At 45.7% G+C, this 72,089-nt stretch overlaps 1 protein-coding gene across 1 annotated transcript; it reads right to left on the bottom strand.

Moving 5' to 3' along the window:
• Nucleotides 1–27,418: 27,418 nt before the first annotated feature.
• Nucleotides 27,419–70,076, bottom strand: gpr174 (G protein-coupled receptor 174). Its single transcript, XM_029646512.2, has 3 exons — nucleotides 69,621–70,076; nucleotides 50,879–51,391; nucleotides 27,419–31,691 (listed from the first exon to the last, which is right to left on the bottom strand). The coding sequence occupies exons 2-3, from the start codon at nucleotides 51,083–51,085 to the stop codon at nucleotides 30,759–30,761; spliced, it is 1,140 nt and encodes a 379-aa protein (XP_029502372.1). The 5' UTR covers nucleotides 51,086–51,391; nucleotides 69,621–70,076; the 3' UTR covers nucleotides 27,419–30,758.
• Between the last annotated feature and the right edge of the window lie 2,013 nt (nucleotides 70,077–72,089).

The following is a 72,089-nucleotide window of genomic DNA, read 5'->3' as shown; positions in this document are numbered from 1 at the left end:
AGATACAGCCCTTGGTTTACACCATACTTGTCTGCCCTTGACCAGCATAAAAACATACTGTGGTGTTCTGCACTAGCATTGAATACAGTAGCCCACGTGTGCAAATTTTCAGGGAAGTCAAACCAATATACTCAGTCACTTAGGAAAGCATTTTCAACTAGAAATTTGCTTCCTGTAGCACTAATTCCAAAATGTTTTGGGACACTGTAAATTCCATGGAGAATAAGACCACCTCCTCCCAGCTGCCCACTGCACTGAGGATAGGAAACACTGTCACCACCGATAAATCTACAATAATTGATCATTTCAATATGCATTTTTCCATGGCTGGCCATGCTTTCCACCTGGCTACCCCTAACCTGGCCAACATCTCATCACCCCCTGCACCAACTTTGGACACTGTGCTAAAAACCTCCAAACGAGCTTCAATTTCATACAACACTCCTTCCGTAGCCTCCAACTGCTTTTAAATGCTAGTAAACTAAGTGCATGCTCTTCAACCGATTACTGCCTGCACCCTCCCGCCCGACTAGTATCACTACTCTGAACGGTTCTGACCTAGAATATGTGAACAACTACAAATACCTAGGTGTCTGGTTAGACTGGAAACTCTCCTTCCAGACTGACATTAAGCATCTCCAATCCAAATCCAAAGTTAAATCTAGAATCGGCTCCCTTTTTCGCACAAAGCCTCCTTCACTCATGCCGCCAAACATACCCTCGTAAAACTGACTATCCTACTGGCAATGTCATTTATAAAATAGCCCCCAACACTCTACTCAGCAAACTGGATGTAGTCTATCACAGTGCCATCTGTTTTATCACCAAAGCCCCATATACAGGTACTACCCACCACTGCAGCTTGTATGCTCTCGGTGGCTGGCCCTCACTACATATCTGTTGCCAAACCCACTGACTCCAGGTCATCTAAAAGTTTTTGCTTGGTAAAGTCCCACCTTATCTCAGCTCACTGGTCACCATAGCAACACCCACCCATAGCACACGCTCCAGCAGGTATATTGCACTGGTCACTTCCAAAGCCAACACTTCCTTTGGCTGCCTTTCCTTCCAGTTCTCTGCTGCCAATGACTGGAAGGAATTGCAAACATCTCTGAAGCTTGAGTCTTATATCTCCCTCTCTAACTTTAAATATCAGCTGTCACAGTAGCTTGCCGATCACCGTACCTGCACACAGCCAATCTGTAAATAGCACACCCAACTACCTCATCCCCATATTATTTCTTACCCTCTTGCTCTTTTGCACCCCAGTATATCTACTTGCACATCATCATCTGCACATCTATCACTCCAGTATTAATGCTAAATTGTAATTATTTTCACCACTGGGGCCTATTTATTGCCTACCTCTCTACTCTTCTACATTTGAACACACTGTACATAGATTCTTCTATTTTTTATTTCCTATTGTGTTATTGACTGTACGTTTGTTTATGTGTAACTCTGTGTTGTTGTTTTTGTCGCAGTGCTTTGCTTTATCTTGGCCAGGTCACAGTTGTAAATGAGAACTTCCTTCCTGGTTAAATAAAGGTGAAATAAAAAATAAAAACCCATAACACATACGTTTTGTCAACACCAGGTTATGGTCAATATCAAATATCAAAGGCTGCACTGAAATCTAACATTACAGCTCCCACAATCTTCTAATTATCCATTTCTTTCAATCAGTCATCACCCAAACAAGGGCACTGCGTTCATCCACCTCTGGCCTCACTGAGGAAGTACAGTTCCCGCTCAGCCCAGTCAAAACTGTTCGCTGCTCTGGCCCCCAATGGTGGAACAAACTCCTCACGAGCCAGGACAGCGGAGTCAATCACCACCTTCCGGAGACACCTGAAACCCCACCTCTTTAAGGAATACCTAGGATAATAAAGTAATCCTTCTCATTCCTAGATGCACTATTGTCTGTTCCACTGGATGTCATAAGGTGAAAGCACCAATTTGTAAGTCGCTCTGGATAAGAGCGTCTGCTAAATGACTTAAATGTAAATGTTTCAATCAGTCATCAGTCACTTGTGTCAGTGCAGTACATGTTGAGTGCCCTTCTCTATAATCATTCTGAAAGTCTGTTGTTCATTTGTTTACAGAGAAGTAGCATTGTATTTGGCCGAACATATATTTTTCCAACAGTTTGAGCTGGCAGCAAGCTGATAGGTCTGCTGTTAGAACCTGTAAAGGCCGCTTTACCGCTCTTAGGTAGCGGAATTACTTTGGCTTCCCTCCAGGCCTGAGGACAAAAACTTTTCTCTAGGCTCAGATTAAAGATATGACAGATAGGAGTGGCTATAGAGTCAGCTACCATCTTCAGCAGTTATCAATGCCAGGAGGTTTGTCATTATTGATAGATAACAATAATTTTTCCACCTCTCCACACTAACTTTGCGAAATTCAAACTTGCAATTATTTTCTTTCATTTTTTTAATTTTTTTTTTTTTTTTTACTTTAGTACAATGGCTCACTGTTCGTTGTTGGCAATTCCTGCCTAAGTTTTCCCACTTTGCCAATGAAGTAATCATTAAAATAACATCAAATGGTTTTGTGATGAATAAGCCATCTGATTGGATGGAAGATGGAGTTGAATTTGTCTTTACGCCCATCATTTCATTTAAAGTACTCCAAAGTTTTTCCATCGTCTTTATATAATTCATCTTGGCTTCATAATACAGTTATTTTTTAATGTGTTTTTGTTGAGTTTAGACACATAATTTCTCCATTTGCATTAAGTCCAGTCAGATGTGCAGTCAGACTTATTAGGCACTCCTTTTGCCCCATCTCGTTCAGCCATACAGTTCCTCATAACACTTCTAATAGTGAGTTTCTTAACAGGTGTATGTTTATCAATAATTGATAGAAGCAATTTCATAAATGAGTCAAGTGCAGCGTTTCCTTATTAATCACATCAGACCAACAAATATTTTTAACATCCTCCATATAAGAGTCACAGGAAAATGTTATGTATGATGTCTTATGCATTATTTTAGGCCCAGCTTTTGGAACTTTGGCTTTCCTGGATATAGGGTTAGGGTTAGGGTTAACCCTAACCCTAACCCTAACAGACGGACGGACGCCACTGTGTCGAAACCTCCAGCCAATGCAAAAGTTAAAATGTGCAAACAGTCACAATAATATTGAATAAACACAATAACATACCTCGTGAAATAAAACACGGAATAAACGCATACCAGTAAAGCGCGTCAACATAAATCACGTCACACAAAACAATCTCACACAAAGACATGAGGGGGAACAGAGGAATAAATACATGTAGTGTGATTGAGGAATGAAAACCAGGTGTGCAGGGAACAAGACAAAACAAATGGATGAATGAGAAATGGAGCGGCGATGGCTAGAAAGCTGGTGACGTCAACCGCTGAACTCCGCCCGAACAAGGAAAGGGGCCGACTTCGGTAGAAGTCATGACATTATCATAAGATACTCTATCTCAGGCGAGCAAAACCTTGAGACTTCCTTAGATAGTGTACACCTGCTGTTATTTACAAAAATACATAGTCCGCTGTCCCTTGTCTTACAAGATGCCACTGTTCTATCATGCCAATACATTGATCATTGATTTTATTTTCCAAATATTGCACCTTTACTAGCAGAATGGAAGGAAGTGTGGGTTTATTCGATTGCCTACGAATTCTCCGAATTCTCTGAAGCCTGCCCTCCGGACCATTTTTCTCCACCTTCTCTTTACGGAAATGACGGGGATCTAGGCCTGTTCCTGGGAAAGCAGTATGTCATTCACGTCGGGCTCGTTAAAGGAAAAAAAAGGATTCTGCCGGTCTGTGGTGAGTAGTTTGCAGTTCTGATGTCCAGAAGTTATTTTCGGTCATAAGAGAAGGTAGCAGCAACATTATGTACACAATAAGGTACAAACAATGCAAAGAAACAAACAAAATAACACAATAGTATAGGAACACGTAAAACGTCAACCTTGTTCTCTGGCGCCATCTTTGAACCACCACCCAGGACAATGGATTGGATCCCAGTAGGCGACCCAAAACAATGGTGCCGCAGAAGGTGCAGACAGACGGTGTTGTGTCTTTGGTTATGCCGGATTAAGTGATATGACATGCTATTCTATAAAATAATTTCTCCGGAATTAATATTACCCGATTGAGCTCATCATGTAAATGTAATTAACTAGAGAGTCGGGGCACCACAAAATAAAATTTATAGAGCTGTTATCTTCCGAATAAACTCTTAAAGACCTAGTAATATTTTACATCAATAGCAGTCAATATTAATCCTCACCTTAATTCATTCTCATCTGAAAGTTGTACATTCTTGGTTATCTGCACGAACCCTGGCTAACAAGTTGAATAAGCAATACAAAATTGGGTTTAATTATTTATTTGCTAAATACCTAACTAATTACACAGAATTACACATACACATAATTAATCATACCTTGATTACAAATTACGTCATTAAGGAAAACGTCCCTAGCGGGCGGAACAGATATGACAGCTGGTTCCACAAAAGAAAAGGGGCTGGGTTTGAGTGAAAGAGCGGGAAGACTGAGGGACACAGGGAGAAGCTGTGCTATCGTAAATACAGTATCTTATGCATTCTAAATTACCGCCCATTTGGAAATGGAAAATGCAATAAATATTTACTCTGAGCTACGCTACGGTAGGTTGGTGGTAGATGGAAGGCCGTGTTGCCCAACCGAGTCCTTTGTCCTTTGAAGAATGTCTCTGCTGGTAAATTGGATACGTTGTAGTAACGTTGTTGTGTGGTAGACGGTATACTCGGTCTGTTCCTTCCTAACCTGCATTTGCAGCTGCTGTTGCTAACTCAACGGCTAGGAGGTATCACTTCTGTAATGAATAAGAGTTCAAAGTTCATACCATTCGCAACCAAAGCTCATGCTGATGTTGGCTTCGTTCTGTAGTTATTATCTGAACCATTCTGATATCGGACCGTCATCCTCACAACCTCGGAACAGATGGTTATATTGTAGTCAAGGCTTTATATAGGAAGGGAGAGGAGGACGTGTTTGAAACGTTTTATAGCCCATGTCCCTTCACAGGGGCGGGCCACTGATTGAGCAGAGCCCTAACCTTATGAAAACCCAAATCTCACATTTTAGAAGCTAAAATCACATTTCATCCCATCACAAATAATTTCATATTTAAACATTTAAGTTGAACAACAATTCCATGTGAATCCGATAACTCTGATGTGTAGACTTTCCACTGTAGAGTTTATGTCATCTTATCATTGATGAGAATGTCTCAGATGACAACCGAACTGACATCATATTCATTAAGTACCACCGCATATGTTCAACTGGTCGGATTACCAGAATATAGTTCATTTCCCCCCACCTTCTGATGTTCCCAGAATCTCTATGTTAACCAAGGGGTTTTCAAATGTAACATCAATAGGGTAGAGAGAGGAAATAGGATGGAAGAGGTATTTATGACTGTCATGACTTTGGCCTGGTGGGTAGGTTTATGACAGTCATAAATATCTCTTCACACCTTTTCCCTCTCAGTCATTACAGTGGCAGTCTCTGTGTGTCTCTGTGTGTCTCTGTGTATCTCTGTGTGTCTCTGTGTGTCTCTGTGTGTCTCTGTGTGTCTCTGTGTGTCTCTGTGTGTGTCTGTGTGTCTCTGTGTGTCTCTGTGTGTGTCTGTGTGTCTCTGTGTGTCTGTGTGTGTGTCTGTGTGTCTCTGTGTGTCTCTGTGTGTGTGTCTGTGTCTCTGTGTGTCTCTGTGTGTCTCTGTGTGTCTCTGTGTGTCTCTGTGTGTGTCTGTGTGTCTCTGTGTGTCTCTGTGTGTGTCTGTGTGTCTGTGTGTGTCTCTGTGTGTGTCTCTGTGTGTCTGTGTGTGTCTCTGTGTGTCTCTGTGTGTCTCTGTGTGTCTCTGTGTGTCTGTGTGTGTCTGTGTGTCTCTGTGTGTCTCTGTGTGTCTGTGTGTGTCTCTGTGTGTGTCTGTGTGTCTCTGTGTGTGTCTCTGTGTGTCTGTGTGTGTCTCTGTGTGTCTCTGTGTGTCTCTGTGTGTCTCTGTGTGTCTCTGTGTGTCTGTCTCTGTGTGTCTCTGTGTGTCTCTGTGTGTCTGTGTGTCTCTGTGTGTCTCTGTGTGTCTCTGTGTGTCTGTGTGTGTCTCTGTGTGTCTCTGTGTGTCTCTGTGTGTCTCTGTGTGTGTGTCTAGGATCCAGCTATGGGTGACCTTAGCAGCAGTAATCAAGGCACTACAGGAAAATGTGTCCTCACGCTACTGGGATTGTCATTCATCCAGACTGGGGCTATAGTATATATATATATACTATATACTGAATCCTTTGGATGGACTCTTGTGTATGTTTATTATGTTACCCCCTCTCTGGGGACCTTACATTTTGATTGACTGAGTTTCCCCCCTGCTGTTCTCCCTCTGTAGAGGCTGTACCACGGGGCCATGCAGTTCAGTGAGGTGTCCAGCCGGGTGGCGGTAGAGAGACAGCCCTACTATCTGCCCCGTGTGGAGGAGGAAGTAGAGATCTCTGACAACATGGCCACCATTAAGGTTCCACCCCCTCGCTTTGCCCAAGGAGACCCCGCATATATCCTGCACGACTTCCAAAAGGTACACACACACCTAGACACACACGGATTCCTGATTAATTTTGGATTTGACAAATCTGACGGAGTTTACAAAATCTCCAGATGCATATTTTAGGAATAACATTATAAATATTATTTAATGGCACGGAGGGCTACATAACATCATGTTTCAGTTAATATCCATTATTAACAGTAAAGTCACAGAGGGCTACATAACATCATGTTTCAGTTAATACCCATTATTAACAGTAAAGTCACAGAGGGCTACATAACATCATGTTTCAGTTAATATCCATTATTAACAGTAAGGGAACACCTCCCTGAAATGGACATAAATGAATGGGAAGTCATTGGCACTGGACAAACCATATACACGGTATCCAATACCACTCAATTCGGCGTCATTTCGTTCAAAGTTGATTGCAAATGCCATATGGCAAATGCCTGGTGTAACACTTTAAAAATCCAACAAATCCCACGTTCCACCGTGGTTTTTCATATTGCAAATGTAACACAAGTCAACATCCAAAAGTAAAACTTATCACCCCCTTAAAACCTCTTGGTGCTAGGGGGCAGTATTTTCATTTTTGGAAAAAAAACTTTCCCGTTTTAAACGGGATATTTTGTCAGGAAAAGATGCTAGAATATGCATATAATTGACAGCTTTCGATAGAAAACACTCTAACGTTTCCAAAACTGTAAAGATATTGTCTGTGAGTATAACAGAACTGATGTTGCAGGCGAAAGCCTGAGAAAAATCCAATCCGGAAGTGCCCCAGGTTTTGAAAAGCGCTGCGTTCCAATGACTCCCTATTTGGCTGTGAATGTACCATCAACGAGCTTACGCTTTCTACGTATTCCCCAAGGTGTCTACAGCATTGTGACGTAGTTTTACGCATTTCTGTTGAAGAATAGCCGTAGGCGGCCACATTGCGTAAGTGGTCACATGGTGGCTCCGAGAGAGATTCTCGCGTAAAATACAGAGGTAGCCATTACTCCAACCGGTCCTACTGAAAAACAAATTGTCCCGACGGATATATTATCGAATAGATATTAGAAAAACACCTTGAGGATTCTAAACAACGTTTGCCATGTTTCTGTCGATATTATGGAGCTAATTTGGAATATTTTTCGGCGATGTGGTGACCGCAATTTCCGGCCGATTTCTCAGCCAAACGTGAAGAACAAACGGAGCTCTTTCGCCTACAAAAATAATCTCTTAGGAAAAAAATGAACTTTGGCTATCTACCTGGGAGACTCGTGAGTGAACACATCCGAAGTTCATCAAAGGTAAACAATTTAATTTGATTGCTTTTCTGATTTCCATGACAAGCTTGCCTGCTGTTAGCAAGGCATAAGGCTATGCTAGGCTATCGATAAACTTACATAAATGCTTGTCTAGCGTTGGCTGTAAAGCATATTTTGAAAATCTGAGATGACAGGGTTTGGGAGTCACTAGAGGTTAAAAAAGTGCTTTCTGGACTGTTTTTCGAAATTCTTTTGATTTTTTTTTCAATTAATCATGTGTAAGAACTGTATGAATACACTTTTGTAAAAATGTATTATCACGAATTTGACATGCTCAAAAATACTGCAGAAATGCAAAATTGACTGGCCTGATGAACACAGGATGGCTGGGCAATGATTCTGGTTCCTCTCCATCGCAGTGATAGTTGTTCCTTTCCATCGCTCGTTGTATTGATTTCATCATGTCCATTTGGTGATGTTTTTTCACTGTTGAATCATATTGCAAGTGCACGTGCATTTGCAATATGTTTCAATGGGCATTTACCTTCACGAATTTGGCATGCTCAAAATTCCTGCAGAAATGCAAAATTGACTGATTTGATGAACACAGGATGGCCGGGCAGTGATAGTTATTCCTTTCCATCGCTCGTTGTATTGATTTCATCATGTCCATTTGGTTATGTTTTTTTCACTGTTGAATTATATTGCAAGTGCCCGTGCATTTGCAATATGTTTCAATGGGCATATACCATAACGAATTTGTCATGCTCAAAAATCCTGCAGGAATGCGAAATTGACTGGCCCGATGAACTCAGGATGGCTGGGCAATGATTCTGGTTCCTCTCCATCGCTCGTTAGGGTTGATTTCAGAATGTCACTTTGGTGATGGTACCTCACTGTTTAAACATATTGCAAATGGACAAGAGTCACCGTCCATCAGTCAATTAGATATCATTCTGACACCAAACTGATACCAAACCCACTTTTTCCAACTCGTTTTAGTAGCCAACTATCACATGCTACAGAGCTGGCCCAAAATTCACAACGCCTTCTGTTCAAACCATAATAAAAACGTAAAACACGTAGTTACGTTCTAGCTGCGGGTCCAGTTCTGATGTTATGTGTAGGTCTAGCTGAGGCGAACCCGAATCCCAAGTTTCGGCTCGATAGGTCATTTGGTGCCCGAGCAAGACCCTAATTGGTGCTGAAAATCCATTTTTTTCCACGCCTTGCTACGGGGTCCTTGAATGAGCTATCGGACAGAAACATTGGGGTCCGTCTATATGGTCCGAGGCGGTCGCAATGCACATAGTCTTGCGACTCTGGGACATTTCTAAATGTCGGCATTTTCGTGATGCAAAAATGAATTGAAGTTATTGCAAATGTACGAGGCTGTTTCTCAGTCCGAGAACCTTCTAGAGCCACGTAACTCACCACGCACTATCGACCTGAGATCTAGAACAGGTTTCTAAAGTTTCAGAACTCTAGGTCTGGCGGTTCTTTAATAGTTTGAACAAGGTTAAATAATGCAGGCAGTGTATGTCTCTACGAACCCCCATGTGTCCCTCCTTCCAAGCTGTGTGTGTGATTTAGTTTTTCTTTGAAATTTTATGGGAGAAATGACTGATTTACAGTTCATGGGGGTTGCCTAATCACACATATGAAGTTTTGGAAAGTTCTGACTTTTTTAACCCTTCGAAACAGCCCCTGTGACACCAATTATGGCACTTACGGTTGGCACAGGAAGCTATAAGTAAACACATATCCTCATTGGGGTATGCTTTTACAGAATCCTGAGTTTTAAGTCTTTACGTTAAGAACTGACTGATTTACACAGGGTTGAATGCACTGTTTCTATCAGACTGCAGGCAGGGTATGGATATACGTTGGGTATGGATATACGCTTTTAGGGTGATTTTAACCACTTCCGGTTGGTCCAGGAAGCTTAGAATCGACACAGGTAGACCTCATAGTGGCCTGATGGACTGTCATCGAAGACAGGTTCATAAGGCATTCATAACCCACATAGGCTTCAGGTTGACTTTAGAGGAGCAGGCAATGTATTCCTATGGGGAGAGAAGTCATTGTAATCTGTGAGATCAAAAAACCCTGATTTACTGTTAAGGGTTAATGCCACACGGTCAAGGTTAGGCTTGCACGGATCGTGAGGACCTCAGGAACGTACCTGAGGTCGAATTGTGCGTCTCACCCTAACGGTTCTATCACTGTCACCCTAAAGCAAATGACATTTAGGGCCAGGCTTAATTTTGGGCCTACTTTTCTCATGGTCGCTGCGCTCAGACCGAGCGAGCTACGGTCAAGCGGGATATCTCGTTGAACTCGGCACGGCCTAGAGAATATGGAAATGCCGTTGCAGGCTCTGTGTGTCTTTAAGCACCGCCCTTTGTCACTCCATCCTTGCTGTGTGTGTGTGTGTGTGTGTGTGTGTGTGTGTGTGTGTGTGTGTGTGTGTGTGTGTGTGTGTGTGTGTGTGTGTGTGTGTGTGTGTGTGTGTGTGTGTGTGTGTGTGTGTGTGTGTGTGTGTGAGAGCGAGCTTTTCTTTGACATCTGTTGGGAGAAATGACTGACTTACAGTTCATGGGGGTTGCCTAATCACACATATGACGTTTTGAAAAGGTCTGACCTTTTTAACCCTGCGAAACAGCACCTATGACACCATTTTAAGGCACTTCCGGTTTACACAGGAAGCTGAAAGTGAACACATCGTATACAGATCGTATGAACACGCTGCAACTGGATCTGTAACTGTTTTTTTTTTAAACTATTTTTGAACATCACCAATTTGACATTGTATGATTTCTCTTAAATTATGATAAATGGCTGGTTCTTTTTTTATTGACACCGGAGGTTCCTTGACTTTGACGTGAAGTGGAAAAATTATTGCTCTATTTTCATTTTGGACCTTTAATCACAGAAAAATGGCCATAACTCAAAAACCGTTGACGCCATCTTGTTCGGGGCCAACTGCCCATTATGTTCACCAAGTTTCACCTTCGAAATATTTTCTGTTTTGTAGATAAGGCCACGTCGTGATTCGTGATGTTTTGTACATTTGCAATATGATTGCATTCGCCCTCTTGTGGGATTTACCGGGACAGCGGAAAAATGTCCAAAATGTTATTATTTTTTTAAACGGAAACCGAATGTCCGAGAGAGTTCGTTTGATGACTTCCCGGAAGATCCAGCCCTGCCGCACGGCCCGACGCCGTCAGCAGATTTTACAAACGTTTTCGGAGGTCTAGTAAGGGACCGTACATTTGCAATGTGGTCAGTCTCACTAACCATATGGCGAATGTCAAAATGTTCCCTTTAGGTATGTAAAGTCACACATGACATCATGACTGTAAGGTCTACTACACCTGTTGTATTCAGCATTTCACTGTGAGGTCTACTACACTTGTTGTATTCAGCATTTCACTGTAAGGTCTACTACACCTGTTGTATTCAGCATTTCACTGTAAGGTCTACTACACCTGTTGTATTCAGCATTTCACTGTGAGGTCTACTATACCTGTTATATTCAGCATTTCACTGTGAGGTCTACGACACCTGTTGTATTCAGCATTTCACTCTAAGGTCTACTATCTGTTGTATTCATCATTTCACTGTGAGGTCTACTACACCTGTTGTATTCAGCATTTCACTGTGAGGTCTACTACACCTGTTGTATTCGGCGCATGTGACTAATAACATTTGATTTGAGATACCCCCCAAAAACGAGTAATACTTCAAAGTATTTCTACTACTAGTTACTTTACACCACTGTGCACATGCTTGTGTGTGTGTTTTACAGAACACAAGCACTTAAAGATGCTGGGTCGATGTTTTTTCAGAAAGAGTAGAATGTTAGAATAAAATGCACTTTTTCGTTGTCCAATGAAGATCCATGTCTTTACCTAATGGTTACCTTAATGGTGTTATTTAGTGGTGTCTGGTTTGAGGAAGGGATGAAAACACATGACACAGTGTTGTCTGTCTGATGCTGTTGTTGACTGGTGTGATCAAATGTATTTATATAGCCCTTCGTACTTCAGCTGATATCTCAAAGTGCTGTACAGAAACCCAGCCTAAAACCCCAAAGAGCAAGCAATGCAGGTGTTGAAGCACGGTGGCTAGGAAAAACTCCCTAGAAAGGCCAAAACCTAGGAATAAACCAAGAGAGGAACAAGGCTATTTTTTATTAATTTTTTATTTCACCTTTATTTAACCAGGTAGGCAAGTTGAGAACAAGTTCTCATTTACAATTGCGACCTGGCCAAGATAAAGCAAAGCAGTTCGACACATACACCGACACAGAGTTACACATGGAGTAAAACAAACATACAGTCAATAATACAGTATAAACAAGTCTATATACGATGTGAGCAAATGAGGTGAGATAAGGGAGGTAAAGGCAAAAAAAAGGCCATGGTGGCAAAGTAAATACAATATAGCAAGTAAAACACTGGAATGGTAGATTTGCAGTGAAGAATGTGCAAAGTAGAACTAAAAATAATGGGGTGCAAAGGAGCAAAATAAATAAAATAAATACAGTAGGGAAAGAGGTAGTTGTTTGGGCTAAATTATAGGTGGGCTATGTACAGGTGCAGTAATATGTGAGCTGCTCTGACAGTTGGTGCTTAAAGCTAGTGAGGGAGATAAGTGTTTCCAGTTTCAGAGATTTTTGTAGTTCGTTCCAGTCATTGGCAGCAGAGAACTGGAAGGAGAGGCGGCCAAAGAAAGAATTGGTTTTGGAGATGACCAGAGAGATATACCTGCTGGAGCGCGTGCTACAGGTGGGTGATGCTATGGTAACCAGCGAGCTGAGATAAGGGGGGACTTTACCTAGCAGGGTCTTGTAGATGACATGGAGCCAGTGGGTTTGGCGACGAGTATGAAGCGAGGGCTAGCCAACGAGAGCGTACCGGTCGCAATGGTGGTTAGTATATGGGGCTTTGGTGACAAAACAGATTGCACTGTGATAGACTGCATCCAATTGGTTGAGTAGGGTATTGGAGGCTATTTTGTAAATGACATCGCCGAAGTCGAGGATGTCTGGATGGTCAGTTTTACAAGGGTATGTTTGGCAGCATGAGTGAAGGATGCTTTGTTGCGAAATAGGAAGCCAATTCTAGATTTAACTTTGGATTGGAGATGTTTGATGTGGGTCTGGAAGGAGAGTTTACAGTCTAACCAGACACCTAGGTATTTGTAGTTGTCCACGTATTCTAAGTCAGAGCCGTCCAGAGTAGTGATGTTGGACAGGCGGGCAGGTGCAGGTAGCGATCGGTTGAAGAGCATGCATTTAGTTTTACTTGTATTTAAGAGCAATTGGAGGCCACGGAAGGAGAGTTGTATGGCATTGAAGCTTGCCTGGAGGGTTGTTAACTTCTTGCGTCGAGCCATCCCGGATCCGGGATCGTGAATACAGCCTCAAGCTCATTACCATAACGCAACGTTAACTATTCATGAAAATCGCAAATGAAATGAAATAAATATGCTAGCTCTCAAGCTTAGCCTTTTGTTAACAACACTGTCATCTCAGATTTTCAAAAATATGCTTCTCAACCATAGCAAAACAAGCATTTGTGTAACAGCATTTAGCGTTAGCATAGCATTTAGCGTTAGCATTCAGCAGGCAACATTTTCACAAAAACCAGAAAACCATTCAAATAAAATCCTTTACCTTTGAAGAACTTCTGATGTTTTCAATGAGGAGACTCAGTTAGATAGCAAATGTTCAGTTTTTCCTGAAAGATTATTTGTGCAGGAGAAATCGCTCCATTTTGTGCGTCACGTTTAGCTAAGAAAAAAACGAAAATACATTCGTCAATACGCCAAACTTTTTTCCAAATTAACTCCATAATATCGACTGAAACATGGTAAACGTTGTTTAGAATCAATCCTCAACGTGTTTTTCCACATATCTCTTCGATGATAACATCGATGATAACGGTGGCCCGTTCCTGTAGGTTCATGCTCTACAACATCCGCAGAGTACGACCCTGCCTCACACAGGAAGCGGCACAGGTCCTAATCCAGGCACTTGTCAGCTCCCGTTTGGATTACTGCAACTCGCTGTTGGCTGGGCTCCCTGCCTGTGCCATTAAACCCCTACAACTCATCCAGAACGCCGCAGCCCGTCTGGTGTTCAACCTTCCCAAGTTCTCTCACGTCACCCCGCTCCTCCGCTCTCTCCACTGGCTTCCAGTTGAAGCTCGCATCCGCTACAAGACCATGGTGCTTGCCTACGGAGCTGTGAGGGGAACGGCACCTCAGTACCTCCAGGCTCTGATCAGGCCCTACACCCAAACAAGGGCACTGCGTTCATCCACCTCTGGCCTGCTCGCCTCCCTACCACTGAGGAAGTACAGTTCCCGCTCAGCCCAGTCAAAACTGTTCGCTGCTCTGGCCCCCCAATGGTGGAACAAACTCCCTCACGACGCCAGGACAGCGGAGTCAATCACCACCTTCCGGAGACACCTGAAACCCCACCTCTTTAAGGAATACCTAGGATAGGATAAAGTAATCCCTCTCACCCCCCCCCTTAAAAGATTTAGATGCACTACTGTTCCACTGGATGTCATAAGGTGAATGCACCAATTTGTAAGTCGCTCTGGATAAGAGCGTCTGCTAAATGACTTAAATGTAAATGTTAAATGATGATATATCGTTCGTGGAAGTGTGAGTTCTCCTCTGAATCTCAATGGAAAATGCCTCCTGTCCAAAGAAGGGCCAGAAGTATACAGAATGGTGTCGTCTGCGTAGAGGTGGATCAGAGACTCACCAGCTGCAAGATCGACATCATTGATGTATACAGAGAAGCTAGTCGGTCCAAGAATTGAACCCTGTGGCACCCCCATAGAGACTGCCAGAGGTCCGGACAACAGGCCCTCCGATTTGACACCCTGAACTCTATCAGAAAAGTAGTTGGTGAACCAGGCGAGGCAATCATTTGAGAAACCAAGGCTGTCGAGTCTGCCGATGAGGATGTGGTGATTGACAGAGTCGAAAGCCTTGGTCAGATCAATGAATACGGCTGCACAGTAATGTTTCTTATCGATGGCGGTTAAGATATCGTTTAGGACCTTGAGCGTGGCTGAGGTGCACCCATGACCCGCTCTGAAACCAGATTGCATAGCAGAGAAGATATGGTGAGATTCGAAATGTTCGGTAATCTGTTTGTTGACTTGGCTTTTGAAGACCTTAGAAAGGCAGGGTAGTATAGATATAGGTCTGTAGCAGTTTGGGTCAAGAGTGTTCCCCCTTTGAAGAGGGGGATGACCGCAGCTGCTTTCCAATCTTTGGGAATCTCAGACGACACGAAAGAGAGGTTGAACAGGCTAGTAATAGGGGTGGCAACAATTTCGGCAGATCATTTTAGAAAGAAAGGGTCCAGATTGTCTAGCCCGGCTGATTTGTAGGGTTTTCAGATTTTGCAGCTCTTTCAGAACATCAGCTGACTGGATTTGGGAGAAGGAGAATTGGGGAAGGCTTGGGCGAGTTGCTCTGGGGGATGCAGTGCTGTTGACCGGGGTAGGAGTAGCCAGGAGGAAAGCATGGCCAGCCGTAGAAAAATGCTTATTGAAATTCTCAATTATAGTGGATTTATCAGTGGTGACAGTGTTTCCTATCTTCAGTGCAGTGGGCAGCTGGGAGGAGGTGTTCTTATTCTCCATGGACTTTACAGTGTCCCAGAAGTTTTTTGAGTTAGTGTTGCAGGAAGCAAATTTCTGCTTGAAAAAGTTAGCTTTGGCTTTTCTAGCTTCCCTGAACAGCTGCATATCACGGGGGCTGTTCGATGCTAATGCAGAACGCCATAGGATGTTTTTGTGTTGGTTAAGGGCAGTCAGGTCTGGGGAGAACCAAGGGCTATATCTGTTCCTGGTTCTAAATATCTTGAATGGGGCATGCTTATTTAAGATGGTTAGGAAGGCATTTAAAAAAAATAACCAGGCATCCTCTACTGACAGGATGAGATCAATATCCTTCCCGGATACCCTGGCCAGGTCGATTAGAAAGGCCTGCTCGCTGAAGTGTTGCAGGGAGCGTTTGACAGTGATGAGTGGAGGTCGTTTGACCGCTGACCCATTACGGATGCAGGCAATGAGGCAGTGATTGCTGAGATCTTGGTTGAAGACAGCAGAGGTGTATTTAGAGGGCAAGTTGGTTAGGATGATATCTATGAGGGTGCCCGTGTTTTTTATTTTATTTTATTTGACCTTTATTTAACCAGGTAGGCTAGTTGAGAACAAGTTCTCATTTGTAACTGCGACCTGGCCAAGATAAAGCATAGCAGTGTGAACAGACAACACAGAGTTACACAAGGAGTAAACAATTCACAAGTCAATAACACAGTAGAAAAAAGGGGGAGTCTATATACAATGTGTGCAAAAGGCATGAGGTAGGTCGAATAATTACAATTTTGCAGATTAACACTGGAGTGATAAATGATCAGATGGTCATGTACAGGTAGAGATATTGGTGTGCAAAAGAGCAGAAAAGTAAATAAATAAAAACAGTAGGTGTAGGTAGGTTACGGTAGAGAGTCAATGTGGAGACTATATACAGGGTGTTACGGTACATCTGCATTACAATTGACCACCATGGCTATGAATGCTAAAAAGACCACCTTACTGAAGCACATATTCTTCCCATGTCTCTTGCTTGGTCTCTGCCTACTCACAGGAATCCTCTAAGTATCTCTCACCCTGTACCCATCTTCCTCTACCACTCTCTTCACTGCTTCAGTGAGAGACTATATACAGGGTGTTATGGTACAGAGTCAATGTGGAGACTATATACAGGGGGTACCGGTACAGAGTCAATGTGGAGGATATATACAGGGGGTACCAGTACAGAGTCAATGTGGAGGATATATACAGGGGGTACCAGTACAGAGTCAATGTGGAGGATATATACAGGGGGTACCGGTACAGAGTCAATGTGTGGGGGCACCGGTTAGCAATGAGACTATATACAAGGGGTATCGGTTAGTAATGAGACTATATACAGGGGGTACCGGTACAGAGTTAATGTGCGGGGCACCGGTTAGTAATGAGACTATGTACAGGGGGTACCGGTACAGAGTCAATGTGCGGGGGCACCGGTTAGTAATGAGACTATATACAGGGGGTACCGGTACAGAGTTAATGTGCGGGGCACCGGTTAGTAATGAGACTATATGTGGGGGCACCGGTTAGAGTCAATGAGACTATATACTATATACAGGGGGTACAGAGTCAATGTGCGGGGGCACCGGTTAGTAATGAAGCTATATACATAGGGGTACAGAGTCAATGTGCGGGGACACCGGTTAGTAATGAGACTATATACAGGGGGTACCGGTACAGAGTCAATGTGCGGGGCACCGGTTAGTAATGAAGCTATATACAGGGGGTACAGAGTCAATGTGCGGGGGCACCGGTTAGTAATGAAGCTATATACAGGGGGTACAGAGTCAATGTGCGGGGCACGGTTAGTAATGAAGCTATATACAGGGGTACAGAGTCAATGTGCGGGGGCACCGGTTAGTAATGAAGCTATATACAGGGGGTACAGAGTCAATGTGCGGGGCACCGGTTAGTAATGAAGCTATATACAGGGGGTACAGAGTCAATGTGCGGGGCACCGGTTAGTAATGAAGCTATATACAGGGGGTACAGAGTCAATGTGCGGGGCACCGGTTAGTAATGAGACTATATACAGGGGGTACCGGTACAGAGTCAATGTGCGGGACACCGGTTAGTAATGAGACTATATACAGGGGGTACAGTGTCAATGTGCGGGGGCACCGGTTAGTAATGAAGCTATATACAGGGGGTACAGAGTCAATGTGCGGGGGCACCGGTTAGTAATGAAGCTATATACAGGGGGTACAGAGTCAATGTGCGGGGCACCGGTTAGTTGTGTTAATATGTACACTACCGTTAAAACTTTTTGGGTCACTTAGAAATGTTCTTGTTTTTTAAAGAAAAGCACATTTTTTGTCCATTAAAATACCATAAAATTAATCAGAAATACAGTGTAGACATTGTTAATGTTGTAAATTACTTTTGTAGCTGGAAACGGCAATGGCACATTGTTAGCTAATCCAAGTTCATCATTTTAATTAGAAAACCCTTTTGCAATTATGTTAAAACATCTTGAAACTGTTATACTGATTAATGAAGCAATAAACTGGCCTTCTTTAGACTAGTTGAGTACAGGCTCAAAATGGCCAGAAACAAAGAACTTTCTTCTGTTCTTCTGAAACTCGTCAGTCTATTCTTGTTCTGAGAAATAAATTAAATGGCTCTTTGGGTGTTCCAGGCATACGTCAGGGAGACCAAGAGAGGAGTGGTGTTCATGATGAACCTGGCTGTAGCTGATCTCATGCAGGTAACTTTAGGATATACACACCATCATATACACACTACCACTGAAAAATTTGGGTCACTTAGAAATGTCCTTGTTTTTGAAAGAAAAGCTTTTTTTTTTGTCTATTAAAATAACATTACATTGATCAGACATACAGTGTAGACATTTTTAATGTTGTAAATGACTATTGTAGCTGGAAACGGCTGATTTTTTTATGGAAAAGCTACATAGGCGTACAGAGGCCCATTATCAGCAACCATCACTCCTGTGCTCCAATGGCATGTTGTGGTAGATTATTCAAGTTTATCATTTTAAAAGGCTAATTGATCATTAGAAAACCCAATTATGTTTGCAATTATGTTAGCACAGCTGAAAACTGTTGTTCTAATTAAAGAAGCAATCAAACTGGCCTTCTCTAAACTTGTTGAGTATCTGGAGAGTCAGCATTTGTGGGTTTGATTACAGGCTCAAAATGGCCAGAAACAAAGAACTCTGAACTCTGAAACTCGTCAGTCTATTCTTGTTCTGAGAAATGAAGGCTATTCCATGTGAGAAATTGACAAGAAACTGAAGATCCCATACAACGCTGTGTAAAACTCCTTTCACAGAACAGCGCAAACTGGCTCTAACCAGAATAGAAAGAGGAGTGGTTAGCACGGTTAGTCGAGGTAATATGTACATCTAGGTAGAGTTATTAAATTGACTTTGCATTGATAATAAACAGAGAGTAGCAACAGTGTAAAAGAGGGGGGCAATAATGCAAATAGTCTGGGTAGCCATTTGATTAGATGTTCAAGAGTCTTGGGGTTTGAAGTTGTTTAGAAGCCTCTTGGACCTAGACTTGGTGCTCCGGTACCACTGCCCGTGCGGTAGCAGAGAGAACAGTCTATGACTAGGGTGGCTGGAGTATTTTACCATTTTTAGAGTCGTCCAATTTTTAGGGTTGTGTTGTGGACACCAAGGAACTTGAAACTCTCATTCCTCTCCACTACAGCCCCGTTTAGGAGAATGGGAGTGTGCTCGGTCCTCCTTTTCCTGTAGTCCACCATCATCTCCTTTGTCTTATGTGAGCGTACCAAGTAATTAGGCGTCACTCTAAAGCGGGAAGGTGGAATAAACGAGTCAGGAAAAAGGTTTTTCTGATTGAACACGGTTCTCTATTGAGAGTATTTTGTCAACAAAAACATTCAAACATAATCAATGAAAAATCTTCCAAGGAAAAACACACATCTTCTTCTCCAGATGAAACAAGAACACAATAGGATAATCTTTAAACTACAACAAACATAAATCACGGTTTTGTCACCGTCTTAGTGGTTCTTTCAGCACAGCTTCTCTCTCTCGGTGGCCATCTTCCAGAGATAGTTTCCCCCCTCTCTTCTGGTTCCATTCTCTCTTTTATAGGGGAAGGAGAGTATCTCATTAGTACCGTCAGCTGTGCTTAATTGACTCTGGTTACCTTGTCTCCCAGGCTCTGTTGGGCAACTATCCTTGAGCCCAGCCTGCCCTCTAGTGGTCCGTGCACACTTATCATGTTGAAGGATATGTTTTTGTCCTAGCACCACCAGGCCAGGTCTCTGACCTCCTCCTTATCATCGTTGTCGGTGATCAGGCCTACCACTGTTGTGTCATTGGCAAACTTAATGGTCAAATCAAATCAGTTTATTTGTCACGTGCTCCGAATACAGCAGGTGTAGAGCTTACAGTGAAATGCTTACTTACAGGCTCTAACCAGCAGTGCAAAAAAGGAATTAGGTGAACAATAGGTATGTAAAGAAATAAAAACAACAGTAAAAAGACAGTGAAAAATAACAGTAGCGAGGCTATATACATTAGAGAGGCTATATACAGTAGTGAAGCTAAATACAGGCACCGGTTAGTCGGGCTGATTGAGGTAATATATACACGTCCTTGCAGAAGTATGTACATGTAGATATAGTTAAAGTGACTCTGCATATATGATGAACAGAGAGTAGCAGTAGCGTAAAAGAGCGTTTGGCAGGTGGTGGGTGGGACACAATGCAGATAGCCCAGTTAGCCGACTGCAGGAGCACTGGTTGGTCGGCCAATTGAGGTAGTATGTACATGAATGTATAGTTAAAGTGACTATGCATATATGATAAACAGAGAGTAGCAGCGGTGTAAAAGAGGGGTTGGGGGGCACACAATGAAAATAGTAGTAGAGCGGTAGTAGAGAGAACAGTCTATGACTGGGGTGGCTGGGGTCTTTGACAATTTTTAGGGCCTTCCTCTGACACCGCCAGGTATAGAGATCCTGGATGGCAGGAAACTTGGCCCCAGTGATGTACTGGGCCGTACGCACTACCCTCTGTAGTGCCTTGCGGTCAGAAGCCGAGCAATTGCCGTACCAGGCAGTGATGCAACCAGTCAGGATGCTCTTGATGTTGCACCTGTAGAACTTTTTGAGGATCTGAGGACCCATGCCAAATCTTTTTAGTTTCCTGAAGGGGAATAGGCTTTGTCGTGCCCTCTTCACAACTGTCTTGGTGGGTTTGGACCATTCTAGTTTGTTGGTGATGTGGACACCGAGGAACTTGAAGCTCTCAACCTGCTCCACAAGAGCCCCGTCGATGAGAATGGGGCCGTGCTCGGTCCTACTTTTCCTGTAGTCCACAATCATCTCCTTAGTCTAAGTTACGTTGAGGGAGAGGTTGTTATTCTAGCACCACCAGGCCAGGTCTCTGACCTCCTCCTTGTAGGCTGTCTCATCGTTGCTGGTGATCAGGCCTACCACTGTTGTGTCGTCTGCAAACTTGATGATCGTGTTGGAGTCATGTTTGGCCATGCAGTTGTGGGTCAACAGGGAGTACAGGAGGGCACTGAGCACACACCGCCGGGGGCCCCCGTGTTGAGGATCAGCGTGGCGGATGTGTTGTTACCTACCCTTACCACTTGGGGGCGGCCCATCAGGAAGTTCAGGATCCAGTTGCAGAGGGAGGTGTTTAGTCCCAGGGACCTTAGCTTAGTGATGAGCTTTGAGGGCACTATGATGTTCAACACTGAACTGTAGTCAATGAATAACATTCTCACATAGGTGTTCCTTTTGTCCAGGTGTGAAAGGGCAGTGTGGAGTGCAATAGAGAACGCATCATCTGTGGATCTGTTGGGGCGGTATGCAAATTGGAGTGGGTCTAGTGTTTCTGGGATAATGGTGTTGATGTGAGCCATGTCAGCCTTTCAAAGCACTTCATGGCTACAGACCTGAGTGCATCGGGTCGGTATTCATTTTGGCAGGTTACCTTAGTGTTCTTGGGCACAGGAACTATGTTGGTCTGCTTGAAACATGTTGGTATCACAGACTCAGACAGGTTGAAAATGTCAGTGAAGACACTTGCCAGTTGGTCAGTGCATGCCCAGAGTACACGTCCTGGTAATCCGTCTGGCCCCACAACCTTGTGTGAATGTTAACCTTTTTAAAGGTCAACATTCACAAAGTGGTAGGTATACATTCAGAAAAGTAGGCCAGTTGCCGTAACAATTCATGTAATATCCTCACCATTATGCATTTTCTACATCTGCCTTTCAGTAAGCAGGAATTATGAGGTTGGGAATTATAGCCACATCAATAAAAAGTATGATTAACTTACTCTATTGGCTATATAGATCTATATGTATATATATATATATATATATATCTATATGTACCTGTGGGATCTTCATTGTGATCTGTTCCATGTTCCATTCTGAACCCCCACACACACAATATCAGAATTGAGTGTAACCGGATATTGTTGTATTGAATGTGTAAGAAATAGCTATGCAAAGAATCAAATACTAATTACAGTAATTGCAGCTCTTTATTAGCCTACAGATTCAATAAGCACCAACCAGACAGAAGATCTAGCAACGTTAGATACAGAAACTAATGTAGAAATCGTACCTTTCTGCAGCAGGTTTTTTAAATTCATTTTTTAAAATGTTTTACCTTTGTTTAAATAGGCAAGTCAGTGAAGAGCAAATTCTTATTTACAATGATGGCATAGGAACAGTGGGTTAACTGCCTTGTTCACGGGCAGAACGACAGATTTGTACCTTGTCAGCTCGGGGATTCCTCTGGCTGGGCCACTTCATCTTGTAGCAGGTTGAGGGACTAACGTTAACTTGCTTCCACTAGCTAGCTACTACTAGCTAGCATGAGGGACTAACTTACTTTCACTAGCTAGAATGACTATAGACAGAAGCCAGGTAGGGCTAGGTAGCTAGTTAGTTAGCCAGCTTGCTAGCTAGTCAGCAATAACTTTAGCAGGCTAATGCTAGCTAGGCAGGTAGTGCAAGCCAACTTTGTTCAGTTGTTGTTTAGGGTTAGGCCCAATTTGGAAACCATAAAGAAGAAAATGAGTATAACCAATTTTAGTTACGATTTTCAACTAGAATAATTATAAAACTATTCATTTCCTTGTTTGGACTTGTCAAGATTAAAGGAAATTGGAATTATGCATGAACAAATTAACTGTCAGTGAGTCAGATACTGAAGTTAGGGTTAGTGTCTTAGATACTGACGTCAGATACTGGAGTCAGATACTGAAGTCAGATACTGAAGTTGGGGTTAGTGTCTTAAATACTGGAGTCAGATACTGAAGTTGGGGTTAGTGTCTTAGATACAGGAGTCAGACACTGAAGTTAGGGTTAGTGTCTTAGATACTGGAGTCAGATACTGGAGTCAGATACTGAAGTTAGGGTTAGTGTCTTAGATACTGAAGTCAGATACTGAAGTCAGATACTGAAGTTAGATACTCAAGTCAGATACTGAAGTTGGGGTTACTGTTTTAGATACTGGAGTCAGATACTGAAGTTGGGGTTAGTTTTTTAGATACTGGAGTCAGATACTGAAGTTGGGGTTAGTTTTTTAGATACTGGAGTCAGATACTGAAGTCAGATACTGAAGTTGGGGTTAGTGTTTTAGATACTGAAGTCAGATACTGAAGTTGGGGTTAGTGTTTTAGATACTGAAGTCAGATACTGAAGTTGGGGTTAGTGTTTTAGATACTGAAGTCAGATACTGAAGTTGGGGTTAGTGTTTTAGATACTGGAGTCAGATACTGAAGTTAGCGTTAGTGTCTTAGATACTGAAGTCAGATACTGAAGTTGCAGTTAGTGTTTTAGATACTGGAGTCAGATACTGAAATTGGGGTTAGTGTTTTAGATACTGGAGTCAGATACTGAAGTTGGGGTTAGTGTTTTAGATACTGGAGTCAGATACTGGAGTCAGATACTGAAGTTAGGGTTAGTGTCTTAGATACTGAAGTCAGATACTGAAGTTAGGGTTAGTGTGTTAGATACTGATGTTAGGGTTTATGAAGTTAGGGTTAGTGTTTTAGATACTGGAGTCAGATCCTGAAGTTGGGGTTAGTGTTCTAGATACTGGAGTCAGATCCTGAAGTTGGGGTTAGTGTTTTAGATACTGGAGTCAAATACTGAAGTTGGGGTTAGTGTTTTAGACACTGGAGCCAGATACTGAAGTTGGGGCTAGTGTCTTAGATACTGGAGTCAGATCCTGAAGTTAGGGTGAGTGTTTTAGACACTGGAGCCAGATACTGAAGTTGGGGTTAGTGTTTTAGATACTGAAGTCAGATACTGAAGTTGGGGTTAGTTTTTTAGATACTGGAGTCAGATATGAAGTTGGGGTTAGTGTTTTAGATACTGGAGTCAGATCTTGAAGTTGGGCTTAGTGTTTTAGATACTGGAGTTAGATACTGAAGTCAGATACTGAATTTGGGGTTAGTGTTTTAGATACTGAAGTCAGATACTGAAGTTAGGGTTAGTGTCTTAGATACTTGAGTCAGATACTGAAGTCAGATACTGAAGTTGGGGTTAGTGTTTTAGATACTGAAGTTAGATACTGAAGTCAGATACTTAAGTTAGGGTTAGTCTCTTAGATACTGAAGTCAGATACTGAAGTTGGGGTTAGTGTTTTAGATACTGGAGTCAGATATTGAAGTTGCGGTTAGTGTTTTAGATACTGGAGTCAGATACTGAAGTCAGATACTGAAGTTGGGGTTAGTGTTTTAGATACTGGAGTCAGATACTAAAGTTGGGGTTAGTGTTTTAGATACTGGAGTCAGATACTGAAATTGGGGTTAGTGTTTTAGATACAGGAGTCAGACACTGAAGTTAGGGTTAGTGTCTTAGATACTGGAGTCAGATACTGGAGTCAGATACTGAAGTTAGGGTTAGTGTCTTAGATACTGAAGTCAGATACTGAAGTTAGATACTCAAGTCAGATACTGAAGTTGGGGTTACTGTTTTAGATACTGGAGTCAGATACTGAAGTTGGGGTTAGTTTTTTAGATACTGGAGTCAGATACTGAAGTCAGATACTGAAGTTTGGGTTACTGTTTTAGATACTGGAGTCAGATACTGAAGTTGGGGTTAGTTTTTTAGATACTGGAGTCAGATACTGAAGTTGGGGTTAGTGTTTTAGATACTGAAGTCAGATACTGAAGTTGGGGTTAGTGTTTTAGATACTGAAGTCAGATACTGAAGTTGGGGTTAGTGTTTTAGATACTGGAGTCAGATACTGAAGTTAGGGTTAGTGTCTTAGATACTGAAGTCAGATACTGAAGTTGCAGTTAGTGTTTTAGATACTGGAGTCAGATACTGAAATTGGGGTTAGTGTTTTAGATACTGGAGTCAGATACTGAAGTTAGGGTTAGTGTTTTAGATACTGGAGTCAGATACTGGAGTCAGATACTGAAGTTAGGGTTAGTGTCTTAGATACTGAAGTCAGATACTGAAGTTAGGGTTAGTGTGTTAGATACTGATGTTAGGGTTTATGAAGTTAGGGTTAGTGTTTTAGATACTGGAGTCAGATCCTGAAGTTGGGGATAGTGTTCTAGATACTGGAGTCAGATCCTGAAGTTGGGGTTAGTGTTTTAGATACTGGAGTCAAATACTTAAGTTGGGGTTAGTGTTTTAGACACTGGAGCCAGATACTGAAGTTGGGGTTAGTGTTTTAGATACTGAAGTCAGATACTGAAGTTGGGGCTAGTGTCTTAGATACTGGAGTCAGATATGAAGTTGGGGTTAGTGTTTTAGATACTGGAGTCAGATCTTGAAGTTGGGGTTAGTGTTTTAGATACTGGAGTTAGATACTGAAGTCAGATACTGAAGTTGGGGTTAGTGTTTTAGATACTGAAGTCAGATACTGAAGTTAGATACTGAAGTCAGATACTTAAGTTAGGGTTAGTCTCTTAGATACTGAAGTCAGATACTTAAGTTGGGGTTAGTGTTTTAGATACTGGAGTCAGATACTGAAATTGGGGTTAGTGTTTTAGATACTGGAGTCAGATACTGAAGTTGGGGTTAGTGTTTTAGATACTGGAGTCAGAAACTGGAGTCAGATACTGAAGTTAGGGTTAGTGTCTTAGATACTGAAGTCAGATACTGAAGTTAGGGTTAGTGTCTTAGATACTGAAGTCAGATACTGAAGTCAGATACTGAAGTTGGGGTTAGTGCTTTAGATACTGAAGTCAGATACTGAAGTTGGGGTTAGTGTTTTAGATACTGGAGTCAGATACTGAAGTTGGGGTTAGTGTTTTAGATACTGGAGTCAGATACTGAAGTTAGTGTTTATGTGTTAGATATTGGAGTCAGATACTGAAGTTAGTGTTTATGTGTTAGATATTAGAGTTAGGGTTAGTGTGTTAGATACTGAAGTTAAGGTCAGACTGAGGTTCTGAAGTTAGTATAGACTGAGATACTGAAGTTACATTAGACTAAGGTAAGCTGTAGTTTTTACAACGATAACAACAGCTGCAACAGGAAACCACAGCTTGCTGGTGTGACAGTTTGATATTTCTCTACACCTACACCAACCAGAACGTTGACAGGCATACAGTGCATTCGGAAAGTATTTAGACCCCTTGACATTTTCCGTATTTATTATGTTACAGCCTTGTTCTTAAAATGGATTACATTTTTCCCCTCGTCAATCTACACACAATACCCCATAATGAGAAAGCAAAAACAGGTTTTTAGAAATTTTTGCAAATATATACAAAAACTAGATATATCACATTTACACAAGTTTTCAGACCCTTTACTCAGTACTTTGTTGAAGCACTTCTGGCAGCGATTTCAGCATCAAGTCTTTTTTGGTGTGACGCTACAATCTTGGCACACCTGTATTTTGGGAGTTAGTCCCGTTATTCTATGCAGATCCTCTCAAGCTCTGTCAGGTTGGATGGGGAGCTTCGCTGCACAGCTATTTCAGGTCTCTCCAGAGATGTTCGATCGGGTTGAAGTCAGGGCTCTGTCTGGGCCACCCAAGGGCATTCAGAGACTTGTCCTGTTGGAAGGTGATCCTTCGCCCCAGTCTGAGGTCCTGAGCACTCTGGAGCAGGTTTTCTTCAAGGATCTGCCACCACCATGCAGGTGCCTGGTTTCGTCCAGACGTGACACTTGGCATTCCAAGTATTTCCAAACCTTTTACATTTAAGAATGAAGGTGGCCCCTGTGTTCTTGGGGACCTGAAATGCTGCAGAATTTTTTGGGCACCCTTCCCCAGGTCTGTGCCTCGACACAGTCATGTCTCGGAGCTCTATGGACAATTCCTTCGACGTCATGGCTTGGTTTTTGCTCTGACATGCACTGTCATTTTTGGGACCTTATATAGAAAGGTGTGTGCATTTCCACATCATGTCCAGTCAATTGAATTTACCACAGGTGGACTCCAATCAAGTTGTATAAACAGCTCAAGGATGATCAATGGAAACAGGATGCACCTGAGCTCAATTTCAAGTCTCATAGCAAAGGGTCTGAATACTGAATGTAAATACTCTGAATGTAAAGAAAGTTTTTACATTTGAATACATTTGCAAAAATCTCTAAAACCTGTTTTCGCTTTGTCATTATGGGGTATTGATGAGGAAATGTTTTAATTTTATGCATTTTAGAACAAGGCTGTATCGTAACAAAATGTGGAGAAAGTGAAGGGGTCTGAATACTTTCCGAATGCACTGTACCTCCTCAGTGTCCCTACAGAAAGCCTCTTGACTTCTCGTCACCGATAATCCACCATGCTTTTTATCTGGTTCACAGAGACTGAGACATCAGTAGGCAGAGACACCATGCAGAGACAGAAGTGCTAGATGTGACTGTGTTTTTCCACTGACTGGCTGACTGGCAGGTTTCAGTTTGGAAGATCTTCCAGAAAACTATCGTTCCATCTGTAGGTGAGGTGAGTCATTTAAAGAAATGAAAGAGAAACAGATCGAAAAAAAAAATATGTTTTAATTAACCTCAGGCATTTCAGCACGATCCAAAAGTATTTACAGTTCGAGACTTAACAGTCAGCAAGCTTAATATTCACAGAATCATTTCTCCCCAGATTCAGCTGAACTTCAGTGTCCAGCAGATTTACATCGACATTTTAGTCATTTTAAGCTCTTATCCAGAGTGACTTACAGTTAGTGCATTCATCTCAAGATAGGGATAGGGTTAGCTAGGTGGGACAACCATATAGCTCAGGCATACTAAGTAGATTATTCCTCAATAATGTAGCTATTTAGCAAAGTCAGTGTTATTTTGGGGTGGGGGGGGGGGGGGGGTAAAACTTGTGAGTGTTAGTTCACGAATGGTTATTTTAATTTGGGGGAGTGTGTAGGATCATTTTATGATACTCTTGGAAGAGGTAAGGCTTCAGATGTTTTGGGAAGATGGGCAGGGACTGCTGTCCTAGCTTCAAGGGGAACTGGTTCCACCATCGGGGTGCCAGGACAGAGAAGAGCTTTGACTGGGCTGAGCGGGAGTTGCCATAGGGGTGGGAGGGCCAAGAGACCAGAGGTGGAAAAGTGGAGTGCTTGGGTTGGGGTGTAGGGTTTCAGCATAGCCTGAAGGTAAGGAGGGGAAGTTCATCTTGCTGCTCCGTAGACAAGTACCATGGTCTTGTAGTGGATGGGTTGGTGTAGGGTTTGACCAAAGCCTGGAGGTAGGGAGTGGTAGTTATTCTTGCGGCTCCGTAGACAAGTACCATGGTCTTGTAGTGGATGCAAGCTTCAACTGGAAGCCATTGGAGTGTGCGGAGGAGTGGTGTCACATGGGACAACCTGGCAAGGTTGAACATCAGGTGGGCTGCGGCATTCTGGATAAATTTCAGGGCTTTGATGGCACAAACGGGGAGCCCAGACAACAGTGAGTTGCAGTAGTCCAGACTGGAGATGACAAGGGCCTAGATTCATGCCAAGGTTATTTGCACTCTGTGAGGCAGACTCTGTGATGTTGTCAATCATGGAGCAGCAGGCCTTCTCCGGGAGGAAGAGCAGCTCTGTCTTGTCGAGGTTGAGGTGGCACACATAGATGCGTGTTGCCAACTGTGTGTGCGAAGGGGGTGGCTGAGTGACTTGGTCTATAGAGAGAAAAGGAGAGGGCCTAGAACGAACCTTGGGGACACCAGTAGTGAGAGCGCGTGGTGCAGACACAGAACCTCTCCACATCACATGGTAGGAGGAGCCTGCCAGGTAGTATGCAATTCAATAGTGTGCAGAACCTGAGACGCCCAGCCCTGAGAGGATGGAGAGGAGGCAGAGCCTGAGACACCCAGCCCTGAGAGGATGGAGAGGAGGCAGAGCCTGAGACGCTCAGCCCTGAGAGGGTTGAGAGGAGGATCTGATGGTTCACGATAAGGCAGCAGATAGATCTAAGAGGATGAGAACCGAGAGAGAGTCAGCTTGGAAGTGTGGAGAGCCTCCGTGACACAGAGGAGAGCAGTCTGGGTTGAGTGACCCATCTTGTTAGGATCTAGAATATCGTTCTCTAGTTTCTGATGTCAATTGTTGGTTTCTTGAGGAGGGGAGCGACTCTGCCATTTTGAAGTCAGAGGGGATGCAGCCAGTGGTCAGGGATGAGTTGATGAGGGAAGTGAGGAATGGGAGAAGGTCTCTAGAGATGGTCTGAAGAAGAGAGGAGGGGATGAGAGAGGGAGGAGGGGATGGAGGGAGGGAGGAGGGGATGAGGGAGGGAGGAGGGGATGAGGGAGGGAGGAGGGGATGAGGGAGGGAGGAGGGGATGGAGGGAGGGAGGAGGGGATGAGGGAAGTGAGGAATGGGAGAAGGTCTCCAGAGATGGTCTGGAGAAGGGAGGAGGGTGTGGGGTTGAGCGGGCGGACGGAAATCACAAGTCGCAGGATTTCATCTGGCGAAAAAAAAGTCCAGACGTAGGGTAGTTCTGGGACCAGTGGATTCAATAGTGAATCACAGTGGATGTCGTCAACCTTCTGTTCAAAGTGGTTGACAAAGTCGTCTGCAGAGAGGGAGGAGGAAGGAGGGAGGGGGATTAAGGCGAGGAAAATAGTTTCCTAGGGTTAGAGGCAGAATCTTAAATTTAGAGTGATAGAAAGCAGCAGATACAGAGGAACAGAAGGTAGAGAAGAGGGAGTAAAATAATGATTTAGTTTTCCTCCATTTTCACTCAGCTGCCTGCAGCCCTGTTCTGTAAGCTCCTAATGAGTCATTTAGCTGCCTGCAGCCCTGTTCTGTAAGCTCGTAATGAGTCACTCAGCCACGGAGCAGGAAGGGAAGCCCGAGCCGGTTGGGAGCCGGCCGGTGGAAAGAAGACAGTGAGAGTCATAGGATGCAGAAAAAGAGGAGAGTCGGGTCGAAGAGGCAGAATATGGAGACAGGAGGGAGAAGGATTTAGCAGAAGGGAGAGAAGATAGGATAGAAGAGGAGAGAGTAGTGGGAGAGAGACAGAGAAGATTGCGACAGTGCATGACCATCTAGGTAGGGGCTGAGTGGTTATGGTTGGAGGAAAGGGAGAAAGAAAAGGAGATTGCGGTGAGCCATTGTCACGAAATGAGGTTATCAAGGTGTCAAGCTCATTGAGGAACTCTCTAAGGGAACCTGATGGGCGATAGATTAAAACAATGTTAAGCTTTAGTTGACAAGTGACATTGACAGCATGGAATTCAAATGAGGAGATGGACAGGTGAGGGAGAAAGGAGAAAATCTCCCATTATGAGAAACGAGTAGCCCTGTGCCACCACGGTGATGACCAGATGCTCTCGGATTATGAGAGAAAACGTAGTCAGATAAAGACAGGGCAACTGGAGTAGCAGTGTTCACTGGGGTGATCATGTCTCCGTCAGGACCAACAAGTCTAGGGACTGAAGGGCAGAATCAAGTCTAGGAACTGAAGGGCTGAGATGAACGCTAATTTTTTACCACAGACCGGCAGTTCTAAACGCAGTCCAGCAGATGTCCACATTTGGAAACTGTCTTTAGTTCACATTTGAAACGCTCTCCTTGTTCCCTTTGTCCTTGTTTCCCCTCTTCACCCATGACTTGCTGTCCACAGCAGAACAGGACAGTTTTGTGGTTAGAGGTCAGGGTTCAGTCTTTGTCCTTTTTTCTCTTTCCCCCCATGCCTTGCTATCCATGGCAGAACAGGACAGTCTTGGGGTTAGAGGTCAGGGTTCAGTCTTACAGACTCCACCAGTACAGGACAGTCTTGGGGCCAGGGTCAGGGTTAGAGGCAAGTCCTTGCTCCCCCCACCACTAGTACAGGAGATTATTGGAGCCAGACTGAAGCGCTCAGGTATCGCTGGCCTGCTGAGGGGTTATAGGTCAGGTTCAGGTGTCAGAGGCAGGTCCTTCTCCCCCCCACCACTAGTACAGGATAGTCTTGGAGCCAGACTGAAGCTTTCAGGTATTTCTGGCCTGCTGAATCTTCTCCTAAACTCATCTGTAGTAAAGTAATACATGAGAGGGTCCAGTCCTGAGTTGAGACTGGCAAGACAGAGGGTGACAGGATGGCATCGCAGCACCATCTCTCTGACCTCACAGCTCCCCAGGGCATCGGCCTTTGCCAGAAAGTCTAGTGGCATGGTGACATGGTATGGGGAGAAGCAGAGCAGGAACACTCCGGCACAGCTCAACACCATCCTCAACGCCCTCTTCTTCTCCCCATGGTCCTTCACCCCTCCCCCCTCCCCCTCCCCCCTGTGGACTCGCAGGCTGCCGGCTGACAGACAGGCGCAGGTCAGAACTAGGATCAGAGGGAGGATGAAGCCAACCAGCTCCGCCCCCACCATCAGAGCCCAGCCGGCCGCAGGGCTGACTTCACGCATGGGGAGCTCCGCAAAACACACCGCCACCAGGGAGGTAGGGCCAGGTGTAGGGGTTGGGGAAGAGGTGGGGGCATATGAGCTAGGACTGGAGGCATAGGGGTTAGGGGTAAGGTCATAGGGGGCAGTGTGAGTGTAGAGGTCAGGGGTCAGGCTGGTGTTTCGGAGCAGAGGGAAAGGCAGACAGCCGAGACAGACCAGCAACCAGCCAGCGGCACACACACACATGTCCCCTCGTCGTCTGTTGGAACGGTACCTCAGCGGGTGCATGATGAGCTCACAGCGCCGCACACTCACACACACCAGGAAGAATATAGAGGCGTACATGTTGACGTATTTCAGGTAGAAACACAACATGCAGAGAGGCTGGCCGAATGGCCAGGTATGGTTCAGGTAGTAGTAGATACGGAGAGGTAGGGAGAGGACCTGGAGGAGACAGAACATACAGGTAGTTAAATATATATACAGGTAGAGGTTAAAACAGGTAGATACAGAGAGGAACATACACCCTGACGTCAGTCGCGTCTATATAGGGATTGGATGAAGCTCAATATTAAATTAAAAATGTCCCTGTTATCATTTCTAAGCCAATATGACACCAATCTCTATGAAAATGTGCTAATCAATTGAAGGTATACAACACACTTACCAGATTTTTTTAACAGGGTTGTTATTTAGTTTTAAGATGATTACCTACGTCTACCAAACTCAAATTCTAGACGTCGAATTAAAACGAGACTATAGCGTCCATAAAGTGACCATTGGACTTAAAAAATGCAGGGTTTTGACTCAATTTGTTTGTGCAATAGTTTTTATTAAATGTATAATGTATCGCTGTCATGTGAACATTTACGTCCATTGCGAAACAACGAGGTGCTCCATTTTGTTTCGGGATGAAGCCCAGAGTCCTAACAGCGGGTCGGTTGCTCGGCAACAACACAGGTGCTTACTCCAGGCTGCCAGTCAGAAGAAGTGTGAACAAACCTACTGTAGATAGCTAGCTACATGGTGGTGTTCAAGCTGAGGTTAATCTATAAATGTAAACAAACCTAGGCTACTGTAGATAGCTAGCGAAATGGTGGTGTTCAAACTGAGGTTAATCAATAAATGCATACAGATATTTTGATTGGCTAGGTAGCTGTGTAACGTTAGTTTGATTGTACAAAGATAAACAGCTAGCATCTGTAGCTAGCTAGCTAACATCAGTCAGCTAACGAACAGGCAAAGAAAGGTATCTAGGTATATTTGTTAATTGACGGTTTGTTTCACATATAACTTCAGAAACTAGGTAGCTAGAGCCAGCTGAAGCTAGCTAACAATAGTTCGTTTACATCCACATGCCAGTCCTACAGTTTCCCACAAAACATAGCTAGCTAGCTAACGTGCATCAGTTCAAAACCATCACCAAACGTTGTAAAAATTGTCATGCTGCTACCTTACTATTCATGCAATGGGCTTTCGCAAAACTAGCTAGCTACTCCACAGTCCAGGCTACAGTAAGAGCTAGACACATTTCAAGTCAGACAGAACACAACCCAAACTGCAAAAAAAAAAAAAAAGCTAGCTAACAATAGTTAGTTTACATCCACATGCCAGTCCTACAGTTTCCCACAAAACATAGCTAGCTAGCTACTCCACAGTCCAGGCTACAGTAAGAGAACATAGCTAGCTAGCTACTCCACAGTCCAGGCTACAGTAAGAGAACATAGCTAGCTAGCTAACGTGCATCAGTTCAAAACCATCACAAAACATAGCTAGCTAGCTACTCCACAGTCCAGGCTACAGTAAGAGAACATAGCTAGCTAGCTAACGTGCATCAGTTCAAAACCACCACAAAACATAGCTAGCTAGCTACTCCACAGTCCAGGCTACAATAAGAGAACATAGCTAGCTAGCTAACGTGCATCAGTTCAAAACCATCACAAAACATAGCTAGCTAGCTACTCCACAGTCAGGCTACAGTAAGAGAACATAGCTAGCTAGCTAACGTGCATCAGTTCAAAACCACCACAAAACATAGCTAGCTAGCTACTCCACAGTCCAGGCTACAATAAGAGAACATAGCTAGCTAGCTAACGTGCATCAGTTCAAAACCATCACAAAACATAGCTAGCTAGCTACTCCACAGTCCAGGCTACAGTAAGAGAACATAGCTAGCTAGCTAACGTGCATCAGTTCAAAACCATCACAAAACATAGCTAGCTAGCTACTCCCACAGTCCAGGCTACAGTAAGAGAACATAGCTAGCTAGCTAACGTGCATCAGTTCAAAACCATCACAAAACATAGCTAGCTAGCTACTCCACAGTCCAGGCTACAGTAAGAGAACATAGCTAGCTAGCTAACGTGCATCAGTTCAAAACCATCACCAAACGTTGTAAAAATTGTCATGCTGCTACCTTACTATTCATGCAATGGGCTTTCGCAAAACTAGCTAGCTACTCCACAGTCCAGGCTACAGTAAGAGCTAGACACATTTCAAGTCAGACAGAACACAACCCAAACTGCAAAAAAAAAAAAAAAGCTAGCTAACAATAGTTAGTTTACATCCACATGCCAGTCCTACAGTTTCCCACAAAACATAGCTAGCTAGCTACTCCACAGTCCAGGCTACAGTAAGAGAACATAGCTAGCTAGCTAACGTGCATCAGTTCAAAACCACCACAAAACATAGCTAGCTAGCTACTCCACAGTCCAGGCTACAATAAGAGAACATAGCTAGCTAGCTAACGTGCATCAGTTCAAAACCATCACAAAACATAGCTAGCTAGCTACTCCACAGTCCAGGCTACAGTAAGAGAACATAGCTAGCTAGCTAACGTGCATCAGTTCAAAACCATCACAAAACATAGCTAGCTAGCTACTCCACAGTCCAGGCTACAGTAAGAGAACATAGCTAGCTAGCTAACGTGCATCAGTTCAAAACCATCACAAAACATAGCTAGCTAGCTACTCCACAGTCCAGGCTACAGTAAGAGAACATAGCTAGCTAGCTAACGTGCATCAGTTCAAAACCATCACAAAACATAGCTAGCTAGCTACTCCACAGTCCACGCTACAGTAAGAGAACATAGCTAGCTAGCTAACGTGCATCAGTTCAAAACCATCACAAAACATAGCTAGCTAGCTACTCCACAGTCCAGGCTACAGTAAGAGAACATAGCTAGCTAGCTACTCCACAGTCCATGCTACAGTAAGAGAACATAGCTAGCTAGCTACTCCACAGTCCAGGCTACAGTAAGAGAACATAGCTAGCTAGCTACTCCACAGTCCAGGCTACAGTAAGAGAACATAGCTAGCTAGCTAACGTTAACAGCCTCTCTGGCCTGTTGTTCAAGGCATCAGAAAAACTCAATAGTTTAATAACCGTAATACATTCCAGTACGCTCTTGTCTTCTTGACATGTGTGCTGATCAACAGTGCCAAACTAACAACTCTGCCATGTGTTGGCTATTTTTCAACTCTGCTGTGCACCCTTGTGTGAAGGTAGCCACAATAATTTCCAGTTTGCTTTGAATATAGTCCTCCATTGAAAGTGATTCAAACTGATACAAATAGTGGAATAATTACATATTTGGACTAGATAATGCTAAACAAGGTTGGGATGTTGTTCTATAAATTCAACAAAAGACAATAAAAATATGTTGAAATTGCACTGTGGATGTAATATACTTTAGATTTGCATTGGGAATATGCTGTACTTAACCAGTTGAAGCTATGGGGACGCTATTTCATCATTGACTATAGACTCAATAGCCTCGGTTTCTCGGATGACTGCCTTGCCTGGTTCACCAATTACTTTGCAGACAGAGTTCAGTGTGTCAAATCGGAGGGCATGCTGTCCGGTCCTCTGGCAGTCTCTATGGGGGTGCCACAGGGTTCAATTCTCGGGCCGACTCTTTTCTCTGTATATATCAATGATGTTGCTCTTGCTGCGGGCGATTCCCTGATCCACCTCTACGCAGACGACACCATTCTATATACTTTCGGCCCGTCATTGGACACTGTGCTATCTAACCTCCAAACGAGCTTCAATGCCATACAGCACTCCTTCCGTGGCCTCCAACTGCTCTTAAACGCGAGTAAAACCAAATGCATGCTTTTCAACCGATCGCTACCTGCACCCGCATGCCCGACTAGCATCACCACCCTGGATGGTTCCGACCTTGAATATGTGGACATCTATAAGTACCTAGGTGTCTGGCTAGACTGCAAACTCTCCTTCCAGACTCACATCAAACATCTCCAATCGAAAATCAAATCAAGAGTCGGCTTTCTATTCCGCAACAAAGCCTCCTTCACTCACGCCCGCCAAGCTTACCCTAGTAAAACTGACTATCCTACCGATCCTCGATTTCGGGATGTCATCTACAAAATGGCTTCCAACACTCTACTCAGCAAACTGGATGCAGTCTATCATAGTGCCATCCGTTTTGTCACCAAAGCACCTTATACCACCCACCACTGCGACTTGTATGCTCTAGTCGGCTGGCCCTCGCTACATATTCGTCGCCAGACCCACTGGCTCCAGGTCATCTACAAGTCCATGCTAGGTAAAGCTCCGCCTTATCTCAGTTCACTGGTCACGATGGCAACACCCATCCGTAGCACACGCTCTAGCAGGTGTATCTGACTGATCATCCCTAAAGCCAACACCTCATTTGGCCGCCTTTCGTTCCAGTACTCTGCTGCCTGTGACTGGAACGAACTGCAAAAATCGCTAAAGTTGGAGACTTTTATCTCCCTCACCAACTTCAAACATCAGCTATCCGAGCAGCTAACCGATCGCTGCAGCTGTACATAGTCTATTGGTAAATAGCCCACCCATTTTCACCTACCTCATTCCCATACTGTTTTAAAAAAAAAAAAAATTATTTACTTTTCTGCTCTTTTGCACACCAATATCTCTACCTGTACATGACCATCTGATCATTTATCACCCCAGTGTTAATCTGCAAAATTGTATTATTCGCCTACCTCCTCATGCCTTTTGCACACATTGTATATAGACTGCCCATTTTTTTTCTACTGTGTTATTGACTTGTTAATTGTTTATTCCATGTGTAACTCTGTGTTGTCTGTTCACACTGCTATGCTTTATCTTGGCCAGGTCGCAGTTGCAAATGAGAACTTGTTCTCAACTAGCCTACCTGGTTAAATAAAGGTGAAATAAAAAATACAAAATAAAAATTGGATAAAAAAAAGTTCCTGTTTTAAGCGCAATATTTTGTCACGAAAAGATGCTCGACTATGCATATAATTGGCAGCTTTGGAAAGAAAACACTCTGACGTTTTCAAAACTGCAAAGATATTATCTGTGAGTGCCACGGAACTCATGCTACAGGCGAAACCAAACAGGAAATGAGCAGAATTTTTGAAGCTCTGTTTTTCTATCGTCTCCTTATATGGCTGTGAATGTGCCGTGAACGAGCTTATGCTCTCTGCCGTTCATCCAAGATGTCTGCAGCATTGTGACGTATTTGTAGGCATATCATTGGAAGATTGGCCATAAGAGACTACATTTGCCAGGGCTCCGCCCGGTGTCCTTTGTCTAAATTTGTGCGTAATTCTCAGCTGCAATCATTTTCACATGCGATTCAGAGGGAGAAGCACACTTCCACGAACGATATATCTTTGAAGAGATATGTAGAAAAACACCTTGAGGATTGATTCTAAACAACGTTTGCCATGTTTCAGTCGATATTATGGAGTTATTTTGGAAAAAGTTAGGCGTTTTTATAACTGAATTTTCGTTTTTTTTTGGTAGCCAAACATGACGCAGAAAACGGACCGATTTCTCCTGCACAAATAATCTTTCAGGAAAACTGAACATTTGCTATCTAACTGAGAGTCTCCTCATTGAGAACATCCGAAGTTCTTCAAAGGTAAATTATTTATTTGAATGTTTTTCTGTTTTTTGTGAAAATGTTGCCTGCTAATGCTAAATGCTAATGCTAAATGCTAACGCTAAATGCTAAATGCTAGTTTTGCTATGGTTGAGAAGCATATTTTTGAAAATCTGAGATGACAGTGTTGTTAACAAAAGGCTAAGCTTGAGAGCTAGCATATTGATTTAATTTCATTTGCGTTTTTCATGAATAGTTAACGTTGCGTTATGGTAATGAGCTTGAGGCTGTATTCACGATCCCGGATCCGGGATGGCTCGCCGCAAGAAGTTAAACGGTACAGCCTAACCTATGGATTGTGCCCCCATTAAATGGGGTCAGTGACACTCACAGAACACACCTTTGTAGAGTTAACACAAATATTAGAATCTTAGCTCCAATTGTGCCCATGTGCTTCCCTTAAACGGGGCTTTGTTGTTTCATCGCCCCCAATGCATTCAAAGGATCACGGTCATGGAAGACTGAAAATCCCTATACATACTATGGTTTGCATGTCCTACCAACGGACCCTATCATGCAGAATTCCTGGTTGGAGTTCATTGGTCCCCAGTGCAGTGGTGGTTTCGTATCGAAACGTAGTCAAAAACGCAAGTTGAAAAGCATAAACAGTGGGCCGTCCTGTTCTGTACTTATGTAACCTTTATGTAACTAGGCAAGTGAGTGAAGATATTTTCTTATTTACAATGACAGCCTACCCTTGACAAACCCGGATGACACTGGGCCAATTTTGTGCTGCCCTATGAGACTCCCAATCACAGCCGGATGTGATGCAGCCTGGATTCAAACCAGGTACTGTAGTGACACCTCTTGCACTGAGAGGAAGTGTCTTAGACCACTGCGCCACTCGGGAGCCCAGTAGCTAGACTATAGACTGCTGGATATGTACCCTACATGGCTATTCTAGACTATAGACTGCTGGATATGTACCCTACATGGCTATTCTAGACCATAGACTGCTGGATATGTACCCTACATGGCTATTCTAGACCATAGACTGCTGGATATGTACCCTACATGGCCAAGCTAGACCATAGACTGCTGGATATGTACCCTACATGGCCAAGCTAGACCATAGACTGCTGGATATGTACCCTAAATGGCCAAGCTAGACCATACTCTGGATATGTACCCTACATGGCTATTCTAGACCATAGACTGCTGGATATGTACCCTACATGGCCAAGCTAGACCATAGACTGCTGGATATGTACCCTAAATGGCCAAGCTAGACCATAGACTGCTGGATATGTACCCTAAATGGCCAAGCTAGACCATACTCTGGATATGTACCCTACATGGCCAAGCTAGACCATAGACTGCTGGATATGTACCCTACATGGCCAAGCTAGACCATAGACTGCTGGATATGTACCCTACATGGCCAAGCTAGACCATAGACTGCTGGATATGTACCCTACATGGCCAAGCTAGACCATAGACTGCTGGATATGTACCCTACATGGCTATTCTAGACCATAGACTGCTGGATATGTACCCTACATGGCCAAGCTAATCATCTGTCCTTTGTTGCATCACTCACTACCGGGTTCCAAACTGCCTCTGGAAGCAACGTCAGCACAACAACTGCTCGTCGGAAGCTTCATGAAATGGGTTTCCGTGGCCGAGCAGCCGCACACAGGCCTAAGATCACCATGCTCAATGTCAAGTGTTGACTGGAGTGGTGTAAAGCTCACCACCATTGGACTCTGCAGCAGTGGAAACGCGTTCTCTGGACTGACGAATCACGCTTCACCATCTGTCAGTCCGACGGACTAATCTGGGTTTGGCAGATACCAGGAAAACGGTACCTGTCCCAATGCATAGTGCCAACTGTAAAGTTTGGTGGAGGAGGAATAATGGTCTGGGGCTGTTTTTCATGGTTCAGGCTAGGCACTTTAGTTCCAGTGAAGGGAAATCTTAACGCTACAGCATGAGGATTCTGTGCTTCAAGCTTTGTGTTTACCCCCCATGTGGAAGAACTTGACTGACCTGCACAGAGCCCTGAACTCAACCCCATCGAATACCTTTGGGGTGATATATATATATATACACACAGTATATCACAAAAGTGAGTAGACCCCTCACATTTTTGTAAATATTTGAGTATATATTTTCATGTGACAACACTGAAGAAATGACACTTTGCTACAATGTAAAGTAGTGGGTGTACAGCTTGTATAACAGTGTAAATTTGCTGTCCCCTCAAAATAACTCAACACACAGCCATTAATGTCTAAACCGCTGGCATCAAAAGCGAGTACACCGCTAAGTGAAAATGTCCAAATTGGGCCCAAAGTGTCAATATTTTGTGTGGCCACCATCATTTTCCAGCACTGCCTTAACCCTCTTGGACATGGAGTTCACCAGAGCTTCACAAGTTGCCATTGAAATCCCCTTCCATGACGATGTCACGGAGCTGGTGGATGTTAGAGACCGTACACTCCTCCATGACGACATCACGGAGCTGGTGGATGTTAGAGACCTTGCACTCCTCCACCTTCCGTTTGAGGATGCCCCACAGATGCTCAATAGGGTTTAGGTCTGGAGACATGCTTGGCCAGTCCATCACCTTTACCCTCAGCTTCTTTAGCAAGGCAGTGGTCGTCTCGGAGGTGTGTTTGGGGTCGTTATCATGTTTGAATACTGCCCTGCGGCCCAGTCTCTGCTTCAGTATGGCATTCATGGTTCCCTCAATGAACTGTAGCTCCCCAGTGCCGGCAGCACTCATGCAGCCCCAGACAATGACACTCCCACCACCATGCTTGACTGTAGGCAAGACACACTTGTCTTTGTACTCCTCACCTGGTTGCCGCCACACACGCTTGACACCATCTGAACCAAATAAGTTTATCTTGGTCTCATCAGACCACAGGACATGGTTCCAGTAATCCGTGTCCTTAGTCTGCTTGTCTTCAGCGGGCTTTCTTGTGCATCATCTTTAGAAGAGGCTTCCTTCTGGGACGACAGCCATGCAGACCAATATGCAGTGTATGGCGTATGGTCTGAGCACTGACAGGCTGACCCCCCACCCCTTCAACCTCTGCAGCAATGCTGGCAGCACTCATACGTCTATTTCCCAAAGACAACCTCTGGATATGACGCTGAGCACGTGCACTCAACTTCTTTGGTCGACCATGGTGAGGCCTGTTCTGAGTGGAACCTGTCCAGTTAAACCGCTGTATGGTCTTGGCCACTGTGCTGCAGCTCAGTTTCAGGGTCTTGGCAATCTTCTTATAGCCCAGGTCATCTTTATGTAGAGCAACAATTATTTTTCTCAGATCCTCAGAGAGTTCTTTGCCATGAGGTTCCATGTTGAACTTCCAGTGCCCAGTCAATATGAGGGAGTGTGAGAGCGATGACACCAAATTTAACAAGATGGCGTAGCAGTCGGACGTGTGTTTTGTCTTGTCCCGTCCTGTCTGGTGTAAATATAGTTTTCCTCGTTTTTTTTTCTGTATATATTTCGTACATATTTTAATCTCACTTTCCAACTACAGGCTGAATATACTCTCCTGCAACCATCCTCATCGGCAGACTCGACAGCCTTGGTTTCTCAAATGATTGCCTCGCCTGGTTCACCAACTACTTCTCTGATAGAGTTCAGTGTGTCAAATCGGAGGGTCTGCTGTCCGGACCTCTGGCAGTCTCTATGGGGGTGCCACAGGGTTCAATTCTTGGACCGACTCTCTTCTCTGTATACATCAATGAGATCGCTCTTGCTGCTGGTGAGTCTCTGATCCACCTCTACGCAGACGACACCATTCTGTATACTTCCGGCCCTTCTTTGGACACTGTGTTAACAACCCTCCAAGCAAGCTTCAATGCCATACAACTCTCCTTCCGTGGCCTCCAATTGCTCTTAAATACAAGTAAAACTAAATGCATGCTCTTCAACCGATCGCTACCTGCACCTACCCGCCTGTCCAACATCACTACTCTGGACGGCTCTGACTTAGAATACGTGGACAACTACAAATACTTAGGTGTCTGGTTAGACTGTAAACTCTCCTTCCAGACCCATATCAAACATCTCCAATCCAAAGTTAAATCTAGAATTGGCTTCCTATTTCGCAACAAAGCATCCTTCACTCATGCTGCCAAACATACCCTTGTAAAATTGACCATCCTACCAATCCTCGACTTTGGCGATGTCATTTACAAAATAGCCTCCAATACCCTACTCAACAAATTGGATGCAGTCTATCACAGTGCTATCCGTTTTGTCACCAAAGCCCCATATACTACCCACCATTGCGACCTGTACGCTCTCGTTGGCTGGCCCTCGCTTCATACTCGTCGCCAAACCCACTGGCTCCATGTCATCTACAAGACCCTGCTAGGTAAAGTCCCCCTTATCTCAGCTCGCTGGTCACCATAGCATCTCCCACCTGTAGCACACGCTCCAGCAGGTATATCTCTCTAGTCACCCCCAAAACAAATTCTTTCTTTGGCCGCCTCTCCTTCCAGTTCTCTGCTGCCAATGACTGGAACGAACTACAAAAATCTCTTAAATTGGAAACACTTATCTCCCTCACTAGCTTTAAGCACCAACTGTCAGAGCATCTTACAGATTACTGCACCTGTACATAGCCCACCTATAATTTAGCCCAAACAACTACCTCTTTCCCAACTGTATTTAATTAATTAATTTATTTTGCTCCTTTGCACCCCATTATTTTTATTTCTACTTTGCACATTCTTCCATTGCAAAACTACCATTCCAGTGTTTTACTTGCTATATTGTATTTACTTTGCCACCATGGCCTTTTTTGCCTTTACCTCCCTTCTCACCTCATTTGCTCACATTGTATATAGACTTGTTTTTTTTTTTTTTTTTACTGTATTATTGACTGTATGTTTGTTTTACTCCATGTGTAACTCTGTGTCGTTGTATGTGTCGAACTGCTTTGCTTTATCTTGGCCAGGTCGCAATTGTAAATGAGAACTTGTTCTCAACTTGCTTACCTGGTTAAATGAAGGTGAAATAAATAAAAAATAAAAAACCCGCATCACCCAATGTGGTACGGATCTGCTTTTTCTATACTTTAGAACCGGAACCCTCATCAGAAGCTAGCCAGCTAACTAGCTACTAGCTAGTAGCTAGCCACTGCTAGCGGTCTTCAAAGCTAACTAGGACACCAGCGCAACATCAACCCAGAGCATATCAGACTGCTTTTTCTCTACCACATCTCCGGATTCCTACCGCAAGCTCTGAACCTTTACACCGGATCATCGCAACTAGCTAGCTGCAATCCGAGTGGCTACTCCTGGCTAACGTCTCTGTCCCAGAGCAAGCACCAGTTAGCCTTGAGCTAGCCTCGAGCTAAGCCCATCTCCCGACTAGCCGAAGAGGTCCAACAATACCTATTTTGCCAATTGGCCTGGACCCTCTACTGCCGACACGGAGCCCCGCCGATCCATCACGACTGGTCCGCCGACATAATCGTCCGAGGTGGTTTCAACAGGCTTTTCCGCTACGACATCGCCAAAGATCCATCTGCTGGCCAAGGCCCGCGAGCTTTCTGAATCGCTGTGTCTCCAGCTCACCTAGCGTACTAGAGCACCTGTAGCATACTCCTGGGCTACAATTACCCGGGCCCACGACCGGTCTGTCGATGTCACCGCATGAAGAGGAATAAACAGACTCACCCCATCGCGACGTCCCCAAAGGTTAACTCTCTAGCCCTCGCTATCTCCCTGCTTGCTAATTCGGCCTGCTAACGGCTAGCTTGTCAAGCTCCGGTCCGCTAACTGCTACCTTGTCTAGCCCGGGCCTACGAACTGTTAGCTTGTTAGCACAGGCCTGCTAACCGTTGAACCACCGCGTCCCAATCACTCTCTGACCCCATTTACTTTCTATCTCTTTTTGATTTTTAATTTGTTTATACCTTCCGGAAACCTGCCTCACCCAATGTGATACGGAATCGCTATTACTTTTAATTTGAATTTTATGACACACTCAAGAACCTCCAGACGCTAACCAGCTAACTAGCTACAAGCTATTTAGTCATTGTTAGTTTTTTAAAAACCTGGATAACACTCGCCAGCCCAGCTTCCCTGCCCATCCACCGCTGCCCCCTGGACACTGATCTCTTGGCTACATAGCTGACGCACGCTGGACTGTCCATTAATCACGGTACTCCATTCTGCTTGTTTGTTTCACCTGTCGGCCCCGTTGCCTAGTCAACGCCATTTTACCTGCTGTTTGTTGTGCTAGCGGATTAGCCTCGCCTACTGTTTTTAGCTAGCTTTCCAAATTCAACACCAGTGATTACTGTATGTCTCTCTCAGATGTCAATATGCCTTGTATACTGTTGTTCAGGTTAGTTATCATTGTTTTAGTTCACAATGGAGCCCCTAGATCCACTCTGCATACCCCTGTTACCTCCTTTGTCCCACCTCCCACACATGCGGTGACCTCACCCATTACAACCAGCATGTCCAGAGATACAACCTCTCTCATCATCACCCAGTGCCTGGGCTTACCTCCGCTGTACCCACACCCCACCATACCCCTGTCTGCGCATTATGCCCTGAATATATTCTACCATGCCCAGAAACCTGCTCCTCTTATCCTCTGCCCCCAACGCTCTAGGCGACCAGTTTTGATAGCCTTTAGCCGCACCCTCATACTACTCCTTCTCTGTTCCGCGGGTGATGTGGAGGTAAACCCAGGCCCTGCATGTCCCCAGGTACCCTCATTTGTTGACTTCTGTGATCGAAAAAGCCTTGGTTTTATGCATGTCAACATCAGAAGCCTCCTCCCTAAGTTTGTTTTACTCACTGCTTTAGCACACTCTGCTAACCCTGATGTCCTTGTCGTGTCTGAATCCTGGCTCAGGAAGGCCACCAAAAATTCAGAGATTTCCATACCCAACTATAACATCTTCCGTCAAGATAGAACTGCCAAAGGGGCGGAGTTGCAGTCTACTGCAGAGATAGCCTGCAAAGTAATGTCATACTTTCCAGGTCCATACCCAAACAGTTCGAACTACTAATTTTGAAAATTACTCTCTCCAGAAATAAGTCTCTCACTGTTGCCGCCTGCTACCGACCACCCTCAGCTCCCAGCTGTGCCCTGGGCACCATTTGTGAATTGATCGCCCCCATCTAGCTTCAGAGTTTGTTCTGTTAGGTGACCTAAACTGTGATATGCTTAACACCCCGGCAGTCCTACAATGTAAGCTAGATGCCCTCAATCTCACTCAAATCATCAAGGAACCCACCAGGTACAACCCTAACTCTGTAAACAAGGGCACCCTCATAGACGTCATCCTGACCAACTGGCCCTCCAAATACACCTCCGCTGTCTTCAACCAGGATCTCAGCGATCACTGCCTCATTGCCTGTATCCGCCACGGAGCCGCAGTCAAACGACCACCCCTCATCACTGTCAAACGCTCCCTAAAACACTTCTGTGAGCAGGCCTTTCTAATCGACCTGGCCCGGGTATCCTGGAAGGACATTGACCTCATCCCGTCAGTTGAGGATGCCTGGTCATTCTTTAAAAGTAACTTCCTCACCATTTTAGATAAGCATGCTCCTTTCAAAAAATGCAGAACCAAGAACAGATACAGCCCTTGGTTCACTCCAGACCTGACTGCCCTCGACCAGCACAAAAACATCCTGTGGCGGACTGCAAAAGCATCGAATAGCCCCCGTGATATGCAACTGTTCAGGGAAGTCAGGAACCAATACACGCAGTCAGTCAGGAAAGCTAAGGCCAGCTTCTTCAGGCAGAAGTTTGCATCCTGTAGCTCCAACTCCAAAAAGTTCTGGGACACTGTGAAGTCCATGGAGAACAAGAGCACCTCCTCCCAGCTGCCCACTGCACTGAGGCTAGGTAACACGGTCTCCACCGATAAATCCATGATTATCGAAAACTTCAATAAGCACTTCTCAACGGCTGGCCATGCCTTCCGCCTGGCTACTCCAACCTCGGCCAACAGCTCCGCCCCCCGCAGCTCCTCGCCCAAGCCTCTCCAGGTTCTCCTTTACCCAAATCCAGATAGCAGATGTTCTGAAAGAGCTGCAAAACCTGGACCCGTACAAATCAGCTGGGCTTGACAATCTGGACCCTCTATTTCTGAAACTATCTGCCGCCATTGTCGCAACCCCTATTACCAGCCTGTTCAACCTCTCTTTCATATCGTCTGAGATCCCCAAGGATTGGAAAGCTGCCACAGTCATCCCCCTCTTCAAAGGGGGAGACACCCTGGACCCAAACTGCTATAGACCTATATCCATCCTGCCCTGCCTATCTAAGGTCTTCGAAAGCCAAGTCAACAGACAGGTCACTGACCATCTCGAATCCCACCGTACCTTCTCCGCTGTGCAATCTGGTTTCCGAGCCGGTCACGGGTGCACCTCAGCCACACTCAAGGTACTAAACGATATCATAACCGCCATCGATAAAAGACAGTACTGTGCAGCCGTCTTCATCGACCTCGCCAAGGCTTTCGACTCTGTCAATCACCATATTCTTATCGGCAGACTCAATAGCCTCGGTTTTTCGGATGACTGCCTTGCCTGGTTCACCAATTACTTTGCAGACAGAGTTCAGTGTGTCAAATCGGAGGGCATGCTGTCCGGTCCTCTGGCAGTCTCTATGGGGTGCCACAGGGTTCAATTCTCGGGCCGACTCTTTTCTCTGTATATATCAATGATGTTGCTCTTGCTGCGGGCGATTCCCTGATCCACCTCTACGCAGACGACACCATTCTATATACTTTCGGCCCGTCATTGGACACTGTGCTATCTAACCTCCAAACGAGCTTCAATGCCATACAACACTCCTTCCGTGGCCTCCAACTGCTCTTAAACGCTAGTAAAACCAAATGCATGCTTTTCAACCGTTCGCTGCCTGCACCCGCACGCCTGACCAGCATCACCACCCTGGATGGTTCCGACCTTGAATATGTGGACATCTATAAGTACCTAGGTGTCTGGCTAGACTGTAAACTCTCCTTCCAGACTCATATCAAACATCTCCAATCGAAAATCAAATCAAGAGTCGGCTTTCTATTCCGCAACAAAGCCTCCTTCACTCACGCCGCCAAACTTACCCTAGTAAAACTGACTATCCTACCGATCCTCGACTTTGGCGATGTCATCTACAAAATGGCTTCCAACACTCTACTCAGCAAACTGGATGCAGTCTATCACAGTGCCATCCGTTTTGTCACTAAAGGACCTATACCACCCACCACTGTGACCTGTATGCTCTAGTCGGCTGGCCCTCGCTACATATTCGTCGCCAGACCCACTGGCTCCAGGTCATCTACAAGTCCATGCTAGGTAAAGCTCCGCCTTGATATTGATATATACAGAGAAAAGATTCGGCCCGAGAATTGAACCCTGTGGCACCCCCATAGAGACTGCCAGAGGACCGGACAGCATGCCCTCCGATTTGACACACTGAACTCTGTCTGCAAAGTAATTGGTGAACCAGGCAAGGCAGTCATCTGAAAAACCGAGGCTACTGAGTCTGCCGATAAGAATATGGTGATTGACAGAGTCGAAAGCCATGGCGAGGTCGATGAAGACGGCTGCACAGTACTGTCTTTTATCGATGGCGGTTATGATATCGTTTAGTACCTTGAGCGTGGCTGAGGTGCACCCGTAACCGGCTCGGAAACCAGATTGCACAGCGGAGAAGGTACGGTGGTATTCGAGATGGTCAGTGACCTGTTTGTTGACTTGGCTTTCGAAGACCTTAGATAGGCAGGGCAGGATGGATATAGGTCTGTAACTGTTTGGGTCCAGGGTGTCTCCCCCTTTGAAGAGGGGGATGACTGTGGCAGCTTTCCAATCCTTGGGGATCTTAGACGATATGAAAGAGAGGTTGAACAGGCTGGTAATAGGGGTTGCGACAATGGCGGCGGATAGTTTCAGAAATAGAAGGTCCAGATTGTCAAGCCCAGCTGATTTGTACGGGTCCAGGTTTTGGAGCTCTTTCAGAACATCTGCTATCTGGATTTGGGTAAAGGAGAACCTGGAGAGGCTTGGGCGAGGAGCTGCGGGGGGGGCGGAGCTGTTGGCCGAGGTTGGAGTAGCAAGGCGGAAGGCATGGCTAGCCGTTGAGAAATGCTTGTTGAAGTTTTCGATAATCATGGGTTTATCGGTGGTGACCGTGTTACCTAGCCTCAGTGCAGTGGGCAGCTGGGAGGAGGTGCTCTTGTTCTCCATGGACTTCACAGTGTCCCAGAACTTTTTGGAGTTGGAGCTACAGGATGCAAACTTCTGCCTGAAGAAGCTGGCCTTAACTTTCCTGACTGACTGCGTGTATTGGTTCCTGACTTCCCTGAACAGTTGCATATCGCGGGGACTATTCGATGCTATTGCAGTCCGCCACAGGATGTTTTTGTGCTGGTCGAGGGCAGTCAGGTCTGGAGTGAACCAAGGGCTATATCTGTTCTTAGTTCTGCATTTTTTGAACGGAGCATGCTTATCTAAAATGGTGAGGAAGTTACTTTTAAAGAATGACCAGGCATCCTCAACTGACGGGATGAGGTCAATGTCCTTCCAGGATACCTGGGCCAGGTCGATTAGAAAGGCCTGCTCACAGAAGTGTTTTAGGGAGCGTTTGACAGTGATGAGGGGTGGTCGTTTGACTGCGGCTCCGTAGCGGATACAGGCAATGAGGCAGTGATCGCTGAGATCCTGGTTGAAGACAGCGGAGGTGTATTTGGAGGGCCAGTTGGTCAGGATGACGTCTATGAGGGTGCCCTTGTTTACAGATTTAGGGTTGTACCTGGTGGGTTCCTTGATGATTTGTGTGAGATTGAGGGCATCTAGCTTAGATTGTAGGACTGTTGGGGTGTTAAGCATATCCCAGTTTAGGTCACCTAACAGAACAAACTCTGAAGCTGGATGGGGGGCGATCAATTCACAAATGGTGTCCAGGGCACAGCTGGGAGCTGAGGGGGGTCGGTAGCAGGCGGCAACAGTGAGAGACTTATTTCTGGAGAGAGTAATTTTCAAAATTAGTAGTTCGAACTGTTTGGGTATGGACCTGGAAAGTATGACATTACTTTGCAGGCTATCTCTGCAGTAGACTGCAACTCCTCCCCCTTTGGCAGTTCTATCTTGACGGAAAATGTTATAGTTGGGTATGGAAATCTCCGAATTTTTGGTGGCCTTCCTGAGCCAGGATTCAGACACGGCAAGGACATCAGAGTTAGCAGAGTGTGCTAAAGCAGTGAGTAAAACAAACTTAGGGAGGAGGCTTCTGATGTTGACATGCATGAAACCAAGGCTTTTTCGATCACAGAAGTCAACAAATGAGGGTGCCTGGGGACATGCAGGGCCTGGGTTTACCTCCACATCACCCGCGGAACAGAGGAGGAGTAGAATGAGGGTGCGGCTAAAGGCTATCAAAACTGGTCGCCTAGAGCGTTGGGGACAGAGAATAAAAGGAGCAGATTTTTGGGCATGGTAGAATATATATTCAGGGCATAATGCGCAGACAGGGGTATGGTGGGGTGCGGGTACAGCGGAGGTAAGCCCAAAAGGAGGTATCAGGGGTATGAAGAGTGGAACTAGGGGCTCCATTGTAAACTAAAACAATGATAACTAACCTGAACAACAGTATACAAGGCATATTGACATTTGAGAGAGACATACAGCGAGGCATACAGTAAGGTGTTGAATTGGGAGAGCTAGCTAAACAGTAGCTAAAACAGTAGGTGAGACAACAACAGCTAATCAGCTAGCACAACAACAGCAGGTAAAGGTGCGTTGACTAGGCAGGTGAGGGTCGGATTAACTACACACAGAGCCTGAGTGAGGCTGGGGCCAACAGATAAAACATAAACAAGCAGAATGGAGTACCGTGATTAATGGACAGTCCAGCATGCATCAGCTATGTAGCCAAGTGATTAGTGTCCAGGGGGCAGCGGTGGATGGGGCAGGGAAGCTGGACTGGCGAATATTATCCAGGTTTTAAAAAACTGGCTGGCTGTGGCAAAAAAAAAAAAATTATAAAAAAAAAAAGCCGCTAGCAGTGGCTAAAAATGACTAAATAGCTTGTAGCTAGTTAGCTGGTTAGCTTCTGGAGGTTCTTGAGTGTGTTCTAAAAATTAAAAATAATAGCGATTCCGTATTACATTGGGTGAGGCAGGTTACCGGAAGGTATAAACAAATTAAAAATCGAAAAGAGATTGAAAGTAAATATGGGTCCAGTGAGTGTTTGGGACGCGGCGATTCAGACAGTTAGCAGGCCTGTGCTAACAAGCTAACAGTTAGTAGGCCGGGGCTAAACAAGGTAGCAGTTAGCGGACCGGGGCTAAACAAGCTAGCAGTTAGCGGACCGGGGCTAAACAAGCTAGCAGTTAGCAGGCCGAATTAGCAAGCAAGGAGATAGCAAGGGCTAGAAAGTTAGCCTTTGGGGGGCGTCGCGATGGGGTGAGTCTGTTTATGCCTCTTCATGCGGTGACATCGATAGACCGGTCGTGGGTCCGGATATTGTAGCCCAGGAGTATGCTTCGGTGGTAGCACAGGAGCTCTGGCCGGGCTAGCTTCAAGCTAAGTGGGTGGAAACGCTAGCCAGGAGTAATCATCCGGGGTTGCGGTTAGCTAGTTAGCTAGTTGTGAAGATCCAGCTGAAAATGTTCCGTTTGCGGTGGGAATCCGGTGGGAATCCGGGGATAAAAAAATAATAGGTCCGTTATGCTCTGGTTAGAGTGGAGTTGTTCGAATTGGCGAGAGCTTTCCGAGCTAAAGGTTAGCTGATGACCGGTTAGCTGAAGACCGCTAGCAATGTTTTGCTGACTGATAGCTGGTAGTTAGCTGGCTAGCTTCAGTTGAGGGGTTCCGGATCCGAAGTAAATATAAATACTTTAGAAAAAATTGCTACATTGGGTGAGGCGGGTTGCAGGAGAGTATTTAGAAGTTGAGGTTTAGCAAAATTATGTTAGCCAGCATCCCGGGGGTCGCCTCTTCACTGTTGATGTTGAGACTGGTGTTTTGCAGGTACTATTTAATGAAGCTGCCAGTTGACGACTTGTGAGGTGTCTGTTTCTCAAACTAGACACTAATGTACTGTACTTGTCCTCTTGCTTAGTTGTGCACATGGGCCTCCCACTCCTCTTTCTATTCTGGTTAGAGCCAGCTTGCGCTGTTCTGTGAAGGGAGTAGTACACAGCGTTGTACGAGGTCTTCCGTTTCTTAGCAATTTCTCACATGGAATAGCCTTCATTTCTCAGAACAAGAATAGACTGACGAGTTTCAGAGTTCAGAGTTCTTTGTTTCTGGCCATTTTGAGCCTGTAATCAAACCCACAAATGCTGACTCTCCAGATACTCAACAAGTTTAGAGAAGGCCAGTTTGATTGCTTCTTTAATTAGAACAACAGTTTTCAGCTGTGCTAACATAATTGCAAACATAATTGGGTTTTCTAATTATCAATTAGCCTTTTAAAATGATAAACTTGAATAAGCTAACACAACATGCCATTGGAGCACAGGAGTGATGGTTGCTGATAATGGGCCTCTGTACGCCTATGTAGATATTCTATAAAAAAATCAGCCGTTTCCAGCTACAATAGTCATTTACAACATTAAAAATGTCTACACTGTATGTCTGATCAATGTAATGTTATTTTAATAGACAAAAAAAAATATTTTCTTTCAAAAACAAGGACATTTCTAAGTGACCCAAATGTTTCAGTGGTAGTGTGTATATGATGGTGTGTATATCCTAAAGTTACCTGCATGAGATCAGCTACAGCCAGGTTCATCATGAACACCACTCCTCTCTTGGTCTCCCTGACGTATGCCTGGAACACCCAAAGAGCCAGGACATTACCCAGAAGGCCCGGGGCCAAGATGACGCTGTAGACAACTGCGTAAACATGATGTTGGTAGCGCCGCAGGTCGTCAATGCTACTACCACAGCTTTGATTGGACAGGCTCATCTTAACCCTGCACACCGGGAACAGCCACTGGTCAGGATGTGGCTGGCCAATGGTGAGGCTTGTTCAGAGCAGTGGAGGTCTCAGTGTGCTCAGGCTTCTGATTGCAGGTCTATTTATATGTCAAGGAGTATTCAGGTCTGTGCGTCCATTCAAGTCTGCCCAGGTGTGTCCACACTGTTCTTCATAGCTGTAGGTATATAGTCTGACCATCTCAGATCACCCTGAGCAGCACTAATAGACCAAAAGCAGGGTCAGTCCGTGTGTGACTGTGCTCTTCTTTCAGTCCAAGTCTCAGTATTAGGGCCCCTGAAAGACAAACAGTAAAGTAAAGGTAGTCAGTAGTTGTCTGGGTCCCTGGAAAGTAACCAACTTGCGCAGAGAAACACAATATTATATATACATGTTTTCAGAGGAAAATATCAGAAGAGAATTGCAGGTGCTTTGAGACAACTTCACACAGCCACACCTCAACCTCACAACAAGTACAGTAGGACAGTGTTTGTCCCCAACCTCACAGTAACAATAGGACAGTGTTTGTCCTCAAAATCACAACAAGTACAGTAGGACAGTGTTTGTTCCCAACTTCACAACAAGTACAGTAGGACAGTGTTTGTCCTCAAAATCACAACAAGTACAGTAGGACAGTGTTTGTTCCCAACTTCACAACAAGTACAGTAGGACAGTGTTTGTCCCCAACCTCACAACCTTAACCTAACCCTGTCCTGTCAAAGGTAATAACAGGTGACTTCCTGGAACACACATGCATGCATACTCACACACATCAAACAAGGCTGCAGTCAAATATTCCACCCCTCAGTTCTCTGTGCTGCAACAGATAATGTATTGATCGTGTATTAATGTTATGAAACTGCAGTAATGAGCTAGAATATAATAATAATACATTTAATTTAGCAGGCGCTTTTATCCAAAGTGACTTACAGTCCTGCATTGACGTGTCTCGGGAATCAAACCCGCTGGTGTTGCTCCACGCACTACCACCTACTTTACAGAGGACGATGCTTCAATGAACCCTAGTCATTGGCGACTCCCAGATCTTCTTGTCTGGGTTGGCGCCCCCCCCCCCCCTTGGGTTGTGCCATGGCGGAGATCTTTGTGGGCTATACTCGGCCTTGTCTCAGGATGGTAAGTTGGTGGTTGAAGTTATCCCTCTAGTGCTGTGGGGCTGTGCTTTGGCAAAGTGGGTGGGTATCATCGGATGGGGCCAAAGTGTCTCCCGACCCCTCCTGTCTCAGCCTCCAGTATTTATGCTGCAGTAGTTTATGTGTCAGGGGGCTAGGGTCAGTCTGTTATATCTGGAGTACTTCTCCTGTCTTATACGGTGTCCTGTGTGAATTTAAGTATGCTCTCTCTAATTCTCTCTTTCTCTCCTTCTTTCTTTCTCTCTCTCGGAGGACCTGAGCCCTAGGACCATGCCTCAGGACTACCTGGCATGATGACTCCTTACTGTCCCCAGTCCACCTGGCCGTGCTGCTGCTCCAGTTTAAACTATTCTGCCTACGGCTATGGAACCGCAGGAGCGGTAGAGATACTCTTAATGATCGGCTAAGAAAAGCCAACTGACATTTACATTTACTCCTACATTTACTGCTGACTTGCTGCACCCTCGACAACTACTGTGATTATTATTATTTGACCCTGCTGGTCATTTATGAACATTTGAACATCTTGGCCATGTTCTGTTATAATCTCCACCCGGCACAGCCAGAAGAGGACTGGCCATCCCTCATAGCCTGGCTCCTCTCTAGGTTTCTTCCTAGGTTTTGGCCTTTCTAGGGAGTTTTTCCTAGACACTGTGCGTCTACACCTGCATTGCTTGCTGTTAGTGGTTTTTGGCTGGGTTATAGAAAGGTTATATAAATACATTTAATTTGATGATTTGATTTTGATTTTATTCAACAACTGAGACACAGAGGACCAAGCTCTCCAAACTGAACCACAGAGGACCATGTTCTACTAACTGAACTACGGAGGACCATGTTCTACTAACTGAGCTACAGAGGACCATGTTCTATTAACTGAACTACAGAGGACCATGTTCTATTAACTGAACTACAGAGGACCATGTTCTATTAACTGAACTACAGAGGACCATGTTCTATTAACTGAACTACAGAGGACCATGTTCTACTAACTACAGAGGACCATGTTCTATTAACTGAACTACAGAGGACCATGTTCTATTAACTGAACTACAGAGGACCATGTTCTACTAACTGAACTACAGAGGACCATGTTCTACTAACTACAGAGGACCATGTTCTACTAACTGATCTACAGAGGACCATGTTCTACTAACTGATCTACAGAGGACCATGTTCTACTAACTACAGAGGACCATGTTCTACTAACTGAACTACAGAGGACCATGTTCTACTAACTACAGAAGACCGTGTTCTACTAACTACAGAGGACCATGTTCTACTAACTGATCTACAGAGGACCATGTTCTACTAACTGATCTACAGAGGACCATGTTCTACTAACTACAGAGGACCATGTTCTACTAACTACAGAGGACCATGTTCTACTAACTGAACTACAGAGGACCATGTTCTACTAACTACAGAGGACCATGTTCTACTAACTGATCTACAGCGGACCATGTTCTACTAGCTACAGAGGACCATGTTCTACTAACTACAGAGGACCATGTTCTACTAACTGAACTACAGAGGACCATGTTCTACTAACTACAGAGGACCATGTTCTACTAACTGATCTACAGCGGACCATGTTCTACTAACTGATCTACAGAGGACCATGTTCTACTAACTGAACTACAGAGGACCATGTTCTACTAACTACAGAGGACCATGTTCTACTAACTACAGAGGACCATGTTCTACTAACTGAACTACAGAGGACCATGTTCTACTAACTACAGAGGACCATGTTCTACTAACTGATCTACAGCGGACCATGTTCTACTAACTGATCTACAGCGGACCATGTTCTACTAACTGATCTACAGAGGACCATGTTCTACTAACTGAACTACAGAGGACCATGTTCTACTAACTGAACTACAGAGGACCATGTTCTACTAACTACAGAGGACCATGTTCTACTAACTGAACTACAGAGGACCATGTTCTACTAACTGAACTACAGAGGACCATGTTCTACTAACTGAACTGCAGAGGACCATGTTCTACTAACTACAGAGGACCATGTTCTACTAACTGAACTACAGAGGACCATGTTCTGCTAACTGATCTACAGAGGACCATGTTCTACTAACTGATCTACAGAGGACCATGTTCTACTAACTACAGAGGACCATGTTCTACAGAGGACCATGTTCTACTAACTGAACTACAGAGGACCATGTTCTACTAACTACAGAGGACCATGTTCTACTAACTGAACTACAGAGGACCATGTTATACTAACTACAGAGGACCATGTTCTACTAACTACAGAGGACCATGTTCTACTAACTACAGAGGACCATGTTCTGCTAACTGATCTACAGAGGACCATGTTCTACTAACTACAGAGGACCATGTTCTACTAACTACAGAGGACCATGTTCTACTAACTGAACTACAGAGGACCATGTTCTACTAACTGAACTACAGAGGACCATGTTCTACTAACTGAGCTACAGAGGACCATGTTCTACTAACTGAACTACAGAGGACCATGTTCTACTAACTGAACTGCAGAGGACCATGTTCTACTAACTACAGAGGACCATGTTCTACTAACTGAACTACAGAGGACCATGTTCTACTAACTACAGAGGACCATGTTCTACTAACTGAACTACAGAGGACCATGTTCTACTAACTACAGAGGACCATGTTCTACTAACTGAACTACAGAGGACCATGTTCTACTAACTACAGAGGACCATGTTCTACTAACTGAACTACAGAGGACCATGTTCTACTAACTACAGAGGACCATGTTCTACTAACAGAGGACCATGAACTACAGAGGACCATGTTCTACTAACTACAGAGGACCATGTTCTACTAACTGAACTACAGAGGACCATGTTCTACTAACTACAGAGGACCATGTTCTACTAACTGAGCTACAACGGACCACAGAACATACAGTCGTGGCCAAAAGTTTGGAGAATGACACAAATATACATTTTCACAGCGTCTGCTGCCTCAGTTTGTATGATGGTAATTTGCATATACTCCAGAATGTTATGAAGAGTGATCAGATGAATTGCAATGAATTGCAAAGTCCCTCTTTGCCATGCAAATGAACTGAATCCCCCAAAAACATTTCTACTGCATTTCAGCCCTGCCACAAAAGGACCAGCTGACATCATGTCAGTGATTCTCTCGTTAACACAGGTGTGAGTGATGTCGAGGACAAAGCTGGAGATCACTCTGTCATGCTGATTGATTTTGAATAACAGACTGGAAGCTTCAAAAGGAGGGTGGTGCTTGGAATCATTGTTCTTCCTCTGTCAACCATTGTTACCTGCAAGGAAACACGTGCCGTCATCATTGCTTTGCACAAAAAGGGCTTCACAGGCAAGGATATTGCTGCCAGTAAGATTGCACTTAAATCAACTATTTCGGATCATCAAGAACTTCAAGGAGAGCAGTTCAATTGTTGTGAAAAAGGCTTCAGGGCGCCCAAGAAAGTCCAGCAAGCGCCAGGACTGTCTCCTAAAGGTTATTCAGTTGCGGGATTGGAGCACCACCAGTACAGAGCTTGCTCAGGAATGGCAGCAGGCAGGTGTGAGTGCATCTGCACGCAGAGTGAGGCGAAGACTTTTGGAGGATGGCCTGGTGTCAAGAAGGGCAGCAAAGAAGCTACTTCTCTCCAGGAAAAACATCAGGGACAGACTGATATTCTGCAAAAGGTACAGGGATTGGACTGCTGAGGACTGGGGTAAAGTCATTTTCTCTGATGAATCCCCTTTCCGATTGTTTGGGGCATCCTGTGTCATGCCAACAGTAAAGCATCAGCCAAGGGAGTAGGCTCACTCACAATTTGTCAATAAAAGCCTTTGACGCTTATGAAATGCTAATAATTATACTTCGGTATTCCATAGTAACATCTGACAAAAATATCTAAAGACACTGAAGCAGCAAACTTTGTGGAAATTAACATTTGTGTCATTCTCAAAACTTTTGGCAACGACTGTACAAGCATCATGAACATGACAGATTGACCAGGTGAAAGCTGTGATCTCTTATTGATGCCACTTGTTAAATCCACTTCAGTGTAGATGAAGGGGAGGAGACGGGTTAAAGAAGGATGTTAAAGCCTTGAGACATTTCAGACATGGATAGGTGTTCCATTCAGAGGGTGAATGAGCAAGATGAAAGTGCCTTTGAACAGGGTATGGTAGTAAGTGCCAGGCGCACCGGTTTGTGTCAAAAACTGCAACGCTGCTGGGTTTTTCACAGTCAACAGTTTCCCATCTGAATCAAGAATGGTCCAACATCCAAAGGACATCCAGCCAACTTGACAACTGTGGGAAGCATTGGCGTCAACATGGGCCAGCATCCCTGTGGAATGCTTTCGACACCTTGTAGAGTCTGTGCCCCAACGATTTGAGGCTGTTCTGTGGGCAAGCTCAATATTAGGAAGGTGTTCTTAACTTTTGGTATACTCAGTGTATAGTGCTATGGTTGGTTTTCTGTAACAAGGCAGAGCTGAGAGGTTCAACAGGCAACAGACTGACTGACTTGTCTTAAGTATAAAATAAATATTTATATTTTTAATACTCTGCAGGTCATTTAGAAGGGAGATCCACTGGAGATTCGTCATCAGGCTTTACACATGTTCTGGGAAGTGTGGCAACCTGGGGTCCAGCAGGGAGCTACCAAGGCAGGAGCTGGACCTTCATCAACTCTAGAGGGCTAGAGAGGCCAAGGTGACTCAGGACCATGGACAGCTCTATAGGGCTTGAGGGGCCATGGTGAGTCAGCACCATGGACAGCTCTACAGGCACCAACAGGGGCTGGTGATTCAACACCATCACTACCCAGTCCAGGTGCTGCAACCAATTGGCACCTGGAATTGGTCCCACCTCTCCCCCATTACCCCAAATTACCCCACCAGTTACCTGAGAGGCCTTTCAGTTGTATTTCTCCCATCCCCGGTCCTCCAACCTTTTATTTGTTATGAGCACCACAAATATGTCTCCCGCTGTCTTATTTTACACCTCTGACTCCACTGGGCTGCCAAAGTAAAGGTAAGTATTTTCTGTTCTAGCTAGTCCAGTATGAGGAGGTTGGGCTGAGGGTTGAGTCCCTTACAGAGGGTGAGGGTTGAGTCCCTTACAGAGGGTGAGGGTTGAGTCCCTTACAGAGGGCGAGGGTTGAGTCCCTTACAGAGGGTGAGGGTTGAGACCCTTACAGAGGGTGAGGGTTTTAGTCCCTTACAGATGGTGAGGGTTGAGTCCCTTACAGATGGTGAGGGTTGAGACCCTTACAGAGGGTGAGGGTTTTAGTCCCTTACAGATGGTGAGGGTTGAGTCCCTTACAGAGGGTGAGGGTTGAGTCCCTTACAGAGGGTGAGGGTTTTAGTCCCTTACAGGGTGAGGGTTGAGTCCTTACAGAGGGTGAGAGTTGAGTCCCTTACAGAGGGTGAGTGTTGAGTCCCTTACAGAGGGTGAGTGTTGAGTCCCTTACAGAGGGTGAGGGTTGAGTCCCTTACAGAGGGTGAGGGTTGAGTCCCTTACAGATGGTGCGGGTTGAGAGATGGTGAGGGTTGAGTCCCTTACAGAGGGTGAGGGTTGAGTCCCTTACAGAGGGTGAGGGTTGAGTCCCTTACAGAGGGTGAGGGTTGAGTCCCTTACAGAGGGTGAGGGTTTTAGTCCCTTACAGATGGTGAGGGTTGAGTCCCTTACAGATGGTGAGGGTTGAGTCCCTTACAGAGGGTGAGGGTTGAGTCCCTTACAGAGGGTGAGGGTTGAGTCCCTTACAGAGGGTGAGGGTTTTAGTCCCTTACAGATGGTGAGGGTTGAGTCCCTTACAGAGGGTGAGGGTTGAGTCCCTTACAGAGGGTGAGGGTTGAGTCCCTTACAGAGGGTGAGGGTTGAGTCCCTTACAGAGGGTGAGGGTTGAGTCCTTACAGAGGGTGAGGGTTGAGTCCCTTACAGATGGTGAGGTTTGAGTCCCTTACAGAGGGCGAGGGTTGAGTCCCTTACAGTGAGTGAGGGTTGAGTCCTTACAGAGGGCGAGGGTTTTAGTCCCTTACAGAGGGTGAGGGTTGAGTCCTTACAGAGGGTGAGGGTTGAGACCCTTACAGAGGGTGAGGGTTTTAGTCCCTTACAGGGTGAGGGTTGAGTCCTTACAGAGGGTGAGAGTTGAGTCCCTTACAGAGGGTGAGAGTTGAGTCCCTTACAGAGGGTGAGTGTTGAGTCCCTTACAGAGGGTGAGGGTTGAGTCCCTTACAGAGGGTGAGGGTTGAGTCCCTTACAGATGGTGAGGTTTGAGTCCCTTACAGAGGGTGAGGGTTGAGTCCCTTACAGTGAGTGAGGGTTGAGTCCTTACAGAGGGCGAGGGTTTTAGTCCCTTACAGAGGGTGAGGGTTGAGTCCTTACAGAGGGTGAGGGTTGAGACCCTTACAGAGGGTGAGGGTTTTAGTCCCTTACAGGGTGAGGGTTGAGTCCTTACAGAGGGTGAGAGTTGAGTCCCTTACAGAGGGTGAGTGTTGAGTCCCTTACAGAGGGTGAGGGTTGAGTCCCTTACAGAGGGTGAGGGTTGAGTCCCTTACAGAGGGTGAGGGTTGAGTCCCTTACAGAGGGTGAGGGTTGAGTCCCTTACAGAGGGTGAGGGTTGAGTCCCTTACAGAGGGTGAGGGTTGAGTCCCTTACAGATGGTGAGGGTTGAGACCCTTACAGATGGTGAGGGTTGAGACCCTTACAGAGGGTGAGGGTTGAGTCCCTTACAGAGGGTGAGGGTTTTAGTCCCTTACAGATGGTGAGGGTTGAGTCCCTTACAGAGGGTGAGGGTTGAGTCCCTTACAGAGGGTGAGGGTTGAGTCCCTTACAGAGGGTGAGGGTTGAGTCCTTACAGAGGGTGAGGGTTGAGTCCCTTACAGAGGGTGAGGTTTGAGTCCCTTACAGAGGGTGAGGGTTGAGTCCTTACAGAGGGTGAGGGTTGAGTCCCTTACAGAGGGTGAGGGATGAGACCCTTACAGAGGGTGAGGGTTGAGTCCTTACAGAGGGCGAGGGTTTTAGTCCCTTACAGAGGGTGAGTGTTGAGTCCTTACAGAGGGTGAGGGTTGAGTCCCTTACAGATGGTGAGGGTTTTAGTCCCTTACAGATGGTGAGGGTTGAGTCCCTTAAAGAGGGTGAGGGTTGAGTCCTTACAGAGGGTGAGGGTTGAGTCCCTTACAGATGGTGAGGTTTGAGTCCCTTACAGAGGGTGAGGGTTGAGTCCTTACAGAGGGTGAGGGTTGAGACCCTTACAGAGGGTGAGGGTTTTAGTCCCTTACAGTGAGTGAGGGTTGAGTCCTTACAGAGGGCGAGGGTTTTAGTCCCTTACAGAGGGTGAGGGTTGAGACCCTTACAGAGGGTGAGGGTTTTAGTCCCTTACAGGGTGAGGGTTTTAGTCCTTACAGAGGGTGAGAGTTGAGTCCCTTACAGAGGGTGAGTGTTGAGTCCCTTACAGAGGGTGAGGGTTGAGTCCCTTACAGAGGGTGAGGGTTGAGTCCCTTACAGAGGGTGAGGGTTGAGTCCCTTACAGAGGGTGAGGGTTGAGTCCCTTACAGAGGGTGAGGGTTTTAGTCCCTTACAGAGGGTGAGGGTTGAGTCCTTACAGAGGGTGAGGGTTGAGTCCCTTACAGATGGTGAGGGTTTTAGTCCCTTGAGGGATGAGACAGATGGGTGAGGGTTTTAGTCCCTTACAGAGGGTGAGGGTTGGTTTGAGGGTTGAGTCCCTTACAGATGGTGAGGGTTGAGTCCCTTACAGAGGGTGAGTCCTTACAGGGTTGAGTCCTTACAGGGTGAGGGTGAGGAGGGTGAGGTTGAGTCCCTTACAGAGGGTGAGGGTTGAGTCCTTACAGAGGGTGAGGGTTGAGTCCCTTACAGAGGGTGAGGGTTTTAGTCCCTTACAGATGGTGAGGGTTTTAGTCCCTTACAGAGGGTGAGGGTTTTAGTCCCTTACAGATGGTGAGGGTTGAGTCCCTTACAGAGGGTGAGGGTTGAGTCCTTTACAGAGGGTGAGGGTTGAGTCCCTTACAGAGGGTGAGGGTTGAGTCCTTACAGAGGGCGAGGGTTGAGTCCTTTACAGAGGGTGAGGGTTCTAGTCCCTTACAGATGGTGAGGGTTGAGTCCCTTACAGAGGGTGAGGGTTGAGTCCCTTACAGAGGGTGAGGGTTGAGTCCCTTACAGAGGGTGAGGGTTGAGTCCCTTACAGAGGGTGAGGGTTGAGTCCCTTACAGAGGGTGAGAGTTGAGTCCCTTACAGAGGGTGAGAGTTGAGTCCCTTACAGAGGGTGAGTGTTGAGTCCCTTACACAGGGTGAGGGTTGAGTCCCTTACACAGGGTGAGGGTTGAGTCCCTTACAGAGGGTGAGGGTTTTAGTCCCTTACAGAGGGTGAGGGTTGAGTCCCTTACAGAGGGTGAGAGTTGAGTCCTTACAGAGGGTGAGGGTTAAGTCCCTTACAGAGGGTGAGGGTTGAGTCCCTTACAGAGGGTGAGGGTTTTAGTCCCTTACAGAGGTTGAGGGTTTTAGTCCCTTACAGAGGGCGAAGGTTTTAGTCCCTTACAGAGGGTGAGGGTTGAGTCCCTTACAGAGGGTGAGGGTTGAGTCCCTTACAGAGGGTGAGGGTTTTAGTCCCTTACAGAGGGTGAGGGTTTTAGTCCCTTACAGAGGGTGAGGGTTTTAGTCCCTTACAGAGGGTGAGGGTTTTAGTCCCTTACAGAGGGCGAGGTTTGAGTCCCTTACAGAGGGTGAAGTTTGAGTCCCTTCCAGAGGGTGAGTACTGAGTAATGATAACTAGGCTATATACACAGGGTACCAGTACTGAGTAATGATAACTAGGCTATATACTCAGGGTACCAGTACTGAGTAATGATAACTAGGCTATATACACAGGGTACCAGTACTGAGTAATGATAACTAGGCTATATACTCAGGGTACCAGTACTGAGTAATGATAACTAGGCTATATACTCAGGGTACCAGTACTGAGTAATGATAACTAGGCTATATACACAGGGTACCAGTACTGAGTAATGATAACTAGACTATATACTCAGGGTACCAGTACTGAGTAATGATAACTAGGCTATATACACAGGGTACCAGTACTGAGTAATGATAACTAGGCTATATACTCAGGGTACCAGTACTGAGTAATGATAACTAGGCTATATACACAGGGTACCAGTACTGAGTAATGATAACTAGGCTATATACTCAGGGTACCAGTACTGAGTAATGAAACTAGTCTATATACTCAGGGTACCAGTACTGAGTAATGATAACTAGTCTATATACTCAGGGTACCAGTACTGAGTAATGATAACTAGTCTATATACTCAGGGTACCAGTACTGAGTAATGATAACTAGTCTATATACTCAGGGTACCAGTACTGAGTAATGATAACTAGTCTATATACACAGGGTACCAGTAATGATAACTAGTCTATATACTCAGGGTACCAGTACTGAGTAATGATAACTAGTCTATATACTCAGGGTACCAGTACTGAGTAATGATAACTAGTCTATATACACAGGGTACCAGTACTCAGTAATGATAACTAGGCTATATACACAGTGTACCAGTACCACAGTAGCATGTTTAAAGTCACATGCCACATTGAAATACCTTTATTCTATGCTGTAACCCCAATAATGCAGTAATCAATATCAATAGTATTAAAAATATCAAGGTAGAACAAAACACAGGAGAAATAAAGATAAATTAGAGAACAGGAGAAAGTATAGGGTCAGTTCCAGGGTCAGTTCTAATACCATATTAACAATGTGCAGAATCTATATACTGTATAGGGTCAGTTCCAGGGTCAGTTCTAATACCATATCAACAATGTGCAGAATCTAGAATTCTAATCACCACCCTCTGATATAGAGGTCCTGGATGGCAGGGAGCTGGGCCCCAGTGATGTACTGGGCTGTCCTCACCAACACCTGATATAGAGGTCCTGGATGGCAGGGAGCTGGGCCCCAGTGATGTACTGGGATACAGAGGTCCTGGATGGCCTGGGCACCACCACCTCTGATACAGAGGTCCTGGATGGCAGGGAGCTGGGCCCCAGTGATGTACTGGGCTGTCCTCACCACCCTCTGATACAGAGGTCCTGGATGGCAGGGAGCTGGGCCCCAGTGATGTACTGGGCTGTCCTCACCACCCTCTGATACAGAGGTCCTGGATGGCAGGGAGCTGGGCCCCAGTGATGTACTGGGCTGTCCTCACCACCCTCTGATATAGAGGTCCTGGATGGCAGGGAGCTGGGCCCCAGTGATGTACTGGGCTGTCCTCACCACCCTCTGATATAGAGGTCCTGGATGGCAGGGAGCTGGGCCCCAGTGATGTACTGGGCTGTCCTCATCACCCTCTGATACAGAGGTCCTGGATGTCAGGGAGCTGGGCCCCAGTGATGTACTGGGCTGTCCTCACCACCACCTGATACAGAGGTCCTGGATGGCAGGGAGCTGGGCCCCAGTGATGTACTGGGCTGTCCTCACCACCACTTGATATAGAGAACCTGGATGTCAGGGAGCTCGGCCCCAGGGATGTACTGGGCTGTCCTCACCAACACCTGATATAGAGGTCCTGGATGTCAGGGAGCTGGGCCCCATTGATGTACTGGGCTGTCCTCACCACCACCTGATATAGAGGTCCTGGATGTCAGGGAGCTGGGCCCCAGTGATGTACTGGGCTGTCTGCACCACCACCTGATATAGAGGTCCTGGATGTCAGGGAGCTGGGACCCAGTGATGTACTGGGCTGTCCTCACCACCACCTGATATAGAGGACCTGGATGCCAGGGAGCTGGGCCCCAGTAATGTACTGGGCTGTCCTCACGACCACCTGATATAGAGGTCCTGGATGTCAGGGAGCTGGGCCCCAGTGATGTACTGGGCTGTCCTCACCAACACCTGATACAGAGGTCCTGGATGTCAGGGAGCTGAGCCCCAGTGATGTACTGGGCTGTCCTCACCACCCTCTGATATAGAGGTCCTGGATGGCAGGGAGCTGGGCCCCAGTGATGTACTGGGTTGTCCTCACCACCACCTGATATAGAGGTCCTGGATGTCAGGGAGCTGGGCCCCAGTGATGTACTGGGCTGTCTGCACCACCACCTGATATAGAGGTCCTGGATGTCAGGGAGCTGGGCCCCAGTGATGTACTGGGCTGTCCTCACCAACACCTGATACAGAGGTCCTGGATGTCAGGGAGCTGGGCCCCAGTGATGTACTGGGCTGTCCTCCCCACACCTGATACAGAGGACCTGGATATCAGGGAGCTGGGCCCCAGTGATGTACTGGGCTGTCCTCACCACCACCTGATTTAGAGGACCTGGATGTCAGGAGCTGGGCCCCAGTGATGTACTGGGCTGTCCTCCCCAACACCTGATACAGAGGTCCTGGATGTCAGGGAGCTGGGCCCCAGTGATGTACTGGGCTGTCCTCACCACCACCTGATTTAGAGGACCTGGATGTCATGGAGCTGGGCCCCAGTGATGTACTGGGCTGTCCTCACAACCACCTGATATAGAGGTCCTGGATGTCAGGGAGCTGGGCCCCAGTGATGTACTGGGCTGTCTGCATCACCACCTGATATAGAGGTCCTGGATGTCAGGGAGCTGGGCCCCAGTGATGTACTGGGTTGTCCTCACCACCACCTGATATAGAGGTCCTGGATGTCAGGGAGCTGGGCCCCAGTGATGTACTGGGCTGTCCTCACCACCACCTGATATAGAGGACCTGGATGCCAGGGAGCTGGGCCCCTGTGATGTACTGGGCTGTCCTCACCACCACCTGATATAGAGGCGCCTCCCCAGTCCAGTACGTCCTGTGCCTGCTACTTGTGCTCACGCTGAGGTGCGTGTCACCAGTCCGGTATCACCAGTACCGGCCCCACATACCAGGCTTCCTGCGACAGTTCCCAGTCCAGAGCTTCCATCGACAGTTCCCAGTCCAGAGCTTCCATCGACAGTTCCCAGTCCAGAGCTTCCATCGACAGTTCCCAGTCCAGAGCTTCCGGCGACTGTTCCCAGTCCAGAGCTTCCGGCGACTGTTCCCAGTCAAGAGCTTCCGGCGACAGTTCCCAGTCCAGAGCTTCCATCGACTGTTCCCAGTCCAGAGCTTCCGGCGACAGTTCCCAGTCAAGAGCTTCCGGCAGCGTTTCACAGTCTAGAACCTCCAACTACGGTCCACGGTCCTGAACCTCCAGAGATGGTCAACGGTCCGGAACGTACTGCGACGATAAACGGTCCAGAACCTCCAGCCCCATGGCAGGAGCTTTCCTCTGCGCCGATGTCCAGTCCAGGCACGGCGTCCAGTCCAGCTCCAAGGCCGGAGTCTTCCTCTGCACAGGTGCCCAATCCAGGCACGGCGTCCATTCCAGCTCCAAGACAGGAGTGTTCCTCTGCCCCGATGCCCAGTCTAGACACGGCGTCTAGTCCCGCTTCATGGCAGGAGTCTTTTTCTGCACCTAGGTCCAGCCCAGGCACAGTGTTCAGCCTGGGTCCATGGCTGGATCTGCAGGATGAGCAGGTTCTTTTTCCCGCACCAGAGCCGCCACCGACACTAGACACCCCCCCTAACCCTCCCTTTTGGTTTCAGGTTTTGTGGCCGGAGTACGCACCTTTGGGGGGAGGGGGGGGGGGGGGGGTGGTTACAGTCACGTCCTGACCATAGAGAGCCTTTATTTTCTATGGTGGAGTAGGTCAGGGCGTGACTGGGGGGTTAGTCTAGTTTATATTTTCTATGTGGGGTTCTAGGTTGTTTTTTTTCTATGTTGGGGTTTTGGTATGATTCACAATTACAGGCAGCTGGCTATCGTTGTCTCTAATTGGAGATCATACTAAAGTAGATTGTTTTCCACCTCAGGGTTATTGTTTATGTTTTGAGTATGTGTATGTAGCACCTCTGTTGTCACGATTTGTTGTTTCATTTGTTTGTTTATTGTTTATTTTGCTAAGTTTCACTATTAAATATTATGTGGAACTCAACATACACTGCGCCTTGGTCCGTCTATACAAACGTTCGTGACAAACACTGTCCAGACCACTGTCATCTCTCCCCCCTCTATAATTGGCCAGTTATCTAGCCAATGTCTATCGGTCTGTCTGACCTCTGTCTATTCTCCACATAAAGTCATTAACATTTCTCAAATATTTGCACAAATACTCCCCTCTGTCCTGGTCCACTCTACTCCCCTCTGTCCTGGTCCACTCTGCTCCCCTCTGTCCTGGTCCACTCTACTCCCCTCTGTCCTGGTCCACTCTACTCCCCTCTGTCCTGGTCCACTCTACTCCCCTCTGTCCTGGTCCACTCTGCTCCCCTCTGTCCTGGTCCACTCTGCTCCCCTCTGTCCTGGTCCACTCTACTCCCCTCTGTCCTGGTCCACTCTACTCCCTCTGTCCTGGTCCACTCTACTCCCCTCTGTCCTGGTCCACTCTGCTCCCCTCTGTCCTGGTCCACTCTACTCCCCTCTGTCTTGGTCCACTCTGCTCCCCTCTGTCCTCGTCCACTCTACTCCCCTCTGTCCTGGTCCACTCTACTCCCCTCTGTCCTGGTCCACTCTGCTCCCCTCTGTCCTCGTCCACTCTACTCCCCTCTGTCCTCGTCCACTCTACTCCCCTCTCCTGGTCCACTCTGCTCCCCTCTGACCTCGTCCACTCTACTCCCCTCTGTCCTGGTCCACTCTACTCCCCTCTGTCCTCGTCCACTCTACTCCCCTCTGTCCTGGTCCACTCTGCTCCCCTCTGTCCTCGTCCACTCTACTCCCCTCTGTCCTGGTCCACTCTGCTCCCCTCTGTCCTGGTCCACTCTGCTCCCCTCTGTCCTCGTCCACTCTACTCCCCTCTGTCCTGGTCCACTCTGCTCCCCTCTGTCCTCGTCCACTCTACTCCCCTCTGTCCTCGTCCACTCTACTCCCCTCTGTCCTCGTCCACTCTGCTCCACTCTCCTTTAACCATGTTCCCTGTCCCAGCTCCTCTCTTCCCTGCTTCTCACATCTCTAATAATCTCAGAGCACTTCTCCCTCTCTCTCTCTCTCTCTCTCTCTCTCTCTCCTGTCTCTGCTGCTCTCTCGCTCTCTCTTTCTCTCCTCTCCTCTGGTGACCTTCGACCCAGTGCGTGGTGGAGCTGATTCAGCGTTTCTGGGATTTAACCCACAATGCTCAAAACAAGAGCATGCTGCATAGTCCACTGCAACACAGCAGTTTACACATTTCTAGCAAGAAGGGAGACTTCTTGATGATACTGAATGGAAACAGGATGATACTGCATTTAAAAACAATATTTAGGTTTATGCTTTCCTCAAACCATAGCCCTAATCTTAACCACTCGAAATTAATACCTAAACCTAACCACTCTCATTTAATACCTAAACTTATCCACTCTGAATTAATACCTAACCTTAACCACTCTGAATTAATACCTAACCTTAACCACTCTCATTTAATACCTACACTTATCCACTCTGAATGAATACCTAACCTTATCCACTCTGAATGATACCTAACCTTATCCACTCTGAATGAATACCTAACCTTATCCACTCTGAATGAATACCTAACCTTATCCACTCTGAATGAATACCTAACCTTATCCACTCTGAATGAATACCTAACCTTATCCACTCTGAATTAATACCTAACCTTATCCACTCTGAATTAATACCTAACCTTATCCACTCTGAATGAATACCTAACCTTATCCACTCTGAATGAATACCTAACCTTATCCACTCTGAATTAATACCTAACCTTATCCACTCTGAATTAATACCTAAACCTAAGTCTGAATTAATACGTTCACGTAACCACTCTGAATTCATACCTAAACCTAAGTCTGAATTAATACCTTCACGTAACCACTCTGAATTCATACCTAAACCTAAGTCTGAATTAATACGTTCACGTAACCACTCTGAATTCATACCTAAACCTAAGTCTGAATTAATACCTAAACTTAACCACTGAATTAATTCCTTAACTTAACCCTTACATTTTTTTCTGTTTTAACTCTGTAACCACATGGAATTAATGGGTCAAAATGCATTTTCGTCCAATCACGTCAAATACCAAAGTGTAACTATAAGATCAGCTTGCGATTCAAACATGTAACTTTTGGAATCGAAGGTAAATGCTTTCTCCCAAATGTCATCCCTGTCCACAACACTCTAGCAAACCGAAACCTACATGAAGGTAACAGCATTCACTGTTTCCCCTAGTGGCCGGTTGTCTGACGTCCTCAGACATGGATGGACGTCGAATACTGACTTGTATCATGACCTGGCACACACACACACACACACACACACACACACACACACACACACACACACACACACACACACACACACACACCCCTGTACTGAGTGGAAACTCTTCCCCCTGACTCATCTCTCTGAAGACTAGTGATGTCTGTCTGCTGGCCCTGCCTGGACCAACTACTGCCAAGTGTGTGTGTGTGTCTGTGTGTGTTTGTTTGTGTGTGTGTGTGTGTGTGTGTGTGTGTATGCGTGCGCGTGATGTCCTGACACTACACTGCTAAAGTTCCCCTCGTTCAACTCTTTCACCATACTAAACACACACACACACACACACACACACACACACACACACACACACACACACACACACACACACACACACACACTACTTATCAGACATTCCAACCGGTGAGGAATACATGAGACCTACCCTGCCTACAGCCTAATCACCCCCTGACTAAACCCTGAGGCATGACTATACCTCTGACTACACAGGACTACACCTTGAGGCATAACTACACCTGACTACACCCTGACTCTACCGGACTACACAGGTCTACTACACCTTGAGGCATGACTACACCTGCCTAAACCCTGAATCTGACTATACCCTGATTACACCTGACTACACCCCAAGGCATTACTAAACCTGACTACACCCTGACTACACCTGACTGTACCCTGACTACACGATGAGTCATGACTACACCGGACTACACCCTAAGGCATGACTACACCTGACTACACCCTAAGGCATGACTACACCTGACTACACCCTGACTACACCTGACTGTACCCTGACTACACGATGAGTCATGACTACACCGGACTACACCCTAAGGCATGACTACACCTGACTACACCCTGACTACACCTGACTGTACCCTGACTACACCCTGAGTCATGACTACACCGGACTACACCCTAAGGCATGACTACACCTGACTACACCTGACTACACCTGACTACACCTGATTACACCCTGAGGCATGACTACACCTGACTACACCTGATTACACCCTGACTACAACCTGACTACACCTGATTACACCCTGACTACACCCTGACTACACCCTGATTACACCCTGACTACACCCTGACTACACCCTGACTACACCTGATTACACCCTGACTACACCTGATTACACCCTGACTACACCCTGACTACACCCTGACTACACCCTGATTACACCCTGACTACACCCTGATTACACCCTGACTACACCCTGACTACACCTGATTACACCCTGACTACACCCTGACTACACCCTGACTACACCCTGATTACACCCTGACTACACCCTGATTACACCCTGACTACACCTGATTACACCCTGACTACACCCCGAGGAATGATTGTACCTGACTACACCTGATTACACCCTGAGGCATGACTACACCTGACTACACCTTGATGCATGACTACACCTGACTACACCCTGATTATACATGTCTACACCCTGACTACCCCTGGCTACACCCTGAAAATACCTAACTACACCCTGAGGCATGACTATACCTGACTACACCCTGATTTAACCTGACTACACCCTGAGTCATGACTACACCCTGTGACACGACTATACCTGACTACACCTTGACTTTACCTGACTACACCCTGCCTACACCCGGCTACACCCCGAATATACCTGACTACACCCTGCCTACACCCGACTACACCCCGAATATACCTGACTACACCTGACTACACCCGAGGCATAACTATACCTGACTACACCCTGACCCCACCTGACTACACCCTGACCCTACCTGACTACACCCTGACTCCACCTTGACAACACCCTGTCTACACCCTGACCATACCAGACTACACCCTGACCACACCCTGACTACACCTTGACCATACCTGACTACACCCTGACCACACCCTGTCTACACCTGACTACACCCTGACCACACCCTGACTACACCCTGACCATACCTGACTACACCCTGACCACACCCTGTCTACACCTGACTACACCTGACTACTCCCTGACTACTCCCTGAGGCATGACTATACAGCTAAAGCAGTCCGTTATCCCCCCCACACACACACACACACACACACACACGTAATGGTATAGTTGTTAGTGTTGTATCTCACCTCAGCCTGTCCTCAAGGTTCGTCTCCCAGTCTATTTAGAGGGAAAGAGTAGAACTTATCACAGCAGACACATGTTGCCTCTCTATCTGTCTCTCTCTCTGTCTCTCTCTCTGCCCTCCTGGTCTAACTTTGTGTCAGTCTGTTACTCCGTTCTTCTTATTTTCTTCCAATCAGTATCACTACACTGTCTCAATGTCTCACTTTCAACCTCTTTCTCTCTGTTTCTATCAGTGTGTACTGTGTGCGGCTCTCTCTCGCTCTTTCGCTCCCTAGCTCTCTCTCTCTCTCTCGCTCTTTCGCTCCCTAGCTCTCTCTCTCGCTCTTTCGCTCCCTAGCTCTCTCTCTCTCTCTCGCTCTCTGCCTCTGTCTGCCTCTTTCTACCTTTCTCGCTCTCTGTCTCGGTCTGCCTCTCTCTCGCTCTCGCTCTCTCGCTCTCTGTCTCTCTCTCTCACTCACTTTCTCTGTCTCAAGTTGATCTCAGATAGAGCTTCCTGTGTGAGTTTGGGGGTGTGGTTTATAGTGGCTGTTAGAAACCATCAATTCTGTTCTCAGAATCACTGGATCGTCTTCCTGTAATCTCTCAAGTATCTCTCTAGTCTCTTTCTAGTCTCTCTAATCTCTTTATTCTCTCTAGTCTCTCTATAGTCTCTCCGGTCTATAATATCTTTAGTGTCAGTTTACATTGGCGCGTTATGTTCAGAAATGCATTGTCTCAAAAAAATATCTGCTGAAAGTGCAGAGAGCCACATCAAATTACAGAAATACTCATCATAAACATTGATAAACGATACAAGTTTTAAACGAATAAAGATAAACTTCTCCTTAATGCATCCGCTGTGTCAGATTTCAAAAAGGCGAAAGAAACCCATACAGCCATTTTCCAGCTAAGGAGAGGGCTCACAGGTCAGAAATAGTATTAAGTCCAGACGAAAAGTTTTTAAAAAGTACAGTAAAAGTTAGTAGAAACATGCCAAACGATGTTTAAAATCAATCCTCAGGTTGTTTTTGTCATAAATTATAAATAATATTTCAACCGTACAAGCTCGTCAATAGAAAAAGAGAAACAAGGCCTCCTGGGTGGCGCAGTGGTTAAGGGCGCTGTGCTGCAGCGCCAGCTGTGCCATCAGAGTCCCTGGGTTCGTGCCCAGGCTTTGTCGTAACCGGCCGCGACCGGGAGGTCCGTGGGGCGATGCACAATTGGCCTAGCGTCGCCCGGGTTAGGGAGGGCTTGGTCGGTAGGGGTGTCCTTGTCTCATCGCACACCAGCGACTCCTGTGGCGGGCTGGGCGCAGTGTGCGCTAGCCAAGATGGCCAGGTGCACGGTGTTTCCTCCGGCGCATTGGTGCAGCTGGCTTCCGGTTTGGATGCGCACTGTGTTAAGAAGCAGTGCGGCTTGGTTGGGAGGACGCATTACTTTCAACCTTCGTCTCTCCCGAGCCCGTATGGGAGTTGTAGCGATGAGACAAGATAGTAGCTCCTACAACAATGGATACCATGAATGGGAGTTGTAGCGATGAGACAAGATAGTAGCTCCTACAACAATGGATACCATGAAAATTGGGGAGAAAAAGGGGTAAAATTCAAGAAAAAAAGAAGAAAAAGGGAAACAAGAAAGGCGTGTTCCCGATCAGGTGCATGGCTGATGTCTGATGTCTGGAAATTTCCACTGGCCACTGATTGAAGTGCTGTATCTCCCTCATTTTTCAGAGTAAAAGCGTGAAACTATGCCTAAAGACTTGTAGAGTCCACATGTAGAGGAAGCCATAGAGACCTGAAGCAATGCCTAAAGACTGGCCACATGTAGAGGAAGCCATAGAGATCGTGAACGGGGTCCAAAGTCTTTGTACGGTGGATAGGCTTTGAAAATAATAGTACTTCCTGGTTGGATTTTATTTGACTGCCAAATCAGTTCTGTTATACTCACAGATATTATTTGAACAGTTTTGGAGACTTTAGAGTGTTTTCTATCCAAATCTACTAATTATATGCAAACCCTAGCTTCTGGGCCAGAGGAGCAGGCAGGTTCATTTGGGCTTTTCATCCAAAATTCTGAATGCTGCCCCCTACCCTAGTGAAGTTAACTAGACTCTCTACTCTCTCGAACCTCTTTATTCTCTATAGTCTCTCTATATATAGTCTCTCTCTTTTCACTCTAGCCAATCTAGTCTCGCTCTAGTCTCGCTCTTTTCACTCTAGCCTCTCTATTCTCTCTCTCTCTCTCTAGTCTCTCTATTCTCTCTCTCTCTCTAGTCTCTCTATTATCTCTCTCTCTCAAGTCTCTCTATTCTCTCTCTCAAGTCTCTCTATTCTCTCTTTCTCTAGTCTCTCTATTATCTCTTTCTCTAGTCTCTCTCTATTCTCTCCAGTCTCTCTATTATCTCTAGTCGCTCTCTAGACTCTCTATTATCTAATCTCTGCAGTCAATCATTAAAATATAGTCTCTCTCTAGTCTCTGTAGTCTCACTCCAG

The sequence above is a fragment of the Oncorhynchus nerka genome, linkage group LG6 (genome assembly GCF_034236695.1).
Source record: "Oncorhynchus nerka isolate Pitt River linkage group LG6, Oner_Uvic_2.0, whole genome shotgun sequence".
Lineage (NCBI taxonomy): Eukaryota > Metazoa > Chordata > Actinopteri > Salmoniformes > Salmonidae > Oncorhynchus > Oncorhynchus nerka.
This window is presented reverse-complemented; position numbering and strand designations above follow the sequence as displayed.

Bases quoted from the DNA above. Each gene is read 5' to 3' on its own strand.
- gpr174 (XM_029646512.2), bottom strand. From the start codon at position 51,085: ATGAGCCTGTCCAATCAAAGCTGTGGTAGTAGCATTGACGACCTGCGG. The intron at 31,692-50,878 runs GTAACTTTAGGA...TGTCTCCTCCAG, and splicing joins CTGTAGCTGATCTCATGCAG to GTCCTCTCCCTACCTCTCCG.